This window comes from Lineus longissimus, chromosome 12 (genome assembly GCF_910592395.1).
Source record: "Lineus longissimus chromosome 12, tnLinLong1.2, whole genome shotgun sequence".
Classification (NCBI taxonomy): domain Eukaryota; kingdom Metazoa; phylum Nemertea; class Pilidiophora; order Heteronemertea; family Lineidae; genus Lineus; species Lineus longissimus.
The window spans coordinates 5310197-5382285 of record NC_088319.1 but is presented as its reverse complement, the minus strand read 5'-3'; the positions used below and the strand labels follow the sequence as shown (position 1 = coordinate 5382285).

Here is a 72089-nt window from a genome sequence, read left to right as displayed (position 1 = left end):
GCGAACAGACGTCAAGCATTGAGGCATATCGCAGTCTAATCCTCCATTTTGCCCCCAAAATGACAGCATTCAGCTTCAAAGGGATGCTATGCAGGTAAATTCCAAGTTTGATAGAAGGCCGCAGTACAAATGTACATGAAGTCCTGGAGTAGTGAAATCTACTCAAAGTCTTCATGAAATTACCAACTTTAGAAATTTGTCAGTGAGGTGTGTACGTGTACTTGAAATAAGACAGAACCAGGCACAGCTGAGTGATGTTCCAAAAATCTATCAATCAAGTCAATTTATCAGTTGTGAACTGCACGCGCCGATGAGCCTTGAATGACATACATGCACAAGTATCTGAGAGCTTTTTATATTTTACTTTTTAGGCTTCTCCTGTCAGCGCTACATTATAATGAAAATGGTGACAGGGAGCAGGCAACGACTGAGGACAGGAAACTAAGATGGTCAGTAACCTTCATCAAATCCAAGAAAGGTGGTTACTCAGTGAGACCAATCAAGGACGATTCCAGTCATGGTAAGCATCAAAAATACTACATTATTTTCAATCCACATCATGACATGACTCTTTCTGGGCAGATATCAAGCAGTCAAGCTGCCCAGAATCCATTCATCCATTCTTCAGAAATGTCTTATATCATACATGTATACATAAGAGGAGGTAAATTGCAAAGTTGTATAAAATAATTGTATTTTTAGATCATTAAATGTACAAATCACACACCCAGTCAATGGGTGATATGAATGAAGACTAGCAAATGCTTTTACTGAAAACTCCATACAATACCCTAGGCCTTTCTGTAAATGAAATGGCCAGGGCCATTGTGCTCACCTCATGTGGAGGAAAGATGGATAAAGAGCATGGTATTGTGTCATGTAGTGTTATGTTTGATGTAGGTCCAAGCAATTACAATTTCCCCAAAATGGCCAATTTACAGTACATTCGACCTCTGTGACCTTGAAAAGTAGGTCAAATCAAAGAAGACCCGGGTGACACATTGAATGGTTGTTAGAATTAGATGTACCTATGATATAAAATTGGTGCCAATCGGGCAAGTCATTACTAGGAATAATGGCATTTTGAAGAATTTAGGATTTGGCCCCCTCCCTGGAGGCCAAACGGCAAATCAGATCGCACCAAACTTCGGTACCTGAGATCACCTGACCAAGGGGTACATGTGTACTTAATTTGTGATCAATAGTCATTGCAGTTAAGAAACGTGCCATAGTTACGGCCTGACGGCGAATTTACACCATTTGACCTCTGTGACCTTGACAAGAAGGTCAAATTAAAAACCCGTGTGACATATACTGTATATTGGTTAGATGTACCCATGATATCAAATTGGTGGCAATCGGGCAAGAGGTTAAGGAATAACCACATTTTTAAGGTTTAGGGATTTTGCCCCCTGGTGGTCAAGTGGTGAATCATATTGGACCAAACTTCAGTCCCTGAGATCACCTGACTAAGGGGTAAATGTGTACCAAATTTGGTATCAATAGTCATTGCAGTTTAGAAACGTGCCATCGTTACATCCTAACGGCCAATTTACACCATTTGACCTCTGTGACCTTGAAAAGGAGGTCAAATCAAAAACCCGGAGGATATATGATGCACCTTTGCTAGAAGTACCTACCATATTTTTTTCAAAATTTCCCGACTACTATTAAGGGAGATATTTGCATATTTCCCCCTGGTATGGGATAAGCTCACCTCTGCTAAAAGGTGAGCTAAAGACAGTTTTTATAAGTCTTCAAAGAGTGCGAGACATGACAAAGAGTGAATGTGGGTTCGTGCTTGACAGATGCTTCACAAGATAAAAATAACAGCCTGTATTAAACTCTGTCTTTAACACAAGAAAATACTTCATGGACTGTCCCTTTAATAGTTTTATTCCAACAACAGAAATTAGCTTTAAAACAGGAGTCTGCCCCTTTAAAATAGGATATTCCTCAACAGCCTGCAACTCTGTCTTTAACACAAGAAAATACTTCACGGACTGTCCCTTACTCGGCTCCTTTATCGCGTAACGTCTCAGGACCCAGTTCGGCACAAGAAAACGGCATTTTCCGAATAAATTTAGACTTCGCCTTGAAATTATTGGCATATTTTTGGCTTGTCAATAGAAGAGGCAGTGATCTATAAATATATCACATAAAAATACCTATTAACAGGTTTTATACGTAATTTGTGAGTCTCCGAAGATGGATTAATTTGGCCTTGACACCGATCAGGGACAGTACCGAGTTCGGCACGCCAGATTCACATCGTCCCTTTTATGGGTATTCAATCATAATTCTATTAGTGCATCCTATATACAAATGGTTGCTATGTAGGCCTAGTTATCAGTGCCATGACATCAGGGGCCGCGCGCTCTTTCTTTAATTAACGTAAAAAAAACTACTGTTGTGCCGAACTGGGTCCTGTGCCGAAGTGGGTCCTGAGACGTTACAGCAGTGGTAATGAGTAAGTTCTTCTATAGGGTTTTCATACCCTGGGAATCAAATGAGCTCATCACTTTCACTATCAGATGAGCGGTTCAAGGTGATATTGATATATCAAATTTGATAATCTCAAAAATCCAAACTTGTGCGAGAGATTATATAGAAACATGAAATCAAGTATTATGTATGTTTGTTCAGGTGGGACATTCAATAGACTAATCCATTTCAAGGTCAGAGGTCAAGGTCATTGTGAAAGTTTATTATTATTATTAAAAGGCACCTAAGCTCTTAGTAGGACGGGTCACGAATTGAGGACCCTGCAACCCCCATGTATCCAGTCAGTAAACGACCAAGCGTACATGAAAAAGCAACCCCATCATACACGCTCAAATTAAATTGTATAGAATTTTATTGTCCGAGAAAACTATGAAATGACCTATACTTGTATTTTTTTCTTATAGCATAAAAATTGGACAAGGTTTCCCGACAGACACTGCCTTTTAAGAGCCTACAATCCACACATACGTGTCCAAATACACAATAAGCCAATACAACCACAATTAAACGTTACGTGATTTTTCATTAATAGTAGTTTATCCTTTTGTCATTTCAGATTGACCACAACATCCTATTAAGCTGCGTTCACACTGAATACGTATTGAATGCGCATTCCGGAATACGTGCCCCGGAATACGAATCAATGTTAATTCGCATTAATTGGGGTGTTCACACACAACATGCCAATGCGCATTAACCGGTATCGCCGCCTATTGGCCATTAGGAGAACGAATCGACTCTCCTGATCAGGAGGCGCAAATGTCGCTACTACAACAGCAACATGGAGATGGATGTCCAACATGTCCAACAAGATGAGGAACAGCAACGCCGGCAAAGCTGACAAACGGAAGAAATCTGACACTACATGCACTATTGACAACGAAATGACAGATCATGCGTTCTCCATGTGCTAGAACGGAAATAACATAATGCGCATGCGCACAGGAGGGCAGCCTTGTTAATGCGCATTGAGTTGTTCACACCGAATGCGTATCGGGCGATCCGAATTCTGATGCGAATTCAATACGGTGCTGGAACCGTTTTCGATAAACCGATTTGGCATCATTCCAAAACGATTTCAGTCTGAACAGTTAATACGAATTCAGGTTTTAATTCGTATTCAATTCGTATTAAAACGCTAGTGTGAACACAGCTTAAGCGATGACAGACGAACGACTCAAGGATTATTTTCCGTTCTATGGCGATCGGTTGGCGGTGACAAACTTTTGCTCGTGCTTACTGGCAAAGAACGAAAAAGATAAGAAAAACGATCACTTGTTAGGGCGGCTTCGCGCGAAGTTGAAATTAAAAAGGTCTCGAGAGAATGGTGAGAGCGACAACGATGAAGATCTCGCCAAACCTAGTGTCAAAGCAAAGCTTAGCTCTACTCATAAATTCAGCAATACGAACGCAAAGAAAAAAATGCGTCTGATTGAGATGGGGTGGATTCACCGCGATGACACTGGCGTACGAAAGCAGATGCGTAAACGGAACGGAGGTGGTACCAGGAAGACGAAAGTCGAGAAAGCATTAAATGTACATGATTTGATAGCCGTCGGAAAAAATGCTGTTCTTTCCCGACGGTGTATCGCCAATTGGTCGGGCCGATGATTTCGACTTCAGTGTTATGGACTTCAAAGAAAATACGTTGGAATCAACGGATACCGTAGATAACCTGTATGAGAGGACGCTAATGGCGATGCTACGATTCTACATCGTCACAACGAAAAAGGAAACCCAGGAAAGCACGCCGGAGATCATCGATACAGTTAGTCCCCCTGTTGCTGCACCAATATTTCAGATTCCGATCTCGCAGATTCCAATTATCAGCATTGACAACACAACCAAGACAACACCTATTCATGTAGATTGGTCTGATGCAGAAATTCAGTTTGGCGCACTTAGCGGGGATGTTGACATTTTCTGTCACGTTACCATACATTCCGTTAGTGACAAGCAGCCCAGTGGAAAATGCCAGCCCTGCTGCCCTGGGAACGGAGAATCAAGTCCCAAAGGAATATTCTACGTTGCCAGATATCCCATTGGAAAGAAGGAGTCGTGTTCAAAACACATGCCCAGCTGCCCTAGGAGCACCACCTCTGGATCAACAACCAGATTTGAGAACAGAAGCTGGTAATGTATCTTTGGACCCAGAACAGCAAAGACTACCATGCCAAGCCCCGCTGGGATCACCAGCAACGTTGCCACTGGATGAACTACCAGATTCCAGAATCGAAGCTGGTAATGCATTTTTGGATCTAGAACGCCCAACACTGACTGACGAATTGTTAATCCGACGTGGATTCGCAGTTGATGACATGATATATGCTTTCGTGAGGACCCCTCTCTTGGACAAGGTCCGTTGTTTAGGCCTAACAAAAACAAGAGGCCCAAAGGCCTGGCGCTCAGCTGGATGACCTAATAACATAGGACTGAGGGTATAAATTAGTAAATATCGGCTTTATACTACTGTTTGAAGGTCAAGAGAACACGATATACCACTAAAATTTCCAATGCAGAGCTGCCAGCTGGATGAAATATGATTGAACTAATCAGCCATGGTATGTAAATATTACAGGAGGCAACGGAAGATATCCCTAGTTCAGTATGTTGTATCATTAGCTTTACAGAAAAGAAGTGTCAGAGAGGATGAGACTTCTCCATGGACAACTGTGGTATGTCCAGGCTGGGTTGTACAGCACAAGGATACAAAATGCTGTCTGTAATTGAGAGGTATCCTGAAACAGAGGTCAAAATAAATAGAAATTACCAGTTTGGGACTAACACCACTGTCTTTTTTTTTTAATAAGGTAGAGATTACAGGAGTCAACAAAATTAATCTTATTGAGAGAAATTGACCTGTCCTGCAGGAGATTGGAATTTACAATACAAAGGGTCGTTTTTCATGACATTGTGCTCTACTGCGTATTCCTAGTCGAAGGCGTAGGCAACCTAGCCCTGCTGGAGCTTGGGGTGGTGACCCAGGAGAGTTACCAGACATTCCTGATTTTACTGGACCAGATCCTAAGGTCAGGCTTGACTTTGATGATGATGTGTCTGCGCGGGATGTCCTAGACAAATTTTGCCGCATGCATTTTGGGTTCAGCTCAAAGAACAAACCAACCTTTATGCCCGGAGCAGGAAACGTGGGCCTGGGGTGCATTCTCCAACTGGAGTGGTGAACTCTTGGAAGACTGTTACATTAGATGAACTAAAGAGATTCTTTGCAATTATTTTACACATGGGGATGGTCCAGAAACCAGCACTGCGAGATTATTGGTCCGGGGGTAGTGTCTTGAAGTCAACATTTGCTCGTAAACTGATGGGACGAGATCGGTTCATGGGAATTCTTTCAATGCTTCACTTGATGGACAACACTAACTATATCCCCCGTGGTGAGGATGGGCATGACCCCCTGTACAAAGTATGCTTCATGGTTGACCTGTTGAAGGAAAAGTTTCGACGTGCTGTATATCCGGAGCAACACATCAGTTTTGATGAAGGTACATGTGCCTTCAAAGGAAGAGTCAAATTTCATGTCTACAATAAGGACAAACCCCACAAATGGGGTATCAAACTCTATGAATTGTGTGAGGCAAGCTCTGGTTACTGCTTTGAGTTCGAAATATTTACAGGGTCTGAGAATGATGTGACCCAGGACAAAACATTTCACACAGTCATGCGTATCATGAATCGCTCTCTCGACATTGGTCGCAAGTTATACATGGACAGGTATTATTCATCACCAAAGCTATATGATGAACTCACTGCTAGAGGAACATCAGTCACTGGTACTTGCAATAATAATAGGAAAGGACTACCTATTGAGATAAAACCAAAACTGAAACAGAAGGGTGAAGTGAAAGCTTACCGCCGAGGGAAACTATTGGCACTGAAGTGGAAGGATAGAAAAGATGTTTTGATGCTGTCCAATCAGCATGCTTCTGCTATGATGAATGTCAGAGTCAGGGCTAGAGGGGGCAGAAAGGACAAGGATAAACCAGTAGTTGTTCAGGACTACAATGATCATATGGCTGGAGTTGACAAAATTGATCAGATGATGTTCTACTACGCCTTCGAACACAAGACGATGAAGTGGTGGAAGAAACTATTCTTCCATCTATTTTACTTGACAGTAGTCAATGCTCACAAGGTATACCAGAAGGAACTCAAAGCCAGAAATGTCAAATCCATGTGTCTGAAGGACTTCATTATTGATCTTGCCAGTAATATGCATGAGGCTGATGTCGATTCTGAGGGTTCTGATGATGAGCCGGACCCAGCGAACCGCTTGACCGCACGCCACTTCCCATCCTATCTACCTCCAACAGAAAAAAAGAACAAGCCCCAAAGGGCTTGTAAAGTGTGCAGTGATAAGGCTGCTTATGAGAGAAAGATGACAAACACTCCAAAAACAGATAGGAAGAGAAAAGATACATTGTTTTGGTGTCATAAGTGTGGTGTGCCTCTGTGTCCGACCACGTGTTTTGAGCTCTTCCACACCAAAAGAGTCTACAATCAGTAATTATCAGTAAAAAGACTACAAACACTGTTGTAAGTGGAAAACATTTTATTCTGATGACTTATATACCTCTTACAAACAGTCCCAGTGATTCAGGAATACATTTGACTACATTTTGGAATTATTATAATTGTAAATACGTTTCCGCCAGTTTTTCGGAATATCGTTTTTGGACAAAATTCACTATTCAGTTTGTGGATTACCTAAAATCACAAGATGATGCTTCACTGAAATTGAACCCTGCATTCTGTTGCTGAGAGAGAGACCTTTACAGGGATACCAATCTTTCTCACATAGGGCAAGTAGTTTTTTTCAACAAATTTTTCTAAATTGGCGAATTTTGCAAAAAACGCCTAGGTTTTCAGATCATGTCGCGATTTAAGGGCCTAGGGCTGAAAGAGTTAAAATGTTGAATATAAAAGTTAATTCTTATAAAATAATTTTCAGTTACCTCTGTTAATCTTTCATGATTATTACAGCTTCTTTTCCAGTGTTGTAACTGTGGTCATGGTGGTATGAATAGTTTCGCTTTGGCATTCATATTTTCGAGTACGAAGTCTGCAGACTCTCCTTTATCTTTCAGGCCCGAAGTGCTGAATGATTCAGTTTCCTGAACGTGCTTTAGTAGCTCTGGGGGGTACATCAGCCGATCAGCAATGTCTTTGCATTCAATCTCCCGATATTTTGAATGATTCCTACAAAACCAGATGGGGGAGTATTTCTTTCTGGCACTAAGCAGAAGATCACAATTGTTTAGGCGAATCCCACACCTGAGATTAATGATTGCCAAGCCATAAGAAAATACCATTTCACTCATGTATAGATAGTTCGGATCCTTAGCACCATGGTGCCATTCCTAATATCCGTCCACAGTTGCAACACATTTGCAGCCTTGCAGGACTGCACGTAGGGAAGGGAAGTTCATCCGCTGTACCATGCACGAAGATGGTAAACATGTCCCAGGTTTTGTGGTGGTCCTGGGCATGTTTAGCATAGGCTTGCTGCTTCTCTGTGCGAAACGCCATCAGGGATGACAGCGGTCTTAAAAAGACATCCAAGTTCAGGGAGAAAAACGACCTGAGCATATTGATCTCAAAATGTCCGAAACCGGGACACAGAACAATACAATTTAAATTCATCTTCCTAGCGGATCTTGCTCAACAGAACATACGGCAGTCCGTCGCAAACCAATGACAACCATTGTCGGTGAGTATGGTCCTCTTCCAAGAAATCCTTGTGGTAATCAACAATTTTTGCTTGCCGCCCAACATATTTCAATACCTTATGTAGCGTTTCATAAGCGTTCGGGTTTCCTCCAATCGGATCTCCAAGCACGGGCTTAGGCGGGTCTTCTTTGTGCCCGTGGTCGAAGAGAGCCATTGATGGTCGTTGGTACGGTTGATTGTCAGCGTCATTCTTCCGACTGCCAGACTTGGACTCAGCTGGCATGGGTGGCGCTGGTACAACGGCTGAAAGCTTCTCTCCGCATGTTTGGCATTTTCTTGCACGTGGATTAGCATTTACAGTAGAACAACCAGTACACATTCGGAACCGACTTTCATTCTCTTTCCGAATCATTTGATCTATTTCATCAGAAACATCACTCAACTGCCTCCAGACCCTATCCAACCCAATATGGACAAAGTGATTCCTTGTTTTTCTATGCAGTTCATCAGAACTCGCATTAATCTGTATCAGGTTTTTTTTCAAATAGTACATCGCTTGACTGGCGTTCTGGCGCCAAACATTCGGACGAAGGTCTGTGCATGTTTGAAGCCTTCCTTCTTTATCCGCCGGGATATGACACACCATCGTTACTACATTAGTCTCGACCTTTGATCATAAGCGAAGACACCAAGTTTTACTTAGTGTTTGGTTGTTATTGATGGCTGTAACCAGACCACCTACTGGTGCTGGACTGGGTTTGGAGCTCTGTTGGTTGATCCAGTGAAGAAGAGAATCATATCTGCCACATGGAGATGCTAAACCTCTTATCCGTGCATCTATTTTACTGTTGGTGATTGAATATGAAACCAGATTTTCTGAGAACCACATGGGTGAGATATAATTCAGGTTCCTCCCATAATACAACTGGTCAACGGCTTTGATAGGGCATACATTTTTTTGGGTGCTGATCCTCCTTTCCATCACATGGATCTCTGCCCGCTGCTTTGCCGAGGAAGTTGACCACAACTTGATTACGTTGCCTTAGCCATTCAGTACTGTTTGTTTCCACCAACTTCTCACTGGACTTATACAGTGGCAGAGTCACAACACCATCGTTCATCACTTGCGATGACTGTGACTGTCCTAATGCAGCAGCAAGTTCCACCATCTGCTCCTCTGATGCCGTACCATCTCTAAGTTTCTGTATAGTGGAGAGAAAGCAATCTTGATCAGCAGGCTGATCACTGCTGCTGCCGCTATCACAATCAGAATCGATATGTCCGATATCTACACAATCATCCAACGGCACAGCAAGTAGTGGCTCCCTGCTACTGTCTTTGTCCGATGCAAACATCTCAACATCGCTGTGGGTAGGCCTAGTCATGTCATTGTCAATGTCAGCCACAATTAGGTCCTCTACTATCGGCCTAGATGGTCCTATACCAAACTGTTTTCTTCCTTCAGACAAGCAGGCGGTACATAAGAAGGTACCATAATTCGTGAGAAGGCCCTCTCTTCTGAAACACTCAAGGAGCCTGGCTGGTACCTTCTTAGATGCTTTTATATCGTACAGTTTCACATCACCACTGCATTGTGACCTATAGTTGTGGTGATGTATGCACACACACATTGGTTCGAACCTTCATGTTAGACCCGGCGAATTGTCCCATCAAGCTTGAGCTTGATGGTCTTGAGCTTGATGGTCCAAATTCGCCCGGCTTGTTAAAAGCTCGGCTTTGTGGTGGTGTACGCGCTATTGGATCTCCAATTAGCTAGTTAGATGGTTCGGCAACAGGCGGCGCTTTCGAAATGGCGCTTTCTGCTTATTGTTTGCACGCCATCTGTTGCTGGATTTATAACTAGCTGCAGCGCTGGTGTACGCGCTTGGTGGATTTCGATGGTGCGACATTGGTTCGCGAACCAAGATTGGTGGTCCATTTTCAGGTGGTGTACGCGCAGCTATATACCCGGATTGAGGTATAATACCCCGAATGGAATTCATTCGGGGTATTGTCAGTAAATACCCCGATTGGAAGGTTCTGCCGGACTGCATATTGTCATGCATGTGCATGTGCAGGTGTAGGGATGGGTTTTCAGAAAATGAGGATGCAAAATGAATGCCTGATGCCACACCGAGTAAGACCATTGGAATGAAATATAACAACACTTGCTATAAGTGTAACATTTTTGACCCCTGACAACTCTTTCTATCCATCACAATGATAAGAAATTTCAAAAAGTTCCATAGAGGGCCAATAACATGTTTTTATTCCACCAGGATCCAGCCATGACACAAACCTATGTCACAACTTAGTGCAAACCAATGTTCAGTGCAGCCAATCAGATGAGCTGTTACAGAGCTGTTATTGAGAGCGGGAAAGCTTCATGTTCTTTGATTTTCACGATCTGCCATGTTTTCGAAATATTTTCTGCCTTTTGTCATTTTAATTCACAATCACAATGGATATTTTTGATTTTCCTAATGCCTTCCTCAAGGAAGCAATCATGTGTGGTGTACTGGATAGGTGACAAGAAAGCCAGCCGAGTGGGCATTGATGCTGTGATTGAAGCTGATCGCAAAGAAAGAAATATTTGCAGTGTCAAGTGGTCGAAAAGTAAGCGATACCAGGCCAAAATAATAAAAATAAGTGGTATGTAAACTATATACGGTACAGCTAGATTTTTGTCTGAAGAATATGCCACAGGATAGACCAAGCTGGCGAAAATATGCCTTTAGAACAGTTGAAACCAGGGTAAAATGTAATTAAATGGGCCTTTTGAGCAACAGCAAATTCTATTCATGTATTAGGCCTAGCGATCGTGAGTCAAAAGAAATCGATGCGCGTGCACACTTTAATCTGTTTAATCCTCGAAATACAAAAGGTGCAGTTACCCATGCCGTAGGCCTACCCGATTCTTTTGTAGACCATAATGCGCATGCATTGCTGATGCCATCGGTTTGTTATGGCTCGCAAATACTAACTATACTGTAAAGTGTAAACCGTGAAATTTTGACAAGCGTATTATTTTCACGCATGCACTCTCAAATGCAAACTTAAAAGTGAAAATTTCAACTCTAATAAAATTTGGCAGCAAATGCGATATTGAGTCTGCCGCCAACGAAAACGTACAAATTCGCCAACCTTTTGCTTCGCGTACATTTCACGGTTTACAATACATGCAGTACACCGGCTCTAAGGCCAATGGTGGTCTTATCGTCTTCCCAGCCGGTGCTATCTTTTTCATTAATTTAAGTAATCGGGCATGTGCAGAAAGGTCAAGGCTGACCGAAAAATGTATAAAACAAGGTACGGTACATTGTATTTTCGACCAACCTTGACTCTTCTGCGCATGCCCGATAACGATCCAATAACTTGACATTGTTAAAGTCCATGAGAATCAATTAAGAGTTGTTTTGTGGAAAGGGGATGTTCGGCTAAGGGACCTGATTACCAAAATTTTTTTAGGGTATTTATAGTAGGAATTAAAAGATGAAATTTGCATGGATGGTACAAAAGACCGAACTCTAGATGATGAAAAAAGAAAATCTCGGCATATCTGTAATTAAGGATGGAAAACAATGAGGTTTCTAAAAAGTGGCAAAAAAGGTAGAAAACAGTAAGAAATTAAAAATATTAATATGAATATCTTTAGAATTCATTATAATCTGTACCCTGACAAAAAATTATTTTGATCCGAGATTGCCTTCATGCAGAAAATCAAGAAAAATCAAGAAAAAACGTCATATTGCTGGGTGTGTGTATTGCATGGAATAGCCATTTAAAATGACCAGCACAAAAGAATAAATGAACCAGTAATAACTTTGATAACACAGTCCTGTGGCCCTGTGTCTGTTTCATTAATTGACTAGTTTGGTTGAAGATTGATTTGGCTCTGTATGCATGCATTCCATAACCTCTTGATGACCAGGCGGTTAACCCTTTTTGCTCATGTGTGTCTCCAGCGCTGGTCAGAATTTATTCACCCCAATTTGAGTATATACTGTATGTTCAGCGAAGAAAAACTACATGCATATAGCGTTTGTGCAAGAATTGGATTGGCAAGGGTGTTTCCCATTCATATCGACTTTATGTGCAGGCAATTGGTACTTATATTATTAACTTGTGTTTTTTTTAAACATGTCAAAATGTACATCAGTTATCAGTACTCAATATTTGGTTCTTTTTTATGTTGGTGTTCTTGCTTTTTTAGTGGTATTGTCTTATTATTGAGTATAGAATAGGCCATCTACAATGTGATTTTTATGTGTGTGACAAGATCAAAGTAATTACATCATCAAGCCATACTCTGAACATGATGCCCAGTGGCAAAACCAAATTATATAAATCCCTCAACTTGATCATGATGTCATCACAATACCTCCCCCCACCCACCCCTTTTGTGTTGGTCATGGTTCATAAGCAATTTCTATAGTTGTTTTCCACTCTAATGACATTGGCTGTCCATGACTAAATGCCGTTTTTAGGCAGTGGGTTCATTTCTTGTTATGTAATAGTCCTTGTAATAGTGTTGGGGAATTTTACCTGTGTATTTCAGTAGTGCACAGTTGTTCTTCAAAGATGCCTGAAAACCAATGTGAACACTGTACCCATGTATTCACCCGATGGAGTCATTTGTTGACACATTCGTGTCCATTTAGAGTGAGTGCAGTGGATGCAGCTACCTTTCAAACTCTTGAAAGACCAAGCAACGTAAATAGTGTTAAGGATGCTTTGGGAGCCAATTCAATTTGTGAGCGACTTATTATTTGTCAGGCCGGCAAACTTGCCGTACCAGGAGTGTGGCCATTTGTGTTTATACCCGGCAGAATAAATGCAACAGCTTATCTGAAGCTAAAGGAGCTAGCAGCTATCAATCCCCATCAGGAGTTGCACACAATTCTCAAAAACAATGGCACCATAACTTATAATGCATACCTGAAAATTCATGACATTTCCTCTAATACTGATTATACTATATGTCCGCCATGGACTCTACCACCAGGAGGATGTCAATATTCGTCTAGTATTAGTGGAAATATGGTAACAATTGTGCAAAGCTCGGTGAGTATGCAGGTTTTGCGAAAACTAGGTTACTTTGCCACAGCAGTTTTACTGCATGATCTATTACAAATACTCATCCTAGTCTTCACTCCGACATTGTGTGATGTTTACTGGGTAGATACTTAAACCCATAGCCTATAGGACCAGGTTCGCGTCATCATGGTTCTCACCACCTGGGATGATGTTGCATTGTGCCTTTTGGCGGTTTCAGTCATTTTTGACATGCTCAGCCGGATAGGTGGCGCTTTGTGAAAAATGTACTTTTGGCTTTTGGATATAGACGAAGTGATTTGCAATTTGAATGAGAAATACCATTTCTATTTCATTTGACCTACTTTACAAGGTCACAGAGGTCAAATAGCGTTAATTGGCCATTTTTACTAAAAATCTGCCCTGTGACATTTGAACCTTTCACTGCGTTTGGAAATAAGGTCGATTTCTTGGCCAATTTCTTGTATTGAAGGAGGGTAAACATCTGATTTTGGCGGGAATGCAAGGGAAAGAGCAAATGTCCCAGGGCAGATTTTTAGTAAATTCAGCACTGTCTACCATGAACAGAAAGAGAAATCACTAATCCTTCACACGTCCCCCCAATAATGATTGGAAATATTTACCCCTAGAGTTGTTGAATATGACAACCCTGTCTATAGCATTTCCATTACTATGAGACCAAGGGTTGTCATATTTGACAGCGCTGTTGAATATTCACTTTTGCCGAACTGATATTGTTTGAAGACAATAACTCATTATACAATTATTTAGCCAAAAATAATTATCCTGGATGTATTAACCTTTTATTTACCCACCCTGTAGTATGCTTCTTTCTATTTTAAACAAGATACAGCCACACTCACAACCCGGACATCTTGGAGCATCACAGCATAGCCAGGATATTTCAGCTGAGGATAGTACAAGTTCACATGGAGACTCAAGCGATGAGGAATACGGTTATCTGGATTTTTCAGATGAAGAAGATGATATTCAGGGGTGTTCTGAATCGAATGTTCAGAGCAGTGCAGGACAAAATGGACAGAGTGGATATACATATAAACAAACTGATAGTCATTATGATGAAGTGTATGAGAGGCATCAGTGGCCAAAAGAAAGACGGGAAAGTAAAAACTGTTTCCGTCATCCATGGATGTTGCAGGAAGGCCAACTTCAGAACTGTTCAGGACTAAGGGTCAGAGATTTCTGGAATCTTGTATGGCTACAGAGAGATACCGTTCACAGAGACTCGGGATTAGATATTTCTGCACGTGTGTTGCTGTATAGGTATAGAATGAGGTCAAACGTTGACTTCATTGACATTTCGGCCACCTTCCAAGTCGCTGCATCAACTGCGCACGACATCTTCTGGTCACAATTGACCTATCATCTTTTCCAAAATAGTCATATACCAAATCTCTTCTGGTCTCCATCAACCACAACAACCGAAAAACATAAGTTTTTTCAAAGTGTTCAACAAGCAGAGTCGCCATACCACAGGGAGTTGCTATCGTATATGGATGACCCAACAGGACGACACCGTAGCCCAGTAGGAATTTCCCTTGATTCCAAGAAGGTGCGGGTGCCAAATTCCATGGATTACGATAATCAGAAAGCTTCTTATTACCCAAAGAAGGGTGGTCATTGTGTCACATTTACCTCATTAGTCAGCACAACAGGGCATGTTTTGTTGACAACGCCAATAGCTGCAGCAGCAACTCCAAGATGTGGTGACAGCCAATTGGCAGGCCTCGAAATTGCCCGTGAGTCACACCAGAATACAGGGGATCATGGGATGACGTCCCTCTTGAAAGGCACAGATCGTTACTTTGTTGTCCTTGCTGTAGATAAAGGGTACATCTTCGTTCCTCATAATGTCAACCTGAACAACATTCAGAACTTCCAAGAGTGGTGTAAGACAAATGGATGCTTTGTAATATGGCCCAGTGATGGAGATGAACAAATCCTGCAAGTACGAAATAATAACATTCAATTCGTGGACTGTCCTGGGGATCCCATTCTGACAAAGAATAGTCGAGCCATTGTTGGAAAGCTGCGTGCAGGTGTTGAGCAATTTCATGGGGCCATGAGGCAGGAGAAGATCTTTGCCACAGTGCCATATCAGTTTCTGCTACCCCTTGGAGAATCATTTTGCCAGAAGTATCACATTCCCTTGGCTTATGCGAACAGCCCTCGCTTGTCTTTAATATGGCTAGCCAGTGTGAACGTGTACAACCAATTCCATAGGAAATTCAGCTTGAAATTCGTCAGCAACCAGGAACAGATACGACTAGCGCAATTGGTGAAACTTCGGCTGAATCAAACAAGTTTCTTGCACGATCTTGACATTCAGTGGCCAGTAAATATCACTGACATTCCGAGGTCAAATGCTGCTTCCAGCGGCTGGAGTACGATAACAATGAGTGGAACTGGGACTCTCAGAAATCAGCTGAATCTCCCCACAGTCGATGCGCAGGAACGGGATAGCTTTTATGAATTGCCATTGGGTCCATTCCTGTTCAAAAGAGCTCTGTCCTATATCACACACCTGCGGCAGCTGGAGCTAGACATCCCTCCGATTCTTGACAGTTTTGAAGACATCAGTGACCTCTGGGATGCAATGCGCGAGCCTCCTTCTACAACTGTTGTTTACTACAGAACACTGGCAAATGAACCCCAGGGATGGGATGAACAGCGCTATTTCCAATGGCCAGTCTCTGGTGGAATTAAAATCATTACAGCAAAGATGCCATCAGCAAATCGATCAAACCGTAACACTACAAATCTCAAACGCCCACTGTTGGTCTTCGCTGATGTTCCAAACAATTACCTGGGTTTCACAGGACCTCTAATGAAACTTGTGGGCTGGAATTGCAGCTCGGCAGCTGGAAGCGATCTAGGATCACGCATCCTTGTATCTGACGCCCATGTACTAGCCTTACTGATCATAATATGTGGAAATCTACCACACAGGCCAGTGATCAGACTATGTCACATGAGTGATCCGAAGTTGCCTCTCTCACTACAGCCAAGTTATGCTGGGCCACAGATTTGTAGACAAGTGAGCGTAAATTCTGCAAATAGTCAACATCAGTCCACAGTGCAACTTGGGGCGAGCACTTCAGTAGCAGACAGTCGATCTTGCAGTGCACAGACCCAATCACCACCAATCACAACCAGGATACCAACAGTGTCACCTGGTACTTCCTCAGCCAGTCGATCTTGCAGTGCACAGACCCAATCACCACCAATCACAACCAGGATACCAACAGTGTCACCTGGTACTTCCTCAGCTGCATCTACTTCTGGATTTCTTGGCCTAACAAATGACGGTAACATATGCTACAGCATTGCTGTTAGTCAATGTTTAAAGCATGTGGGCTTACATGACAACATTCGAGGAACAAGTGCACTTGATAATATTTTTATGAACACCTGCCAGAGAATTGGGGGTGAGGAGTTCTCGCTCATTCCTCTAATCCGTGCAGTCAATGCAACAATGCAAGGAGCAGGATTCAGAATCCCACTGTATAATGACGCCGGAGAATTTCTAATGGAACTTCTGCAGAAACTGCACATAAACGAGGGTTTCCTCACCTCTTGGCCTGCAGAACTGGTGTGTCCTTCCGGGCATGTGTCACAGAAAATGGTCGGTGCAGATAATTTCAGCATCCGACTTAATGTTCCACAAGGAAATCGTGCTTCGCTGCAACATATGTATGAACATTATTTTGAAGAGGCAGCACCAGTTCCACTGATATGTGAGACACCAGTTAGAAATAGATTATGCGCTCAAAGTGGCATCGGATTACAAGTATGCAGGCAAGGACAGGTGTCAATTATAGAACTAAACAGACGCCTCGATCTGTTATCCAACACAAAGTGTACTACTAGTATCTCTGCTCCAACTTCAGAAGTTTTCACTAACCAAACAGCAATGGCAGTGCTATGCCATTCAGGAAAGTCCTGTGACATCGGTCACTGGTTATGTTTCCTAAAAGACACGAGACAGGATTGGTGGAAGCTAGATGATAGCCAGCGGCCAGTTAAAGTTTCACCCTGGGAGACCCAGGGCAATCTACTTACAATAAATGCGATATTCTTTCGCTAGAATAGGCAGCATTAGAACCAAGCTTAAATTTGTACATACTTTGAAATGTTTCAAACAATTTAGCCTAGAACAACTCTGGTCTCAGGACAATAGGCTAACATTTTGTAAATACGTAAATGCTCAGAGATGAAGTGACTTCCCCGTGAAGAGAAACAGTTAAAGCATGGATGTCATGAAATGGCAAACGCCGGTATCAACCAGTTGACGAGATTACCCGAGAAGGGAAAGAGTTGAAGGACAATCGTAATATGTATTGTTCACCTGTGTCATGAACGAGTTAGTCGTGAAATGGCGATTGCTGGTATCAACAAGTTGACGAGATTACCGGAGAAGAAAAAGAGTTGAAGGACAATCGTAATATGTATTGTTCACTTGAGTCATCGAGCGGCCAGCGGGAAAGAGTTTGTCGTGAAATGGCAATTGCTGGTATCATCCAGTTGACGAGATTACCCGAGAAGAGAAAGAGTTGAAGAGAGACATTTGAAGGACAGTACTAATATTGTTCACTTGGTCATTGAGCTTATCAAATGGGGGAGCAGATGACGAGGTGAAGTGACTTGGCTAAGGATAGAAACAGCTGTGTTGTGTTGCCAACACAGTTAGAACATGCTACTAGATAATATGTGTTACCCTCCCAACAACTAGTTGGAATATCAAATGGATAATGCTCTGTTACCTTTACAACGACTAGTTGGAATATTGAATGGATAATCCTCTGTTACCTTGACAACAGCTAGTTGGAATATAGAATGGATAATCCTCTGTTACCTTGACAACAACCAGTTGGAATATTGAATGGATAATCCTCTTTTAGCTTGACAACAACTAGTTGAAATATCAAATGGATAATGCTCTGTTGCCTGGACAACAACTAGTTTGAATATGGAATGGATAATGCACTGTTACCTTGACAATGACTAGTTGGAATATCAAATGGATAATGCTCTGTTGCCTTGAAAACAACTAGTTGGAATATCGAATGGATAATCCTCTGTTACCTTCCCAACAAATAGTTAGAATACGGAATGTATAATGCTCTGTTACCTTGACAACGCACCTAGTTGGGATATATCAAATGGATAATGCTCTGTGTCCTTGACAACAACTAGTTAAAATATCAAATGGATAATCCTCTGTTACTTTGACAACAACTAGTTGGAATATGGAATGGATAATCCTATGTACCTTGACAACAACCTTTGGGATTTTCAAATGGATAATACTCTGTTACCTTGACAACAACTAGTTGGGATATATCAAATGTCTGCCTCAACCTGGGTCGTTTACTTCTTTTTGGAGGGGGGGTCGGGTAACCGGAAACATCATTTATTCTGTTAGGTCTTAGAACAGTTGAGGACAGACCTCATCCTTAAACACAGTCTTCTACCTAAAAAATCATGCCTAATGCCTGCCACACACGGTACATTTTCATCGTATAGGAATTGGATAGGAAAAACTGGCAACGTGTCTGTCAGGAAACATTGTTCAATTTTTATCGTAAAGGAAAAAAAACTCCACAAATAGGTTCTGTCCTATTCATTTCGTTCAAAAAATGCTATGCGAAATAATTAATTTGACCGTTTAAGCTGGGGCTACATTTTTATGTCAAATTGACCTTTCGGGCCGGCGATCATCGACTACAATGCTTTATAGGTACCCGGTATCTGGTTTGTAAAGGGTTAACAATACTAAAAAAAATTATGACCCCACCATACACGATACATTACTTGATTGTTCAAAATATTTCCTAAAAAAATATTGATATATATTTTACATCCAACCGATTCTCATGGAAAATCATAGGAAATATTTTAAAGGAAAATAGTATATCGTGTATGGCGGTCACAGGGTTAAATACGATTTCAACTTCTTTATAAGCTTTAAGAAATATTTCCACAGCGGCCAAGGCCATCATATTTATGACCCCTTGTATATGGGACAAAAAAAGGCATTCTTTTAACATAAAAACATACTCATGGTTAGAATGGGTTTAAAATGCCCAATTATTCATTGTTGGGGCAAAGAAAGGTGAGATTAACATGTTATATTATAGTATGTTATTTCATTACAAAGAAGATAAAGATTGGGAGCAGGATCAAAATATCACCATTTATTAAGGAATTTCTCTGTACTTCAATTACAAATTACATGTAGATCGTAAAAATCAAATGATTTTAACAAATGTCTAATATTATTATCTTGCTGGGACAGAATGGGTTAACTTCTTCCAGTTGGTAAAGTTGACAGTCACTTAACAATTGAACTACTCAATTACAGCATTTATAAAGCTTATTGAAATAGATTCATGTCTGGCAAATAATGCCTCACGGTGTTGTGGTTTTCTATTGTTAGTTAAGTTCAATATGGCTATTCCATGCAATACACACACCCAGCAATATGACGTTTTTTCTTGATTTTTCTCGATTTTCTGCATGAAGGCAATCTCGGATCAAAATAATTTTTTGTCAGGGTACAGATTATAATGAATTCTAAAGATATTCATATTAATATTTTTAATTTCTTACTGTTTTCTACCTTTTTTGCCACTTTTTAGAAACCTCATTGTTTTCCATCCTTAATTACAGATATGCCGAGATTTTCTTTTTTCATCATCTAGAGTTCGGTCTTTTGTACCATCCATGCAAATTTCATCTTTTAATTCCTACTATAAATACCCTAAACAAATTTTGGTAATCAGGTCCCTTAGCCGAACATCCCCTTTTATTGGCAAGTTTTCATGTTTTTGTTGTTACAAGGTTTTCCTGTACATTTTGCAATGTACATGTATCGAGTCAATGATATTTTTTACCCTAGAAGGTCATTGGGGGCATGTGACCACCACCACGTTATTTATGATTACAATAGGTAGACTGGTTCTATCCCAGTCTATACCGTAAGCCAAGGCCTAGGCCTATACCCTGAACATGCTGTTCAATTAAAGCACAATTAGTGGATTACACTTTGTCTTCGACTTTCAAAACTTGTCTATAATAACATGACAATGGAACAACCCTTGATGATCAGGCAAACCTTGGTACCTGACCCATACCAGCAGAAGACCTTGAATATCTAGGTAACACTAAGATAATCATTATATAAAGATTGTTGTTTTGTTTCAGACAAAGAAGAGGAATTGAATGCAGCCCTTGAGTGTATACTCAAGCAAATTGTACAGTTTCAAGCCAGTAGCAATGGGATTCTAGTAATGGTGGGTGTCTCATTTCAATTCAATGCTGATTTTGATAGCCACTTGGGACTTGGGCAACTAACCTGAAACTTTGCACACATAGGTCAACCCCGAGGTGAGATAAACTCACACACCAAGTTTTTGTCTGGTGCGTACATTTACAATGCATAACACCCTGATGAGCACATTGGCCCCTGGCCCATGTGGCTCAACAACAGACTTGACGAAGGTTTGTGGCTACAAAAGATGTTTAAAACTACAAGTTTGAAGTTGCCATATGTTATGACATTTTAAAGATCATTCCATGTGAAGGCCATACATGTACCCTTTTGTCCAGCTAATAATTCTTGTTTTTAAATCAATTGAAATAACTATTTTCAGGTACCATCATCATCAAAAGCCAAGAAGAAAAGTGGAAAACCGTTGGACGAAGCTGATGATGTATGTTGATTATTACTACTGTATTTCTGTGTGTCTACCTTGTTAACAGAAGTCATCTCGACACAAATTAATGGTGCTTAATTTCTACCACCCTGATATAACTGAATAAATAAGCACAAAGTCAGCATGTGCTTAGTGCCGTGATTACATACTGACAACAAAGGTTAAACTTTTATCTTTTATTAATGTGATCTGTCAATTTTGCAGGCAAAACGAAAAGTGAAAGATCTTAAGGATGCAAAGATTAGTGCTGCTAAAACAATGACCCAAGACATCATCAGGAAGCTTAAGATGTCTTCAAATTCATCCTCCTCGCAGCCACTGCAATCACCTGATGCTGACCAGCTGCTGCAATCACCTGATGCTGACCAGCCACTGCAGTCAACTGCCATGGGGCTACCGCTTCCACCTGCTGAGCAGCCGCTGCAATCCCTTGCTGACCAACCACCACTATCAACTTCCATCCAGTTGCCACAACCTGCCATCCAGTCGCCAAATTCATATCCTGCCCCCACAGTTTACAGCCATCCACCTGCCAACCAGCCACAACAAACTGCCGTCCAGTCGCCACAGTCCTATCCTGCCCCCCCCCCCCCAGTTAACAGCCATTCACCTGCCAACCAGCCACAACAAACTGTTGACATGTTGCCACCACCTCCTCCACCAGTGAATCCGCAGACATGGCAAGCCTTCTCTTGGCCGCAAGCATCTGGATCATAAGTGTATCCAGCGTATGAAGAACCATCGGCGTCACCCTGCAGCCAGCAGTATTCCTTCTAGGGGTCAATAGATATGTTTAACAGCGGAACGTCAATGACATCTACTCCAGCCTATACAGGCAATGATTGCCAGCCTCATCAAACCCGCCATGCCAGCTATGCTAGTGGATATTCATCAGACAATTTCCACCACTTCTGACATATGCAGAATTGAAAGAAGAGAATGAGGCCTTGAAAGAAGAGGTAGACTACCTCCACCGTGAGCTGGCCAAGCATAAAGCAAAGCCTTCTAATTTAGGTATGTTTTATAATAGAATGGCAATGTATCCATGCTGTTTTCTCATATACTAGTACTCACTATCCTGTATTGTATTACTGTTTTTGTGCGTTCTGGACTAAGTGTAATGCAGCTGCTGACAAAGTCAGGCAGAGATGCAACTTACGATTGACCTGGTTTGCGTCCCGACCAGGTTAGTGGTTGGAATTGCTGTACCATAGCTGTAAATGACACTTAGTTAATCATATAATATTTCTTTCAGGTCTTCCAATTCCATGTACCCCTGGGGCGACCGCATCAGAACCCCGATAGATACAAACGGGCGATAGCACTATCGGAGCACTATCGTAGGCCACCTGTCGTCCACTGCCGTATCGGCGCATCAAAAGCACCGAAAGGGTACGGTAGGGGTATCCTACGATAGAGCACCGATACGCTATCGCTGACCTAAAAAACGCGTGTTCCAGGTACGAGGTCGACCGCATCAGCACTAAATTTAGTAAAATCCAAGAAATGTTTATTTATAACTCGATGCAACACGTGAGTTTTATATGTCAACCAAGTGCTTCAGTGCTAGTCGCAGGTATCAACAGTAGCTTCATCAGCCTCTCTGTGTGCGTAGATAGCGGTCAAAATGGCTCAACCAAAGAAATCAAAGCGTGAGCGCAAGCCGGACTTTTCTGCTGCAGAGCTGGAATGCCTAATTGACATGTTTGTCAAGCATAATGCGACGCTGACAGCCAAGCATGGCAAAATCACTCAATTGGACTACGTCTATACCGAAATACATGCAAATGTGAATGCCATTGGTGGACACGATCGCAAATTGAATTCGATCAAAGACAAATGGATAAGCGTCAGGATGGATGTGAAGAACAAAGTGGCCGAACATTTAAATATTTGAAGCAACGAAGAACCAAAACGGGTGGTGGGGAAGCCCTACCAGGAGACGAATATGATGATCATGGGGAGGAATCGCTGAAAGTGATTCTGACAGATCAGGAATGGCGCATCTATCAAGTCATTCCAAAGGAACAGATTGAAGGTTGGTGTTTTGGACATACTTGCATGAAATATACACCAACAAGGGTTCAGCATCCTGAGGACACTTAATCAGGGGTTCTTTCCACCACTCCCTATCGTGTGTCGAATAACGTAGAGAGCAGCGGAAGCAGATGGTCAATTCCGAGGCTATTGCATGCATTGCTATTGGGGATCCTGGCCTACCATGTCTCTGTACTACGTCATCATGCCTTCGCACATTTCATCAGAGCACTGTGACAAATGCTTGATGGTCAAGATCGGGGAATGGGTAGTCAATGGGTTTTTTGCTGATAAATGTATGTTTCAGTGCAGCTGTAGTTTCTATAAGTCTATATATTTTTAGCTGTGTTAGCCTATAACAATGAAATGGTGTTTGTTAAACAGGTACCGCTAGTTCCCAGTGGCACGAGTCAGGCAGTGCATGATACCTGGCTGATAACTACTCAGGCAGCAGCGTGCATCTGCTGGTTGGCTGGCACATCACCTAAATATAGCTCAATTGAATACTTGGCGGGAAATGGCCATGTGCCTATTAGGTGTACTGTACAACTTTCATGGAGGTGGCAAACAATGTTTTGTGTTCAATAGTTTAGCTTCCAGAAATGCTAGTTTTGCTAGAGATAAAGTGTAACTTCTTGTAAACAAGTTCAAGCTGTTGGCAACAATATGCCTGGCCAAAGAACCAGGGGCCATTTCAGAAATGAAATAGGAGGGTGCTATTCCCTATAAAATGGTTGATTTTGGCCTTCTTGAGATGTATTACCAGACTTTCATTGACAGTGTATCGAGTCTCATTCATTCGGGAATATTCAAACTGTCTGAAAACTCAAAAATCTTCAAAACATGACTTCATGTGAGATATTCTGAGATGGTCCCACTTCATGAATTGGGTTCTGTACCAGAAAGTCTTCAATCATCATTCATGGGTCATTTGACTAAGATACTTGAACCTGACAGAAATGCCAGTTTCTGGGGAAAATGAAATGAAATAAAGATTCGACACATATGGTTCTTATCATTTGGCATTCTAATTTGTCTGGATATGACATAACAAAGTCTATAAACTGATCAGAAAGTTCCATTCAGAAGTAGAGGAGGCTGATGGCTCACTGTTAAAGGGAGAGTCTTGAAAAATAAGTGATAGACGAGAAGTTCATCAGACAATCAGACATGGACCAAGATACATCATCTGTACCCAGTTTAAGCCATGAGGATACAGAACAACTACGATTAAAGAACAGGGAACGTCTTGAAAATCCGAGAAAACGATTTCCTTCTGACAGTCCATCAAAGGTTCGTGAGAGAAAAGAGCGCTACAAGCAGAAGAAATCATCGGAGAAGAAATTTCGTGGCTGCTTGGAATTTACGTGTGAGAGCGACGCAGAGAAACTTTCGCTTTATAACAATATAGACTTGATAAAAAAACACCTAGGTGGTGGAACCATATCGAAAATATCAAACTACAGGTTTTTGAATGAAATTGTGGAATTCTATAAACTTCATAATAAGACAGGGGTCCAAAATACTTGTCGTGATGAGGAAATGACAATTGAGAATAACAAATCACTCCAAAGTGAACCAAGTAGCAACTCGTACCAGTACTGTGAGAGATCAGAAATTGAGCAGCCATTATTCATTACATCAAACCAGTCGTTGGAGAACCTCTTCGATAAATTGTGTTTGCATCACCGTGATTGCACATCGAAAATGGGAATAATGACAGAAAGGATGGATGGGCATGTTGCTATTTTTGATATTGCATGTCAAAATGGTGCCCATAAGATGAGTTGGACAACCTCTCCTCATGTAGAAAGGAGGACAACTTTTAAATAACCTAAGGATGGCACACGCCTATATTGCTTCTGGGATTTTACCAAATCAGTACAAAAGAGTGTGTGATGGTGCTGGTGTAGGGAAAATTGGGGAAAAATCATTGACGGCATTAGCTGAAACATATATGAAATGGCCAGGGCCATTGTGCTCACCTTATGTGGAGGAAAGATGGATAAAGAGCATGGTATTGTGTCATGTAGTGTTAGGTTTGATGTAGGTCCAAGCAATTACAATTTCCCCAAAATGGCCAATTTACAGTACATTCCACCTCTGTGACCTTGAAGAGTAGGTCAAATCAAAGAAGACCCGGGTGACACATTGAAAGGTTGTTAGAATTAGATGTACCTATGATATAAAATTGGTGCCAATCGGGCAAGTCATTACTAGGAATAATGGCATTTTGAAGAATTTAGGATTTGGCCCCCTCCCTGGAGGCCAAACGGCAAATCAGATCGCACCAAACTTCGGTACCTGAGATCACCTGACCAAGGGGTACATGTGTACTTAATTTGTGATCAATAGTCATTGCAGTTAAGAAACGTGCCATAGTTACGGCCTGACAGCGAATTTATGCCATTTGACCTCTGTGACCTTGACAAGAAGGTCAAATTAAAAACCTGTGTGACATATACTGTATGGTGGTTAGATGTACCCATGATATCAAATTGGTGGCAATCGGGCAAGAAGTTAAGGAATAATCAGATTTTTAAGGTTTTTGGATTTTGCCCCCTGGTGGTCAAGTGGTGAATCATATTGGACCAAACTTCGGTCCCTGGGATCACCTGACTAAGGGGTAAATGTGTACCAAATTTGGTATCAATAGTCATTGCAGTTTAGAAACGTGCCATCGTTACATCCTAACGGCCAATTTACACCATTTGACCTCTGTGACCTTGAAAAGGAGGTCAAATCAAAAACCTGGAGGATATATGATGCACCTTTGCTAGAAGTACCTACCATATTTTTTTCAAAATTTCCCGACTACTATTAAGGGAGATATTGCATATTTTCACTTTTAACGTTTGGCCCCCTGGTGGCCAAACCATGAAACGAATCGGACCGAAACTTGGTCTCCAAGGTGTCATTACATAAGGGTACATGTGTACCAAGTTTCAACTCAATAGCTCTAACAGTTACGAAACGTGCCATGCTAACGGACGACGGACGACGACGACGACGACGGACGCCACGGTATGGGATAAGCTCACCTCTGCTAAGAGGTGAGCTAAAAACTGTGACTGACGCCACCACAAAGGAATCGGAGGGTTATGCTTTGTTGAATGAAATTGCCGCCTCTGTCGAAACAAGTGGACTTGATGGCGTAGACATTGCGACAGATGCAAGACACTGCTGGCACAAGAATTCCAGATTTACTGATGTTTTGTGTTTGGGGGATAAAACTCACAAGGTACTTGCCCATGAGGTCATGTCCAAATATGATGATCCAGCTCCAGGGAGACATGAACTCATAGGAACTAAGAAAATATATACATATTTAGATGAACAGGATTTTCCAGTGAGGGTGCACGCCCATGACTCGAACCCTCAGATCACCAAATTTGTCAGGGATCAACATGCTCCAACAATGAATTCTCTGGATACATGGCACATGACTAAAAACATAGCTGCTGGATTGAAAAAGCTGACATCGGGGTACAAGTACTTAGAAGGGAAAACCTGGTTTAGAGACTTGGCGGAAAAAGCAGGTTCAGTAAAGACCCATGTGTATTACCACATCAAAAGATGCAATGGTGATCCTGAAAAGATCAAGGAAGGAATTGACAGTATCATTCCACACTATCAAGGCGATCACAGTCACTGTCATCTTGAGTTCCCTTGCAGGTCTGATCCTGACTATGAACCTAGCAAGGAACCGATTGTCAACCCAAAAGCAGTGGAGGCCTTGAGAAAGTTCCTTCATGGTATGGCTGTATACAAGAAACCGGAGTTGTACATTTGTTGCAAGGACACACATTTTGTTGAATCATTCAATAATGCGATATTACAGTTTCATGACAAAACGATAGTTTTTGAGAAATCAGCATATGTTATCCGTAGTAACTTGGCTGTTTTAGATTGGAATGAACAGCAGGATAGGGAAGTAACTTCGACAGTATTAGTGAAGGACTCCAGAAAACCAAGGAGGACAATTGGCAGGGATATAAAAAAGAAAAAACTGTGTGGCTACAGGGGTATATGGTGGGAGCTTTGGATGGACAGTTTCTATGGCCAGGTTTCTTCATAGATGACAGACCAACCTATCACCCCTCATGTTGGTAAGACCTGGTTCATGAGGTGAATTTCTTAGTTTTATTTGGGCTGTGTTAGACCAAGTTTTATCATCATGGAAAGGAAGGAGATATTGCAACTGCTGGTTACAGCTGAACAAAAAGAGTTGATATTGGGAATAATTCATTTTAATAATTTGGATATTGAAGAACTTGATGTTATGCATCATGATATTGGAATACAGTGTGATTCAGACTCAGTTGAAGCAGACACAGTTGATAGAGTGGTTGCTGCTGAACCTGTTGGAATTATTGATGACAATGTAGCATTACCAGTAGACACTGTAGAGGGTGGAGGGGTTAACATTAGACAGGTTCTGCTATCCCGTTTCCGAGATCGGCTCCGGGATAACGGAGGACCGTGTCATCAGAAAATGCCGTGACGTCATCATTTCGTGCATATTATGAAGCTAAGCAGGTCCCGTGTTCCGAGATAAATAGTCTGTATCTCGTAAGTGTCAAACGGTGCAGGCTTTTCATCGATTTCTGCATTTCAAGAGTTATAACACCGGATTTGAAGTGTTCCGTAGTCAGATAAACATGTGATGACACTGAGGAATCAGGAGTTTAGGCATTTTCCCCATGATATTTCAAATAATCAGGCCAAAATCAGAAGTCCCGCTTTGCACTGACTCCATCATCATCCAGGCATGACCATATCATGATTCAGTCAAGTGCTATGCTACGTGCAATATATAAGTACATGGTACCTAATTTCGTGGTATCCCTATTTCACTTCTCGCCGAGTTTTAGACCCCAAGCTTGCTTGTACCTTGGACAATTGTTACGTCATGTCAGTTGTAGCAAGTGATGGGTTGGGCTAGGCACTAGACTAGGGCCATGAAGGGTCTGCAGTCTCTCTATTGATGGTCTGTTGTTAAAGGGGGCCTGGATTGATGAGGATAGGGCCTATACAAATCGGCATGCAAAATATGTGCAGAGTATTTACTTTCTTGAATGTTGTTTCATAAAATTCACTTTTTTCAGGAGTTTTCATCTGGTGTATTATACCAGGATATCATCATGACAGCAAAAGAGAATCCTCCCAAGCTGCGCTTTATTAGATATACTCCTGCCATTGACATTGTCTTCTTAAAAGAGGTGGTGGCGACTAACCCGTTCTCTGATGCAACGAAGTGGGAGAAAGTTGTTAAAGAAGTAAACAAGGCAGTCAAGGGCATGCGACCAGAGGCCAAATATTTTAAGGAGAGGTCAATAAGAGAAAGGCTTGGCATACTCTTGGATGCATATGTCAAGGAGGACATGGCTGCTCTCAAGAGGTAAGTAGGCTTGACGGTACTTGGCCTTGGTAGTTTCCTTCAAAACTAATTAAGTTATTGCAAATTATTATACCGGTCCGGTATTCATTATTTTTCTCAGAAATCGTGGAAAAAAATTAGGCCATATCAGGTACATCATGTACATTATATACCCTATGAAAATGATGAATGAATGTTAAGGCCCTTTTGATGAGATTGATGTCCCAAAGTTCCTATAAACCCATTCTGATGTGCATTAAAGAAAAATTGGAAGGTAGTGCACCAAAGCAGTTGATATCTTTGCACCATTCCTTGAGCACTGGCATGTCGAAACGAATAGACCAAAGAATTCAATTCAGTGTCACTTGTTGTGCCAAAGTTAGATTGTTGATTGTAGATTCATATGGTGGGGTGACAGAGCTACAAATGATTTGGAGGCATGATGGATGGCACTTGTTAACTTGTTGGTGGAATTTAATTTCCCTGCATTGATTTTTAGGTCTGGCACTGAGGAAGAGTATAGTGAACGAGAAATCCTTCTGCAAGAGGTCCGGGAATTGAAAGGCGAAAGCGAGGAGGTCAAGAAGGAGAAAAAGGCAGAGGCGGCAAAGAAGGCTGAGGACCTTGAGGGGAAGGGAGAGGAGGTCTGTCGGAAGGCTATGGAAGGAATGTCCAGTAAGTCTGAATGGTCTTTTTCGGCGGAACGGGGGTGGGGGTGGGGGGGGGGGGCTGGTGGAGCTGGGTGGCTATTCGAAAAAAAATGCTATATTGTGTGAATTGGACAGTAATTTTCTTCTTTTTAATGGTATTAGCCCTCACAACTTTGGCTTGTTTCTTTCTATTTCAGAAGATCCAACACCGACTAAGAAGCAGAAGTTTGATGTTGGTGCGTATCTGGAGAGGAAAAACGAATTCGAAGAGAGGAGACTGGTTCTGGAGGAACAGAAACTGGAGGCACAGCGAGAGGAACGCCGTGGATTTATGGACGCTCTGATGAAACTGGCTGCGAATAACAAATAGACATGTACATAAATAGAAATTGATGTGTTTAATAAAAGTTTAATAACATACAATTTCAAACATCTTAGTTATTTAGTCTCATTAATTGGGCTTCAAATATTTCTGCTAATGTCTGACCTGGATGAGTGGGAGTCACTCTTGAGTTTGGGAAATTTCCCCATGCCAATTATAATAAAACTCACCACGAGACAAGACAGATGTTGAAATGAAAGCATGGACCAGAAATTTAGCAGACGGGATGGTATGACCATCTAGAAATTAGAAACAAGACCATTTCGGAATATTGACTGAAATTAGTTTCATCGGGAGTGTTCTATGATTGTGCTCCCTCCTTGCTGTTGTTTTCATGTCACGAGGATGATTGATCAAATGGCCAAGTAATCCTCTAATGTAGGGGCTTCAACACCAAAGTATATTCCAGTTTGCGACCCTTTAATGCAGGTATGGCAGTTGGTCAGCAATGCCCCCACCACGTACAGTTTTCCGACAGGTTGAAGATAAAGTTTCAGGTTTTTCTCGTAGTCGAGGAAGGCAAATATACCAACTATCTCGCCGAACTGCCATTCAACGCTTTGTCTCACCGAACTCATCCTTTTATTGAATTCCTTCTGCTCGTCTGTCAGTACAGCTCCCTTGAATGGTCCAACCAAAATGTCTCTCAAGGGGTACGCAGGATCCCCATACAAGCATATTGGTGTTCTGTCCTCGTCGTTCATGCGGTAGTCCAATATTTCGAGTATCCGAACCAGATTGCTCATCCTGAGCATAGCCGAATCGTGCCGCCTCCCCTCTACTGGGCCGAAGAGGTTTACGATCAACCCATTTGGGGCCACTACTGATTGAAATTGTATACAATGATATCTCTTATGGCCACTGAAACAGACTTTCTGATTGTATTTTGGTCTACAGATTTGCCTGGGCGTTCCATCTATGAACCCCCAACAGTTTGTAAGGGGTGCACCCTTCTCATGCACTGCATTTGCAAATTCTTGGAGCTTGTCTCTTGGAGTTTGTCCCATCCATGACTGTTCCAGTTGCGAAAACTTGGTGTGGAATCGTGAATAGATGTCCTCATGAACAGTAGTAATTATTTCCGAAAGAACACTTTTAGGTCTTCCGAATTCCTTCTCCAGATCAACAAGTCTGTTTGGGTAGACAAGTCGCCGCAAAAGCATGCATAAACCATCATGCCCGCTTACAATACAGCCATGAGGACATTTGTAGACACGTGGAATTGCAAGTGAATCAAGGAGTTGACCAATTTCCCCTTTAGAGAACCTGAATTTGGCTTTGCACTGCTCATCATTGTAGTTGTTGATATCAAATCGTTCCCAACGAGGATCAAAAGTTGATTCTCGTCCAGTATCATCATTTTCATCCAATGCGTACAGCATCAAATCGTCGTCATCTGCAAGAGCTGCCAACTCAATCAAACTCAAATCTGCCGCCATTTTAACTTTGAAACAAGGCTGACATCTGTCGGTCGAATTCTAAATCGCGCAGCGGCGCCGCCGTAGCAGAACCTGAAAAGCACGGTACCGGCTCCAGCTCCGGCTCCGGGATAGGCTATCCCGGTGCCGATCTTGGAACGGGATAGCAGAACCTGTCTATTAACCCAGTTCCAGCTGTGCCTGTTGTAGAAGAAAGGCAGCAGATTCGTGTGCCTCGTGATCCACAGAGAGAGGAATGTAATTTATGTTATTGCCAACCATGTGTTGCAACCAAGAGGTCAGGGTGGCTGGGGGCAGGACAGCCTCCCAGGAAAGGAAACAATACAATTAGGAAGGACTTGTACAAAAGATATTGGAAATTGATGAAGGATCGTGATGCATGGAATGATTACAGATACATTCAGAAAAAACATAGGATGTTGCAAGAAAGGAATCAAGACCATGCTGTTTGGATTTCAAGGCAAAGAGGTGACAGGGAGGTCATTCCTGACTGTGTTCTTACCCTGGTCAGGGGTCTTTACCCTACCCCTCGTGGAAAGCCATACATGGGACATATGTGGAACTAGATTTGGATATCATTAGTTACTATTTCACTGGTTGCAAGGAATATCACAATATTATTTGGACTTATTTTCAATCGTGTATGGATTATGACTTTTGACTGTCAATTTCAGATGGATTTTATTTTCATTCTATTGAATTTATTTTAGTGGATTATACACATTAGACTGGGACTGGGACTGTCATAGGACTACTGACTTCAGGGACCTAACAGCTTGGGAGGTAGGCCCTCTAAATAAGCAAAGCATGGAGCTTTCATTCCATTCCAGATTGGGCATGACATGTGCATGTGCACTTTGTTTACTAACCGTGTATTACTCATGAATTTGTATAATTTATGCGTATTTGCATTATTTATGCACTGCAAATATGCACAAGATTCTTCAGTTGGGTCATTTAGAAGACAATTTTCCATCAAATTCCACTATTTCAAACACAGGTTGAAATAATCTTCCAAGGAATTTTGATTTTCATGATATTCATAATCATCATCATCACATTTCTGAGTCACAATCTGCCACATAACCTGAGAAAATTGAAAGAAAATGTGAAAATGTACAGGAGCTCTGAATTCAAATTTGCCACCCAGCCATTTGCCAACCTGGTGCCCGCCTCCACCTTTTATACCAGCGGTACCTGTTTAAACAGGGTCCATTCATTTTCAGGTAATCAGGGATCCTTCGGTACCAGTGAAAGCGACAACAACATCCATCAACTTGGGGATGAAAGTGACAATGAGTCAACACCTTTTGATGACGCTCCCTCATGCAGCACTAGCAGGTCGCAGTCTCCAGCGGACAGTTTTCGAGTCCCATCTCCGGTCCAGTCGGCAAATCGCCTTAAAAACATTGCCATGCACGGTCCATGCAAGATGAACAGCATGTCCTCCCGCCAAGCCACTCCCACTGCCACTATTTCACGCTCCAGGAATGACGATAAGAGTCCCATGACGTCAGCCGATTATTACAGGAAAATGATTAGAATTGAAAAAAAGAAACTGAAGAACGAAGAGAAGTTGTACGATCTGAAGCAAATGTATTATAATAATAAATTGCAATTGCTAAGTCAACAAGTGAAGAGGGATCAAACTGTCAATCACTCATTCAGTGATTCTTCGCTCCTAAATTGCTCGGCACACACGGAGAATGCACAGTACAATTTTGATTATACTGACCACAGCGAGATGGGTTCGCGCAGCTTCACTCCGCTGTAAGTGATAAATTCAGATTTGATTCCAATCACTCACTTGTTGACTAAGCCACATCATGACAATATAAAGATTAATATGTTGACAAATTGTACAAGTATATGTAGACACAAACAGACTTTCATCAAAAGAAATTTTTGCTGCTGTGCTGCTAGTCTTCTGCCGGGCGATGTTCGGCATACCGAGCCGTACCATTTCATTTGTAAAATGACATGATGAAACACCTTGAATCATATCAAAGACTGCGCAATTGATGTAAGGCCATCCCCAGTGTAGCGTTTGCTTTTGTAGTTATTGTATAGTACGGCGCCGGTATGTAAGTTAGAATTAGCTTCAGCAAATAAAATCTCAGTCACAAAACACTTAAAATATATTATCATTATTCAGTTTATTTGCACATTTGAGGAGTTCATTTTAAATGGTCTTTGATTGTGAGAGTTTACTTTTGATTTAAAAACGGGTAAGGCGATGTGGTGCATGACGAAACAGACAGTCAATCCTAGGCATTCCTAGTGAAAACCCTCTGTACAAGCTCCTCTCTTGCTCTGACCCCAGCCACATTCTGCTCCCAAATGTCATTCTCCGCCTGAATATTGGGCTGGTTATCGAACATCCCTTTAGCGTATTCTTCGTCTAGTCGGACTCTATGAGCGATTGCGAAAATTGTGCAGGGCACCACATGCAGCTATAATCCTAGAAGCCTTGTTTGGTGCAAACATTATTGGCTTGGTAAGGCACCTCCATCTCATCTTCATCACTCCAATGCAGCGTTCTACCTCGGATCGGAGATGTTTATGGGCCCTATTGTACCTCTCCTGGGCCTCGTTGTTAGGATTGTTGAATGGATTAAGAAGCCACTTCCGAAGGGGATAACCAGCATCCCCCAGAAGCCAGCTGTTTTCCATACGGCCTTCCTCAAATCTGTCCCATACGTGGGAGTTTCGGAGCATGAAGGAGTCGTGGGTGGTGCCCGGCCAACGTGCATCCAAGTTGAAGATCTTCATCTTCCTATCGCATACAACCTGAGCATTGATCGCGTGGTATCCCTTTCTGTTGACGTATGCAGCCTCATTGTAGGGTCGATGTGGAGTGTTGACCTCTACTTGCGTGCCGTCAATCAGTCCCGTAATGCAAGGGAATCGATGATGGTTGGCGTTGTAAAAGTCGAGTTTCACCCTGTTCACTTCCTCCATGTCGGGCCAGGTGATGAACCTATCCATTCTGTCACAAATGGCTTGCGTGACGGAGTGTATGCAGTTACTTGCTGCCCTGGGGAAATACCATACACGTCCCCTATCATGGGTAGGAAACCACCTTGAGCGAGGTATCTTATACCAACGCAAAGCAGGACAATGGGTTCCAAAGCATGCGACCTGAAACGACAAATCCAAAACGAATTGTTTTAATCGGCTTCAAGCTCTGTGCAATTTGGACATAGTATGCCGTTGCTATGGATATAGGCCTAGAGAGAGGAGGGCTAGCGTAGGCCTTTAAATATGACTACAAGTACCTTGAAATTTATCATTATGATGAATACCGTCTCGATCATGCAGCACATCATCGGCACAAACCAGACAATGGCCAATGGCAAGTCAAAACCACGTGTATTTCACGCTTACAAGTAGGCTGCCATTAGTACTCCTACCTTCTTGTGGCCCGGTTAATTCCTGGTTCCAATATATCGAGCAAATCGCGAAAGACCGCTTTTGTAAATCGGTGACAGGCAAAGAATTCTGCGTCACTGGCTGTTTCGAACGGATTGTACCGTTCTTTGTAATTTGGAAAAGGACGTAAATCCTCCTCAAATAATTCTACTTCTGCACCTCGCAACATGATGAGACTGATTTCAGAGCTTGTGATGATGCTATCGCCACGGTATTGGACCCTCACCCCACCGTTAGCGAAATTGCCTGTCGTAGGCCTATCGCCGGGTCACCGTTAGTCTATCGAACATTGGGTGCGGTCCTAACTATCGTCGCCGTATCGAGCAGAATCGGTCAATTAACTATTGCATCTTCCATGCGCTCTTATCGGCCGATTAGATGGCGATAGGCTATCAGCAACGCTATCGGAGGTTTGATGCGGTCCTCCCTGGAAAAGTTAAATTTCTCCAAGGCATATTGGATAGTTGCCGAAAATCAGTTGGTGAAGTAAGTATTGTGCAACAAGGGTAGGGATCGGTACATACTTGTGTCTCATGATTAGAGCATTGATTGCTGTTGCTGGCCTTAGCCAACTCTGGGACTGAGGTTGATTTCCTGATCAATGATTAAAAGAGAAGCCATATGCCTGGTGGGTGTCGCTGGGATGCCTACAATTTCATGGAACAGTTCATCTAAGTTGGACATACTGACTGCTATCATTATGTTCTCTCTTTGTCAAGATCTGACTGGGGCGACCAGATATAAATGGATATAATGGTTAAATACATTGCATTCATCTCTGTAGCGCTATCAGAGTTTATATGTACATGGTCGCCCCTGAACTCTCCATGTAATACAACATACAACTAGTCATGCTGGTTATGATCACCTTTGAATCATGCTCTCCAGTTATAATTTAGATCACACCTTTTTCATTCAAGAACTCATCAGCATCCAAGAAACTGTTTGAGGAAGATGGTATGGAGTGCGGCCACGACAGCTTAGACGAGACAGCAAGCCAGGACGCATCGTACACAAGTGAAGTAGGTCAGCCATCTGTGGATGATGCTCCTTGGAAGAGGCAAACCACTGTAAGCAAACATTGGCCTTAAGCTCTGTACACACTGACAACATTTTGGGAAACATGTTGGCCAACATGTTGTCCAGGTGCGATGTTATCGAAAATGTTGGCAGTGTGTACAGTTCGGAAACATTCGGAAACATTCGGTAACATGTTGGCCAAATGTTGCTCAAATGTTGTCGAAATAATACAAAATCAATTTTGTTGCCGAGATGCTAATGATGTTGTCGAGTTTTATCCAATCAGAAATAGGCCACAAATCACATGATCTACCTTAAGCCATGTGATGTAGTCAAAATGGCAGCCTCAAGCAAGGAATGGTTACTGAGTGAAGTTGAACAACTTATGCAGTATGGGAAAGTTGTGCCTGTTTATGGGATGTAACATCCAAGGAATATAAAGACAAGAACAAAAAGAAAGCTGCTATTTTAGAAATAGCTACAAAATTTGAAACAACAGGTGAGTTTACCACGTGTTTTTTCATCAATCATTTCAGTCACATACATGTGATATGTGAACTGTACATGCACTTTTATAGTAGGCCTACAGTTAATACATGTACAATAGGAATAATAATGCACAGCTAAGCTATTGCTAATGCTACCATATATTAGGCCATTCAACATAAATTACTTGTTTATCATCACCGCCGCCCCGACATTTAGGTCCCGTGCCGATTATTTTGATATTCGATATATCAAATATCAAGGTACCGTCCGCCCCAAGTTGTGCCCTCAACTTCCAACTCAGATTCAAACAACCTACCGCCCTAATTTTACCTGACCCGGTGGCCTGTTGATAATTGATATCCATTTCCCCGTTCTGGCCATCACACGTGGTATTAGTTACGACTAAACAAACATGCAGCCAGCCGATGCTGAAAAAATGTCTCAATACCTCAGTACAGGGGGTGACACCAGTCTCGCTCAACGGCAATGAATTATTTTCATTCAAAGTGAATTGTCAGCACACAAAATAATTATTGACTCAGTGAGACTACACTCGGGGAGATTTTGGAACCAATACTTTCTCAACCTCATACCTGCGTGGGCAAATGCGTATAGGCCTACCAGTTATTTTTATATTGCCGATGAGCCTGGAACCGAGATGAATAAACGCATGTGTTTTTATTTCTTGCTCAACGCATGAATGTTTGACCAAAGCTTACACACTATGTGGTGTATGAGGAGAATGTTTTCAATGGGCGAGACTTGGGGCCATGCTGCTTGCTGTCACTTTGCATGCTTGTGTCAGATATACATGGATTTGTACGGTACATGTAAAATGTCAGGGGAATAAATCATCAGCAGATCATGGTGCTCCTCGTGGTAAAAATCTCGTCGGGTGCCAAATGCGTGAAGGACTGGTATGGTGTAGATGTTATTGAGACTTGGTCTTTATCTGAACTGTACAATGCCTTTGCCAACGGTGAGTTTGACAGTGTCCATACACGTTTTGTAATTAAACTTTAATTTGTATTCTCCTGTCCTTATTTTATCTATCCATTTTGGAATTTGATCACTGTATACATTTTTAGGCCTCCCTGACACATCTGTACTGATTATAACTTGACATGGCTTATACATACATTTGTAATATGTCAGTCCAAAAATTATCAAATATCGAATATCAAAGCCCCTCCCAATGGAATACATTGCCAAGTTCATGACCGAAAAATATCAAATACCAAATATCAAAGGCCTTCCCCATCAAACATTGGCGCCAAACAAAATATCAAATATCAATATCAAAGGGCCTCCCCTCCAAATATCGTGAGGTGGAGTGATGATAAACAAGTAATTTATTTTGAATGGCCTTATACTATAGAATTATGGCTACATGTATGGTAGCAAAAACAGATAAAGACCATCCCAGCCCAGTGCCAGTGCAGTGGTTTCAATTATTTTTTCGACAATATTATAGGTTAATAGGGTTGCTACTTCCAAAGTAGGCTGGTAAAATGACAAGGTACAGAAATGTAGGGTGGGTCAACCTAACAAAAGCCATGTCATGCTTGTGGAGAAAACTGGGAGTGGTACTACATTTTTGGTCTTTCACTTTTTTTGATGGTAGTCATATTTTTTTTCTACATTGTAAACTCCAACTCTGACTGCATGTAGTACAGCACAGTGTAAAAACATAATCAAGAATAATGCAGACTATATAGGCTAACGTTTTGTTGTTGTATTTTTTTTATATTAAAGGGCTATACATAACAAGAACAATAACTTTGTTTTTCCATTTCAGTTGATGAAGTAAACAAAAAGATGAAATCACTTCAGGCCCAGCACAACCGAGAAAAAAATAAGAAAATGGCATCAATGAGCAGTGGAGCCGACACTGACGAGGTAACCAAAGTCAACTGGGTGCACTATGACCAAATGTATTTTTTAGAGGAAATTGCTGGAAAGCGATCAGTAACAAGGTCGAATCTGACAAGTCAGTCACAGGTTAGCCTATTTCCATTAAACTCCAGTTTCCAGCATTTTGTCCTGCCAAAGGACTGCACCAGCTTCCGAATTGAAGTGGTCACACAAGACATCTCTGATTCTTTTTCCTATGTCTAACTGCCTCCCCCGCATGCCGCCTGTAATATCAGTTAGTCCTTTTGGTTCTGGTTCATTTGCGACAGCTCCAAGTGCCAGTGGTTCTGGCCTCCAGCTACCGTCAGTGAAAACTCCGGCATTAGTGTCTTCATGATCAAAGCTTCCTCTTGGGGTGTACAAACGGCGACAACTCGGTTTCGCTTGATGAAAATTGTGAAGCGTGACACATGCCAAGACCACGCTCTCCACTTTTTTTGCCTCAAGTGCTATCGGTTTCATGAAAACTCGGAAACGATTGGCCAGTATGCCAAAAGCATTCTCAGAAATGCGTCTGGCCCTGCTGAGTCGATAGTTAAAAATCCTCTGCTGCTTCGTTAGAGGGCATTTCTTGTATGGCTTCATCATACCATTATTCAAAGGGAAGGCATCGTCTCCTACAAACACATATGGCACCAGCTTGTCTGTTCCAGGAAGTTGGCACTTCGATGTTATGTTAAGTTCTCCCGTTTCTAAGGCTTTTGCAAGCGTTGAGGTCTTGTACACCCCCCCCCCCCCCCATCTGAAGCTCGACCATTTTGTCCAACATCTACATATGTGAACTTGTAATCAGCATCAACCAGGGCTAGGAGTACAATGCTAAATGTCCCTTTATAATTAAAGTAATACGACCCACTGTTGGCTGGGGCCTGTATTACAATATGCTTCCCATCAATGGCGCCAATGCAATTGAAGAACTGCCATCGTGTCGCGAACTCATTTGCTTTCTCTTCCCATTCTTCTGCTGATTGAGGTACCTGAAATGATATATAGAAAAGTTTTTTTTATTTTAGGCTTATGAGGCAGAGGAAGCTGAGGTAGTGGACGATCTTGCTGATGGATCTGTAGAGGGGAATGATGAAGATGATGATGAAGAGCTGCCAGAAATTCGACGTTCCACAAAGAAACCTGTGAAAGAGAAAAGAATGAGTAAGAAGCGACGACTAGAAGAAAGTGAAAATAACCTCCTTCACAGAGCCACGAAGGCTGTAGAAAGAGCTACCATACCTGAGATCCAGGTGGAAAAGACACAATGTGCCGATGACATCTTTGGACAATATGTATCTTCAGAATTAAAAACCATTTCTGATGCAAGATTGAAAAAATTTGTGAAACACAAAATTCAAACAGTAATTTTTGAGTGTACCATGCCCATGCAAAGGCCGCAAATGCTGCTCTCACATCCTCCTGCTAGAAGCATGGCTCAAAGTGTCCCATCAATAAGACCATTTGAGCCACCTGGCAGGAGGACGGAGATGTTTCGTACTCCCTCTCCTTTTCAAGGAGGCCAATTCCCCTCTCCGTCTCCTTCTCCTTTTTCTGCCTCTCCATCACCCTCGTTATCTGACTCACAAATGACCTATATGTCGCTGTAAATCTCAGAGAGGTGAGCTTTTGCTTTGGCGAGGCGTCCGTCGTTGCCGCCATCCGTTCGACCTATTGAGTTGAATGTTGTTGTACACATGTACCCTTATATAAGTTTTGGTCCAATTCTCAGTTTTAAGAAATCTAAAAAGTGTTAATCTCGATTACAAACGTAGAATGCCAAACATGGTCAGTGTTAGGTTGACATATAATATTTTATAGCAGCAGAAACACCAAGGGGTGTGATACTTTGTATTTTTTAGGAAAAATAAACCTTAGTTTGTATATCCATGCTATTTGTTTTCTTCATTGGGCATCCTGAGGAAATACATGTACTAAGCATTCATTAGCCCAAGAGGTGTGGGAATAGGATTGTAAGAAGAACACCTGATTTCCTCAGGATGCATTTGGGTAACTTATCATTTACTTTATTTGTAGTCCCACTGCGTCACTCATAAAATCATCTTTAGGAAATCAGGGATGCTTACTGCACTCCCCTCCGACAGTGATGAGATTTCCTCAGAATGACCTGTATGGAAACCGTGTATCAATCATAATTTGATCAGGGAATTTACCTTAAGGTACTCATCCACAAGTACTTGAAATATCGCCTCGCAAACCTCTGGAACAATTGCTGATATAGTTGACTTCGGTATCCAGTACAAATACTGGAGACTTGTGAATGAATCACCTGAAAAGATAATTTTTATGTCCCTTCACTTTTCATTTTGGGAGAATGCAGATTGGTTACAAGAGTAAGCTCAAAAATAGTGCAATTTTATAACAATGGACAGTGGAACATAAGATAATTTCTGAACTTCGGAAATAGTTTATTCTTCCAAGTTTTTAATCACTCACCTGATGCAAGGAACCGTAGCGTTAAGGCCAGCCTTTCGGCAGCCGGAATGGAGTCCCTTAGATGGGTGTCTTGCTTAGTTATGAGAGGCCCAACTTTGTGTAGGAGCTCCTCAAATGCTGGTTCATCCATCCTAAGGAAATTCTTGTACGAGGGCTTGTCCACCAATCTTAATTCTTTCAGGAGACAGTGGTAGGCCCCATGCTGGTGTCTCATAAATCCATGGTCTTGTCCACACTCTTTTCTCATCTTTACGTCTTCTTTGCAGTCTTTCAACCAGGATACGTAAAATTTTGGCAGAGCCACCGACAATACATCTTCTTCTCTTAGAATCTTCCATTGTTTAGGAATTTCCCTCCAAAATCCTCATTTCTCGGAAACATTCGACAACAAGTTGCCCAACATGTTGTCGAATGTTGTCATGTGTATACAGGGCCAAATTTTCGATAACATCGCACCTGGACAACATGTTGGCCAACATGTTTCCCAAAATGTTGTCAGTGTGTACAGAGCTTTTTAGTCCTGAGGGGTCATTTATACTAATTGTGCTGATGGTTGGTAGCAAGCTATTTGAAAAAAGAAACTTTTTGGAGAATGCTCGACTGGTGCACCTTGATAAGTATCTGGTTATATGACTTACAATCTGATGTGCAGTGTGTACAATACAAGTGAGCGATATGGTTAAACTATTAAATATTGTTTGAAAAATTTGATGCTATTGTATAATATGTATTGTATAACATGAAACAATTTACGAACATGCTCGTAAATTCTGGACTGGTTTCATCAAGTTTCTACAAGTGTCGATTACATTTCAACTTTGTGGCCAATCAGACTGTGATAAAAAGTCATGTGATTTTTACTCCATATCCAAAATGGCTAAAAGTGACAAGTCAAATGCATATGAGTGGACTTTTGAAACCGAAAATGTCCTTGTTGAGAATCTGGAACGCCACCCTTGTCTTTATAATACCAAGGAGGAATCATATAAAGACAGAATTAAAAGGTCTGCAGCCAAAGATGATCTGGCCAAGCTTGTTGGTACCACAGGTAAGTAAAACCAGCCAGTGCATGATGTGTAGCCTACATAGTTGACTATCAGATCAGCACAGCCAAACACCAGTAGGTCAATCTTCACTACATGTGGGCCAGTGCTAAAGTGATATAGTCATACCATGTGTGTGAGCGCCGAATTTCCCAAATAGTTTTTCACGCTCTTTTAGTCTAGCTCCAGCTTCCCTTACGAAGCTCGTTCCATCGAATTGTGATCTTTCGATCAATTTTGTCATGTAGTAGCCTTTTTGAGATCTTTTCTTCATTTGAAATCAAGTTTTGTAGAAGACATACGAGGTAACTATATGTATAGATTATATATCGCAATGTTTATTATGCTGACAAGATGATAAGACACTTTTATGGCGTGTTTTCTGGGTCGAGCCAAGGTTTGATTGTCCCGGTGACATTCAATTCCTGTTATACCACTTGGAGTGTCTTCAGATCCTGCCAGATATTGCATTAGTTTGTGATATTCGTAATTCACAGCTTGTTCTGAAAGAGCACTGTAGTTTAAGCTCTTTATTTAGATAATACGTGTGTGGTAAACATAAGTTTTGGGGGTAAAATGTTGTTTTCGGTGAAGAAACCCCTGTCTGTTTTAGTTCAGATTTTTAACGATAGATGTCGCCACCTCCTTGAGGTCAGTGTATACAGGATTTCCAGTCTTTGGGCTGTGGTTGTGGCATTGTCTTTGTTTGTAATTTCAGATTTACGACATATTTACGACATGTATGATGATTAGTAGACTGTATGTGAAGACTTAGATGGTTATTTGGATCAATACAAGTTTAAACGTCGGTAAACTCTTGTCGATTTTGTTCTAAAGGAGGAAAAGTTTCGCTTGGCTGCCACATTAGTAAATCTCCGTCATTAAGAATGGAAAACACGTACGATCAGGAACCTGAGATGGCAGTGTGTAGATGTGCTTAACCTACTGAAGAGTAAATCAAAAGCCAGAGATTATTGACCAAATATTGATACCACCTCTCAGTCAGCCGAGACATGGCCAATTAGTGGTGCACCAAGTGCTTCCCAGGGATTACAACCGCTTCGTAATGCATTCTCTTCTACATACCCCTCTCCCATCTCGCATCCATATTTCCAGTTACCAAAGTTTTCTTAATATATTGAACAATGTGTAATTAGAAATTTGATGGAATGAATTAATCAAATTTGTCAAAATCATTGTTCTTTTTAATGTTTGCTCCCCTCAAAGTTAACAGCAGTTTCTCCTCGGCAGATATCGGAGTCCTATAGTTGCATCCAACGGGTGCTATATGTGGCTGCAGCAGACCCTTTAATTCATGGAATGTTCCATACGACATCCTGGTGTAGTTGAAGAAAACCTCGGGATCAGGATTGTCCAATAAGTTTCTGAAAGTGGTGTGGTACTCCCCCAATGTTTCTAGGAGGAGAAAATGCTGTCTGCACCACATGGTACATTTTCTCTTGACCACCTTTTGCTGTTTTCGCTTCTTTTTGACCAGCAGAAACAGCCCGATTGTTTCTTCCTCGGAGGAATCCATGTTTCTTCCAACCGCGCAAATTGAAATGTGGCAAATGAACGAGACACGAGAATACCCTATGTAACTTGACGTATAGGTATACCGAATACCTATACGTGTCGTGTAGCGTAGATCGTATACCGTGTAGTTCTATAGAATAGGTGCCTTATGTGACCCGGTATTGTCAAATTTCCTTGTTCGATTTCAGGTACCCGCGTGCCCTGGCAAAACGTGCACCGAATACCCGAATAGTATAGTTCTATGTGAACCCAGCCTAAAGGAGGAACAAATCGGCCAATCTAGGCACACGGGGGGGCGAAGGAGGCAGAGGCAGCGGTGTCAACATCTATGATCAAGCTTAGAAAACAACGTAGGTCAATGGAGGAACGCCGACGGAGGAACGATTCGGGGAACGGAGGGACGCCGTCCGAGGAGGTACGGCACGCAAGTCAGGTCTCTCTACGGCATCGTGTAGTACGGTGGTCAATGAAGTGATAAATTATTATAATAGTTGTAACACTGCGGTGTATTGTATTATGCTTGACGCGAGTCGCGCGTTTGACTGCGTCAATTTTATCAAATTATTTCGTCTATTGATCAAGAAAGGGTTGTGTACGTTTGCGGCAAGGTTTTTAGCAAATCTTTACACCCAACAGCGTGTTAGAGTTCAGTGGGGGGAACACATATCTTCTGAATTTTCGGTTACCAATGGCGTTAAACAGGGAGGAGTATTATCTCCAATACTTTTTGGAAGATATCTTGATGAACTTTTGGAGGGTTTAAAAACAGCTGGTTTTGGCTGTCATGTAGGCACTCTTTTTTGCGGCGCTTTCGCCTACGCAGATGATATAATTCTGTTGGCCCCAACTTTATTTGGGCTAAAGGCAATGCTTAAAATTGCAAGCTAATTCTCGATTAAATCATGCATATCTTTCAATGCGTCAAAAAGTAGGTTCTTGGTGTTTGGGTCACAAGATCCGCCACGGGAAATTTTATTTGAGGGGACTAGGATTAGTATTTCTACTGGGGAAGATCATCTTGGAATTTTAATCGGTCCAAACGTACATCATCGGAGAGTGCTGGGTTTAATTAATGACTTGTATAAAAGGACTAATATATTAATGGCACAATTTAGATTTGCTAATTGGGACATAAGGTATAAGTTATTTAAGAGTTTTTGTATGTCACATTATGGTTATCAGATGTTAGATGTTTCGAAACCCTATATGGAAGAATTGCATGTAGCATGGCGCAAATGTGTACGTCAGGTTTTATTGTTATCTTATCGGACCCACAATGTTCTCCTACCTTTCATAATTCATGATAATAGCATTCAAATTCAGTTAGAAAAGCGCTTTGTCAAGTTCATTTCGGGAAATTATTTGTCAAATAATATTTATGTCAATATATTTTTCAGATTAAGCCAGGGGAGTCGGTCCTCATTGGGTTGTAGTTTTAAGTGGTTGTTTCACAAATATGGCTGGCATAGGGATCACATACCAAATACTGGGGATATGTTAAGAGAAATAGATAGGGTGAATAATAGACATAAACAAAATAGGGTTGCTGAACAAATAAGGGAACTTCTGGGGATGAGGGACTTTGGGATTGGAATGTTAAATTACGGGGAATTAGCTGATATTATGAATTTCTTATGTACGTCCGATTAATGGACATTGCGTCATGATCAAGTCTTTATGTCAGGCCTCTAGGCCGGTATGGAAATGAATTATTTCACGCTGCACCACGCACTACACAATTTTTTTGTATAGCACCAGTTCTATAAATCTCTGTACAATTTGTGTGAAATAAACAAGAATATATATTACACCAGCAAGACGAAGCTGACAAGCAAGTTGAAGAAATGCTCGAAGCTGATGTGAGGAATAACATCCTGACATATCAGGTCATTCACTCGATACATACGTACTTCCTCATGCGCAAGAAGGAGTTATGTTGTAGGCCCTGTTTGCAAGATGATGGGAGAACAGTGATCATGTCCATGGATAAGGGATCGGCGAAATTCGAGTACATTACACACGCTGTGTATTTTGGACAGCTTCCATTTCACCGCGAATCAGTCGCGCATCTCGACTCATCTATCTCATTGTAAACTTATGTAAGGCAAAGAACAGATCGTCTCCAACCTTGAGTAGGTTTTGGTTGCCCTGTTTCTTAATTCTTATGTCGCTGACAAGCCTTTGCGCAGGAGAAATCATGCATTTAATTGGTAAAAATCGCGATCTTTTCTATCGCGCCCGCCATGTTTTCTTTCGGCGGCTTTTCAATTTCAGTGATCTGCCATATTTCTTAGGCGTTATACTGGCCAATATGTCTATAAAACTTCTGCCTTACTTGCCGTTATCCTTATTCCTCGGCATCTTACTAATATACCCGTAATTAATCCCGTCCCTCTTCTCATTTAAATACACAATATGATCTTTTCTTAGCCATGTTTTCATGTCAAGTTTTCCACGTGCAATCAATGCAATGGTGTATGACGTCACTAGCCGCATGGGCAGGGCTACGCCACACCGTCGGTGACGTTAGCCTATCATGACACACCTCCGTTTAGCCCGACCAATTGCGTCGCAGATCCGAATCTTACGTTGCGTCACGGAATGATACAATGTTGCGGCATGCGAGAATATATATCAAAACACATCGAAAAACGAGGAGAGAGCCGAGAAAAACTGTGTGATTGCATAATACGATAATTCTGACTTTGAAGATATTGCGAAGATGAGCAGCACTAGGTAACTTTGACATTTTCGAATTGCGAATTTGACTTGGACTCTATCCATCATTATGTATGCCAACTTGTCATTTCCTTGGTCCCGCCCTCGTTTGAATGTTCCAGTACGCCGCGCTGTTTAGCGCAAGGTTGGACTCTGAATAATTTTGACGTCGTGCTTGGACTCTGATCGATTTTGACGCTGACGCTGGACTTTGATGAATTTCCACGTCGGGGCCGGACTTACACACGAATTTAGATGTTGATACGGGACTCTGCCGTTTTGAGATGTGTTTTAACTTTGATGTCCGACTTTGATGAACATAGATGTTAACAGCTACCCTGACGTTTTGAGATGTGCCTTAACTTGGATGTCCGACTTTGATGAACATAGATGTTAATACGCTACCCTGACGTTTTGAGATGTGCTTTAACTTAGATGCCCGACTTTGATGAACATAGATGTTAACACGGTACCATAAAAGACTGAGAGATGCGCATTAATTTAGATGTCCGGCTCTGACGAACATACAGATGTTAATGCGACTCTGACAAATTTGGAACAATAGACGTATATACATAGGCTCGATGTCGGACCCTGATGAGTGTATTACTAAATAATGTCTAACTTGGTTAATTTAAGACGCTCAAGTGTCTGAACTCCGCCCCCTTTCTTAGATGTTGGATGTGCCTCGACTCTCCAACCTTTCCAACTTAGGGGCCTTGTCCAAATTATTCGCCGAAATTCGCCGTAATTCGCCCCAAAAACGCCACAAATTCGCCGAAAGTCTCCGACGAATTTTGGCGAAGTACTGACGATGTTTGGCTAAGTTTGGGCGATTTTGAAGGCGAATTTCGGCGAATTTATGGCGAATTATCGGCGAATTTTTGGCGAATTAGCGGCGATTTTATGGCAAATTTCGGACGAATTGCAGGCGAATTTCAGGCGAACTTTCGGCGAATTCCCTACGATTTTTCGACGAGTTTTTATCATTGAACGTTGGCGAAATTTATACCAGGCAAATTTCGACGAGGAGAGGCGAAGTGAAAATCGCCGAAATCTGGTGAATTTCCGTATTTTTGGGCGCATTTTTTTACCAGAAAGCAGTCGCAGCTCACCCTGTTCTTTGTATCGTCATCCTCCTCATTGTACGTCCAATGGAGAACAGAGAGATTTCTGTAATGGTGAGTACAAGATTTTTTCTTGGATAGTTGTACAGAGCCAGCTTCGAACGAGACTTTCGTTTCAAAAAAATGATTAAATTATAGCCAGCACAAAACATTAGCTATTTCTTGAATAACTGAAAATAGATTTGGATGACTAAATGAAAAATTACCAGTTAGTGTTTTTTGCCTCGTTAATGTGGTTATTTACTTATTCCTATCCTACGATATACGGCGCGACCAGATAAACGAACATAAGTGAGATCCCAAGGCAGCGACTTCAGCGCCACCGTGGGGACTAATGGTATTAGGCTGGGGATTCCCAGGTATCCTCGTGCCTAATGAATATCGGAGCGTTCAGTATTTCTCAGTGCTCTGTACATTGGCTGTACATTGGGCTTTATTCCTAGTGAATCGACGCAGCCCCGGCGGTCGAGGTTACCTGGACTATAGTAATAATTATAATGTTTTTGCTCTGTAGACGTGCATTGAACAGTCAGTTCTACATTGACAGTGGATGTACTATTTTTGGCCAATATTTTTTATAATCCAACACAAGGTAGCTACAGAGCTTCTATTTTTACGACATTGCAATGAGGAACCGGCGAGGTGATTTTCGCCAGATTGTAGCGATTTGTGGCAAATTTGAGCCAGATATATTTCGATCGGCGAATTTCGGCGAAATTCATTGAAATACCAGCGGCGATTTCTCGGCGAAATTTTGGCGAATTTGTGGCGAATTTCCGGCGAATTTGTGGCGATTTTCCGGCGAATTTGTGGCGATTTTATGGCGAATTCTCGGCGAATTTATGGCAATTTTATGGCGAATTCTAGGCGATTTCTGTCGAACTTTCCGGCGAATTTTTGACGATTTTTGAGGAGGTTTTAGCGAATTTTGGCGAACTTGTAAAAATTCGCCAGAAATTCGCCGGTGAATTTCGGCGAATAATTTGGACAAGGCCCCTTAATACCGTAGATGCAATTCCTGATAGCGGGTAAGACTTGAAGTATCCGCTCTCCGTGGGTTCATGCTTCCCCCTTGTTGTTGTGCCGTATCTTTAGAGGAGCACTGTAATCCGAGCGTGACGGTATATGAAGAGTGTACATTGTGTAAATATAGCAGGAATCATGAGTGAAACAAAGTTGTAAAAGAAAACACTGTTGTTGTAATTACTTATTATTCAATTTGGTATCCAGACGTTGTTTGACTAATTCTGTGGTATCTCCGTGTATCTCTGTTACTCCTCATCTCCAAGTGTATAGCACTTGACTCTCCGGTATTATCATCACGAAGGAGGAAGGAAACCTGCCTAAGACACGTGGCCGCCACACTGGGGTCATTGAAAGGTCAATCAGTCCATGGAGCTGCGGCGTTGTATTGGTTGAGAAGAAGGATGGAAGTCAGAGATTTTGTATCGATTTCAGAAGGTTGAATTGCGTCACAGTCAAAATGAACAGCGGGTTACAAAGAATCGATTCACAACTAGACAGTCTTCAGGGCTCCAAATGGTTCAGCACACTCGACATCACGAGTGCGTATTGGAATGTGGAGATGGAGGGATCTTCAAGCGAAAAAACGGCGTTCTCTACTAGATTGGGGCACTTCCAATTCAAAAGAATGCCATTTGGGTGAGTAAACGCGGGTGCTACTTTCTCCAGACTCATGCAACATATCCTTGAAGGTTTGGAGTGGCACACCTGTTTGATATAACTCGATGACGTTGTTGCAATGGAAAAAGATTGCGAAAGCGCCATCGATAATCTGGACAAGATCTTTGCCAAGTTAGAAGCCGCAGGAGTCAAACTGAAACCAAAGAAATGTCACCTCTTGCAAAAAGAAGTCGAGTTTTTGGGCCATTTAGTTACGGAAGATGGCATAGGCACTGCACCAAGAAAGATTGAAGCAGTAAAGAACTGGCATATTCCAACGAATCTTACGGAGGTGAAATCATTTTTGGGACTCGTAACATATTATAAGTCGTTTATACCGTCGTTTGGAGACGTCGCAAGGCCACTCTACAAACTCTCCAACGCTGATCAAGAATTTGATTGGACCCTGAAATGTGAGCATTCTTTTGAAAAGTTAAAAGAGCTTTTGATATCAAAAGATCCTAGGATCCTAGGATACCCCAACAAACATGGAAAGTTTATTTTAGACACGGACGCTTCAGGATATGCTTTGGGAGCTGTGCTCAGTCAGATGCAAGATGGAAAAGAGAAAGTGATGGCTTATGCAAGTAAGACGATGTCCAACAGCGAAAAGAATTATTGTGTCACCCGACGAGAACTTTTGGCTGTGGTTATATTTGTTCGGAAATATCCCCATTACTTATATGGGAAGAAGTTCACTATTAGAACAGATCATAGCTGTCTTCAATGGCTTACGAACTTTAAAGAACCTGAAGGTCAGTTAGCTCGTTGGATTGAATACTTGGGGACATTTGATTTTGAGATCATCCACCGTAGCGGTAAACTCCATGGAAATGCTGATGCCTTATCAAGGATAACATGTACCTACTGCACTAATAAGAAATACGACTCCCCGTGCGTGAGACTGATCAATGATTCGACAACGACCTTCACTTCAGACAAACCCTTGTTAGCAGAGGCTCAGATGCAGACTGAACATTCTGGCCCACTCGAAGACGCTGCCCCAACCAAGATTAAATGGATTCCGAAACACTGGTACCAGAAACCTAGACCACTCCGAAAGAAACGTAAACCGATCAAGAAAGTAGCTCAGATTAACATTGAAAGAGCGATCAAATGGTCTGATGATGTCCTTCATGAAGCACAAAGGTTTGAACTGGAGGTCCGTTGGATCATCAAAACAATGGAAGAAAACGAGAAAAGACCCTCCTGGGAGACTGTGTCATTGAATGGTGAAGGTGACAAGCACTATTGGTCTATGTGGAATCAGTTACAGTTTAAAAATGGAGTGTTGTGCCAACGATACGAGTCGGATGACGGCAAGACGCTGAAATTGAAACCACTTCTGCCGTCAGATTTTCGAGAGGAACTCTTTCACCACCTACACAGTACTAGAACAGCAGCCCATCTTGGCATCCAGAAGACCTATGAGAAAGCCAAAGCAAGATTTTATTGGAAAAATATGAAGGACACCATGACTGATCTCTGTCGAAAATGTGACAAATGTGAATCAAGGAAGTCTCCACCACATAGAAACAAAGGACATCTTAAAACATATCTTGTAGGACTCCCCATGGAAAGAATTAGCACTGATATCTTGGGTCCACTTCCTATCACAGCCAGAAGGAATAAATATGTCATCTTAGTGGGCGATCATTTTACCAAATGGATAGAGGGTTATGCCCTTCCCAATCAAGAAGCTGTGACCGTAGCCAGGACTATCGTGAAATAATTTATTTGTCGATACGGCTCTTCCCGACAGTTACATTCTGACCAAGGAACAAATTACGAGTCTAACCTGGTAAAAGAAGTATGCAAGATACTTGACATACAAAAGACAAGGACCACTCCAGCACGGCCTCAATCCGATGGAATGATCGAACGCCAGAACCGAACTCTTCTAAACTCGTTGGCCATGATGGTCAAGAAAAATCAAAAGGATTGGGATCTACAGCTGCCGTTCGCCATGATGGCATATCGCACCGCAATACATAGCACCACAAAAGAAACCCCATATTACATGATGTTTGGAAGAGAAATGACCCTCCCCGTAGACGTGTTGTACGGAAGCCCCGAAAAAGTTAATATCATTAATATCTTTCCGGTGTTTAGTTCATTATGCATGAAAATGGCATGCTCCATGGTATTTGATATCCTTTTGCGTTCACTACGGTACCAATGTTTTTGGTTGACATAATTATGCCACTGTTCATTCCTCAATCCTTACCATAATTCGGGTGAAATCATCGTATGAAAATATTTACCGAAACATGAAGTTTATGCCATGAATGAGGATACTCATTGTCATAGCCTCGTTTAAAAGTACGAAGTATTTTCCCGCGAATATTCAAAACTGCTTGGCTCCTTGCCAGTTAAATAACATGTGACTATACACAAAATAGAAAACTTTGATGGAAATTGTAAATCATTTTTTTATCTATCAGGGGAAACAGGCTGATGATGATCAAATAAATCATTCATGAGAAATCGTTTTGTTGCTGAAGCTTGCGTGACGAAGTTAATGCTAAACCTTTTCTTGTGCTCTACTGCGCCACCGTAGTTTTCTATTTAGACCAGCAATGACGTCATTTCTGGTGATTCCCTACGTTGTCCAATGACCGCTTCTTAAAATGTGCCATTTGGTATTGTACAGTATGCAATGTATTTTTTCAGCGCTACCAGTTGCCGAACAGAATGCCGTAGCTCCCTCAATTTCCAATCAATTTTTATGGGAGTGACATTATTGTATTGCTTAGAATGTCTACTTTTTACCCATGAAAGAATCGTAGAACTAAAACATAATAGGCGAACAGAATCATGCCGATTCACTGCACATACTGTGGGAATTCTCCACTTCAAAATACATCGGCGATGTCATCGCGAACAGAGAATGCACTTCCAATATCGTTTTCACAGAAATGTGGCCAAATTTTCAAGAACTAATTTCTGAATTTAGTCCCTAAAGACCTTATGACTACCACTGAAACGAACTTGTGATAATATCGCCTACCAGACTACTTTTTAAGCAGAAAATTGGGTACTTGAGTGTCATTGAGCTCCAAGATTATTGCACATGGCGTAAACAACATGCCACCATTTTGTCTCCGCTTCGGTATTTCGTACGCCGCTTATAATGCACCTTCTCAATTAAAACCAACATAATAAGGCCTTACATCGTTGATTGAATAGGAACATCACACAAAACACAATAAGGTGGGGGTACAATCGATTACGAAGCTGAAGTGAACAGTGATTTATTCCTGGAGCTACTGCTTTTGTTGTGTAGCTGCCATGTTTTGAGAACTGGCAAATAGGAGACTTCATTGATGGCTGACATCATCGGGCGGGAATTTGAATCGGCAGAAATAATTAAAAGGCAGGTAGCGCCCTCTCCTGTTAAAATTTTGAACTTTTTCTCAATAAAATAGATTTTCAAGAATTTTATCTTAATATTAGAGCATATTTCGACTAATTCTGCTGCTCCTAGGCCGATATAGGCCAGTTTCCTTCATGCACTCTCGCTCGCAGGAAGTAGGTCGAATGGCGACAAATTTTGTTTTGAAAGTAGAGTTTGACCAGAAGTATCCAGAAATGCAAAATTGAAGTCTCTAGGTCTTACGGTTACAAAATGCCCAACATGGCTGGAAGGAAGGATGGCTAGATGGCAGGATGGAAGGACGGACACCAATCCATTAGCTATTTGACTAGCTCCGCTGACTTTGTCAGCTGAGCTAAAAAGTGGTTGGCTTGAGACTTGATCGGTACCTCGCTGCTAATTCCCTCCTAGAACATTTTCAAAGTGCCTATACTGCTCACCATTCGACTGAAACCGCTCTGATGCGTGTTCAGTCTGACATCCTAAGTGCACTGGACTCTGGTAATGTGGGTATCCTTGTCATGTTTGATCTCTCAGCTGCATTCGATACTATCGACCATTCGATTCTCTTGGAACGTCTCAATACAACATACGGTATTACAGGACCGGCTCTGAATTGGTTTTCTTCCTATTTAAACGGACGTTATCAATCCGTATCGATCAACGGCAAAGTCTCCAGTAAGACTCCACTTCAGTTCGGAGTTCCACAAGGTTCAGTACTTGGTCCCAAATTGTATACCATGTACACTAAGCCATTAGGTGACTTAATACGCAGTCATGGTCTAGAATATCACATGTATGCTGACGACACACAACTGTACATCTTTTTTTAAAAAAGCAATGTGAACTGTCAGATATCTGCTATCCAGCGTCTCGAATCATGTCTGGTTGATATTCAGTCGTAGATGGATATGAACATGCTCAAGTTAAATGGTGACAAAACGGAAACCATCTTATTCTCAACACTTCGTTATAAGGACGCATCTGATTGCAGCGTTACCGTTGGTGGAGCAAATATTGCATTTGCATCATCTGTGAGGAACTTGGGGGTGGTCCTTGACCAGTCATTGACTATGGACAAACACATAAGCTGCACTACACGGTCATGTTACATGCATCTAAGAAACATTGGACGTATTCGGAGATTCCTACCTGATGATGCTGTAAAGACACTGGTACACTCTCTAGTCACATCGCGAATGGACTATTGTAATGCTCTACTCTATGGTGTCCCTGATACTACAATCAATCGTCTCCGTCGTGTTCAGAATACTGCCGCTCGGATCATTACTGGGACTAAGCGTCGAGACCATATTACACCTGCTTTGGTTAATTTACACTGGCTCCCGGTTAAAGCACGCATTGATTTTAAACTGATTTTACACACTCTCCGTGCCATACATCATCAGGCACCTGGTTACATCATCGACATGATCGACATTTTAAAACCAACCAGATCATTACGATCTTCCAACTCCGTTGTTTTATCTGTTCCGAGGTCCAAAACAAAGCTGTATGGCGACAGGTCTTTCCGGGTGGCTGGCCCAAAACTGTGGAACTCCCTTCCATCTTACTTAAAAGATATTCACGACACAGGACCTTTTAAACGTGCTTTGAAAACTTTTCTTTTTAAGAAAACCCATGGTATCTAGTCAATTCTTTAGACATATTTTATTGGACAGTCGCTCTTACTTGTGTTTATATTTTTTTTATCTCCTCATCTAGGCCTACTGTTTTATATAATCTTTTATCATCAATGTTTCTTTTTTTCTTTTAAATAATATATACATAATCCTTCAACTTTTATGTAAAGTGCTTCGGAGCATGCAATGCATGATCGAAGCACTATAATATCTGGTATTTTATTATTATTTATTTTATTATAGAGACATGGATTTTCAGGATTTAGTAAGTGGACGGAGAATGGAAGCAACGTCTGGGAACGGAGTGAAGTCGGAAAAAGAACGGTGTCTACAAAAGAAAAAAAAATATGGACCAAATTCATAAAGGGCGTTTAGCTTAAAACAGCGTTTAACTACTGAATAGACAGATTCTGGCCCTTCATGCATATTTTCACAGAATATGAATAGGCCCTGAAACTGATTAGAGAGAAGTTGTACATGTCTAACCCTTAAAAGCCCTTTATGAATTTAGGCCTATATCTATTGGTTTGCCTTTTTTTTAAAAAAATGCTTTTGAAAAGAATTTCCATGCAAATCGGTACTGATGATTGTGGTGCCTGCATAGTTGTCGCCTTCCCACATATATGTATCTTGTTGGGACTGTCAGCCTAGCCATGGATTTAACCAGCTGCATTCTTCTCTTCAGGTTATAATGAAGACATCCAACGAGTTCAAGTGCAGAGACTGCGATAGGTCGTTTAAATCAACTGGGTCGTTGCAGCACCATCAACGCAACTCCTGTTCCCAACGCCTAAAGATGTCTAGATCAACAAAAGAAAACCGATCACGAAATAAACCAAAGACGAGATCGCCAGAATCAAAGAAAAGGTCACATTCAAAACACCATTCCGGAAAGTCGGCTGGCCACGATAAACGAAGGAGCGAGTCCGTCGATGCTATCAATATTTTTGACAAGAACGGCAAGATACGGCCGGAGGTTATGAACCAATTAAGAATGCACGGCACCGTGTTGCTGAAGGAGTTGACGTCCCTGTTTCCATCTTCCGCCGAAAACATCAGCGACATCGGGGTTGAGACGGGAATAGCGATTCACGACAGCGAATCGCCATCGGTACAGTCCCAATCTCACCTTCTCGTTCCTCCCATCATCATGGATCCAGCGGCGAGCGATTCCATAGTACCATCCGCAATATCTCCGTTCCACCTTCACGTTCCTTCCGTCATCGTAGACTCAGCAGCAAGCGACTCCATATTGGTACCCTCCACGATGTCTCCGGCTCCTTTCATTCCTTCCGTAATCACAGCTCCGACCCCGATCGACTAAACGATATCTCTCACTATATCCGACGCGAACCAAGAAGTCACCACCATGGACGTTTCAACAGCCCGGTAAAAGACGATTGTCCAGGACGTTCAACCCGATGTCCTGTCGGCATTGATACCAGTGCAAACTGCATCTACACCAAGTACATGTTCCCAAAACTTGCTATCCGCAATTTTGGCGGATATCACGTCAACACACCACGACATGAAAGAAATTGCGGATCCTGTTGCGTCCCTGCCGGATATTTCTAGGATATCACCACCGCCTAGAGTTCTGCCTCCCTGCGATTTAAAGTCGAGATACAAAAGCGCGACTTATGATTTGAGTTCGACTGAAGCTTTGGACGACGAAGTTTATATTCCTAGATCTCGCGTGGTACGTGTATCGTCTTCCCCGTCGACCTTCGATCGCACCGTCCCGAATGTCCCGTCTCCACCACCGAGGATACTTACGCCCCTAGACCGAAGATCCATTTGGATACGCACATGCCAGTTCGTTACACAAAGACTACCATCAGGGAGAAAGACAAGAAGACAGTCACAGAAACCTGGGAGTACCAGTGAACACCTTTGCGACCCTCTTTCGTAACGAACTCTTTTCCCCTCAAGTCTACTCATGTCTCCCCTTTAAATTTACCCGTCCTGTAATATTCAGAAATTTCCCTGTTTTAAATTCTACTGTGTTGAATTTTGGTTGGGGGTATTGTGGAATTCTTGTCAGGTAAATTTCCATATTTCCCCATCTTTTTTTTACCTATCTTTAGTGGACCCTCCATTAAACACCCTGGCCCTCTTCCATCTTTCCTTGAAACATGTGTAGAGAAACTTAGGTATCTACTTGTTACTTTTATCATATTTTATGGCCCGCTCTGATTTTCGACTCAGTAGAGTAGATCAATTATTTAAGTAAATTTTTTGGAATACTTCTAGCTATGTGTCTTGTAATGCAATCTGACTGGAACCTTGTATGTCAGATTCGTATTTACCGCAATTTAAGTCAAAATAACAGCCCCTCCCCCATTTCAATTCCCTATGCATTGTAGTGCTTTGCACTTTCAAAGTTTCGTGTACACCCTGTGTGTAGTTTACCGTGTACTTGGTGTACTGTGTTTATACATGTTATTCTTCATGCGTTTTGACAGATGTCAGAGTCGACTTCGGAGTGTATTTTCATCAATCTATCAAGTTCCATTTATCTCATCCCTCAAAATTCATAATCTCTTGGCATTTTTATATCGTTTCACGATTAAGTTGTGGTGTAAGACCACAATTGCTACGTTTTATTCAAGTTTCATTTGGGATGACTTCTTCACAGATTCCGTCGAACAGCCAACATGGCGCTGACTTCTCCCTGTTATTTTTGCTATTCCAGAAAATCACTCAGAACTGACTCTCACCTCTGTCAACTTTCATGTAGCTTGGTAAAAGTGATCTCGGGTAACACCTTTCGAAAATTGTACCTCTCTTGTGACATTTTCATCCGTAAAAATCAACACATTTTGACCTGTTTGTGAACTTTCATACGGAGCGATTTTCTTCTCGTGTTCGTACATGGCGTATGCCCTTTGGGTGACGACACCGGGTTTCAGACCCAGATTCCGAGGTCACATGGTACTTTTAACTTTGTGAATTGTTTTAAAACTTTAGAATCTCAAAATTAGATATATGTTCCATTTAATCGAGCAATCTCATCCTTTTAAAGATGAAACCTTATTCTATCTTAGGTATGTAAATTCGAGTAGTGAATCGGTAAGAGAATTATTTTCTGCAACAAATTGTAAACTTGATGTAAACGTCGTCTGAGTTTAGCGAAACCGCGTAACCCGTTTTTGTCGTATTGTTTACGAGTCAATTATCAGTAAAAATTCTGTTTGTAAATAATTCTTTATGTTGGATTTTGGCTGAATCTTTCACAACTTGTAGTTGAATCATCTATTTTGGTCGTCTACGTCATTTTTAGCAGAAAGTCGCTAAAAGAATTATTTCTGGTTAGAAATACTTTGCGTGACGGTGGTCCCGTTTTGCATGAATTAAGGCGCAAGACCACCTTTTTGGTAAATTTTTCTTTCAAATTTCTGTGAGCAATTGGTTCTCAAATAATTGTTCGTGGAGGAATTTCTGTAAACTTCCTCTCCCCGGTAGATAAGTTCCTATTCTATACCGTATGTACAATTGTTAAGTTTTGTCTTGTAAAAGAATTATTTGTCGATCAAAATGCCAAATTTGGTCTCGGTCTTCCACCCTCTTAAAAGGGAATTAACGTTAAAATTATTTTGTCGGGAAAATTCGGCTTTATCATTCGTCTGACAAATAATTCTTTGTGAGCGGATTTCTATAAACTACCTCGCCAGGATAGATATACCCTTACTCTATCACGTGTGTATGATTTCTTTGCGACAACTTGTAAAAGAACTACTTGTGAGTTTGAAATGTAAATGTTAGACATTTTAGACGGAATTCTACGTCATCAGAATCCAATTTCGACGTTTCCTATTGGTCAATCGCTGTTATGACGTCATGTTTTTGACGTCTAAAACGTATAAAAGGCGTCATTTCTGAACAGTTTGGCAGTTTCAATTTTGGACTCCACTTGTAAGGTTAAAATCCTAAAAATTTAAAGCGAGACCCTCGTAGGCTTGTCTGCGAGTAGGGCCATACTTTTGTGTTAGGAATGTACATGGGTCATTATTTGAAAGTGGGACCATATTGCCAAATTGGCACTTTGAGAAGTTTTCATGCGGTAATTAAAAATAATTTTGATCCAATTTGCCACTTGAAATATACCAACAGTATTCCTATAAAAGGCATAAAAAAATTGCAGTCGAAGATCTGATGAAAAAAAAAATTTCTCGATTTTTCAAAAAAAGTACCCTAAAATATGGACGAAATTTGTGACATTCTGAACTACCCATAAGATGTTTGTGAATTGCTTGTTGTAAACACGATCAAATTTTGTAACAAAATGAAAAGAAATACAGAATAATGTCGGAAGTTATTGTTGCAGTTTGGTTTTTTGGTATATGTATCCGTCCTTGCAAAATAATTGGAGCCAAATGCACGGTTCCGTACGTAATTATTAGTGTCCACATGTGTTACGAACGGATCTCACCCATTTTATTGCAGAACAAAGCCTACTCGTTTTGCAGCATTACTTCATCAGAAAAAAAACCTTGACACCAACGTATCCTGAGATATTTCTTAGAAAATCTCCATTTGGAAAATAAAGATATTTGTGGAAAACAGAAATGTTGATTTTCGTGTCCCTAAATCTTTGCGTTACGTCGGAATTTTATTTCTAATCCAAAATGCTCATTGTTGATTTTACGACATATGGAACAGAACGATTTACGACCTTTACTACATCGTTTGACAAGAAGACAATAGCGCATCCGCCATCTTTTCAGAACAAATCATTATGGCAGTGGAATTTTTGTGTCCCTGTTGTTACGCTCGGATCGATTGTTACGTCGGTTTGAATTTCCATTCACTTGCAGGGAAAGGAACCTAAGGTAACGTAGAATGTTTTGTTGTCATCAATTCAGACGAGAAACCGCACATAAATTGAACTTGCTCGACTTTAATTATGCCGGTAGCAGACGACGGGATTGCAATACATTGAGCTGTGGACACATACGTGGGCTCTATGTGTTTTGTGTCCGGAGTTACGTGCGGCCTAAAATCTGTTATGGCTACCTTGAAGTAAAGATTTAATGGCTTTATACTAACTTGAATAGAAAGCTATAGTCATATGTTCATTAATGATATCCAAATGTTCCACCAATCGTAGTTGATGGTGGTGATTATCGATGCCATGGTTCCGTACGTAACCCATTTGGTCTGGACACGATCCCACATAGTGTCCACCGTTACGTTGTGATTATTCTATGGTTCAGATAAAATAATGACAGACTTTTGTCAATTTTCATGATTTCCTGTCTGTCAAACTATAAAATGGGATTCCATAGCAAAACTATTGCAGTTTTGTATTGGTACTAGGCCTACTGGCCGCCTGAGCATGAGGCCATTGAGGGGGTGACCCAACTTTTTTTGTTTATTTTTTTGTTTTGACCTCTAGTTCACTTAATAGACCATGTGGAGAACACTGTTGTTATCCCTGGGTTTTGTCACAGGAAGCTGGTCTGTCTTGTCAGAAAGATGTTTCTGTAGCCTGCATCCAGTAGATTCTAACTATGAGTTCAGCATGTAACATGGACACCTACTTTACTAAAATAACTCCAACTTTTGACAGGACTGAAAATTTGTCAGCGGTCACAACCTCCTGCTGTCATGTTGATGTCTGACTGGGAATTTGGAAGTGATCTTTTATGCCTTGGCCTAGCTAATGGCCTAGCCTACCCTTATGCTGATAAACTATGAGGCTCGTGTGCCTTCGACGATGTTTTAGCGATGTCTGGTAGAGATTTGGGAAATGACATTTTAAAAATACAGGTGGTGGTGACAGATGACAAATTTTCAGTCCAGTTCAAACCAGTCCAGGGTATTCGAATATTCAATCTGAACCTTGCATGTTAGTGCACTATATGCAGGAGTCCCATGTAACATGGATACCATCATGACCAAAACTGTAAGTTAACTTGAAGAAAAAAAATGTTCTTTTCTTTTCAGAATGCCTTCATTACGGATAGTTTTAAGAAGTTCCAGGCGACAAAGCAGGGCAGCTTGGCCATTGACTGTTGCTGCAGACCCCCCAGATACAACTCCAAAGGCAACAAAATGGCGGAACAAAATGAGAAAAGACCATCCAGAGGAGTACCGCCATTTTCAAGCAGAAGAGGCACTGCGGGCAAAATACTACCGCCTTACATACAATGTCTGAGGAGAAAAAGAAAAATGCCAATGAACTTGCAGCAGCTAGGATGAGGAGAATGCGTGAAAGAAAGAAAGAGGAGGCAGATTTGGCAAAGAAACCAAGTAAGAAGAGTACCGATAAGATCCACACCTGTCAGGAGGCAGAAAAGAAACAGAAGCAAAGGAATACATGGGCTGAACAGAAAAGGAAACAGAGAGCAAAGATGACTGGACAGAAAAAAGGGCGAGTGAATCAGAAGAGGAGGGAAAGATACCAGGAAAAGAGGCAACAGCAGTTAGTAAGGCGGCAGCCTCAACCCCCACTGACTGATGCACGCAGCAGAGCAAGTAGGAGAAAGGCATTGCAGCGTGCAAGAGGATCACTGCCTGAGGATCCTGTTTCCTTTGCCAATACTGTATCAGATATTATTTCAAAAGCCAGTCCGCGTAAAAAGTTAGCCTTTGATAATCTTGGGTTGGTGAATCCTCAAGAGTTTAAGATTTCCAAAGCAGCTATTCAAGCCGTGAAACAATTCTTGCGGGAAAAGAGGAGGACCAAGGACCGAGCTTCATCAAGGATTCTTCTTCGCACAATGTGTATCTGTAAGAAGTATACACTTCTGGGGAAAGCAGGAAAACAGTTGGGAGTCACTCCTAAAACGTTTTTGAAGGCATCCAGACCAGTTGTACAGAAAAGACATGGCAATGCCCTGACAGAAACCACACTGAGAAAGATTCAGGACTATTATCAGCAGCATTCGAGCACACTACCCGACAAAAAAATGGTCAGCAAAAAGACAGGCAAGGAAAAGATGGTACTGACTCAGTCAATTTTGGCTACACACCACCAGTATCAGGAGCAGTGTAACAAGGAGGACAATGTGTCTTATGGCACTTTTGCAAAGCTTCGCCCTAAATATGTATTATTGGCAGACCAAGTGAGATTGAGACAGTGTCTGTGTGAGTATTGCCAGAATGTAAAGCTGAAAGTAGATGCGCTTGATTACGTGATCCTTTCATGTAAAAAGTCTGATTTGCTGCTAAAGCCAAGGATCAGTAACGTGTTGCTGCTTTAACCATGTGTCCACGGGAGGGCCAGTACAACAAAGTCACCTGCATTGATTGCTCGTGTAATGACTGTGGGCTTCGACTCCTGGAGGAACACCTGGCCCCAATTGTCGCAGAAAAGGGAGGACAACTGGTAACCTATCAAAAGTTGATGAAGACAAAGTCAGCCAGCCCAGAGAATACAATAGAAACTGAAAGCCGTGAAATCCAAGATGATGATGAGGAGGATCTTGTCTTGAAGAGTGATGGAACAGCCGTTGTAATGAAGAAAGATGGCACAGTCGTGAAATCTCGTTTTGGAACAGTGACCCTGTCTGCAACTGTCAGGAAACTTGTGGATGAACTTATCCAAAACATGAAGACCCTTTCACGACACCTCTTCCAAGCGCTGTGGCAGAGCAACATGTTTGCTTATGTCAGAGATTCTGTTCCAGCAAATGCAGTTGTGATGGTTTTAGATTTTGCACAAAATTATGCATGTGACCACCAGGATGAAGTCCAGACAGCACATTGGACACTAAATCAATCTACAGTACACCCTATCGTGACGTATTACCACTGTGAAAAGCCCGATTGTAATCAGATCGTTACAGAATCCCTGGTTTTCATCTCTGATGAGCTCAGACACGACTACCAGGTGACAGAATAAAGCTTCTGTGTATGAGTTTTGTCAGAGTTAACTTTGTCACTATTTTTATATAATCAATGACAAAGTCAACTCTGACAAAACTCATAATTGTCATAGTTTAAAAACTATGACAATTTAGTGTCCAGGTTACATTCGGATCCTGTACATGTTGTTTAATTGTGTCGTTGTTGTTCATAGTGATTTTGAATTTTCTCAATTAATAGAACTGTTACTAGTGTTTCTTATCATTCTTAACTGATTCAATTGCACATTGTAAATAGTTGGCATATCAATAGTTGCCAGTACCACAATGCTTTAGAATTGTCGGTGCTAGTGCTAAACTGACATTTTTCTTGTCACTTTCGTCCAGTAATGTCCCACATAGTTGTCTTTTGAAGTTAGACAGTAACGAAAAGAAACCTATTGAAGAGTTCTAGAAGGTATGAGGGGATATCAATGAACATGGCATGAAATAACAGTGACTGGTAGATACAAACTCTTATTGGGATAAACTGGTGTCCATGTTACACGCGGAACTGTTTTGTTATGGATCTGGTTTTACCAACTGGACATGATTGATATGCCCTTTGTGATAGATTTCCTTCTTGGAAGGCTTTTCTGAAGTTCATGCTTTGTCAATGAGGACTTTTTCATGGGAATTGATAGTTAATTCAGTTTTCTGTACATGTGTCATTGAAATGGACCTGAAAATGTAGGGTACCACTACTAAAATACTTACTTGTTTAGTGTCATTAATGGTAAAATGGCATAAATTCTTCTATTAAAGTTGTTCCTTTTCGTAGTTCCTTAGTTATATGTGAGTTTATGGCAAGTTGATGGCATACTTTGGTTACATTGTATGTCCATTTGGTGTCCATGTTACATGCGGAGTTTTTCTTGCTTACAACCAATTAGCAGTGCTATATCTGAAAAAATAATGCTTCATCTTTCTCGACAATTATTGATCCAGAAAGTACGGTCACATGGGAATAAATCATAAAGAAAACAAGTCACTTGGTACAGTTTGAATTTTTTATTCTTTTGTCACACTTTATGGTCCCACTTTCAAATAATGACCCACATAATACATGGAATTTTAGTCTGAATTACGGAATTGGCACTCAATTTCGGAATTCCTTTTTCTCTTCCTATGTGTTACTGTGCGCTTGTCTGCCCCATGCTTTCCATTATGTCAGCGCGGGCAGATCCTAATGCACTTTAGACCACGGTCAAATATTTAAATCCATTCATAATTCATTTACATCTAAATTTCTACAAGTGCTTCGTGATTAGACCACTCCTCGCTTCGCTTAGCCTGGATGGCTGATACGTTGATTTATAAAAGAACTGTCCTGTCTTAAGATTTAAGATACTCATTAGGAGTTAATCCTAATATCACTATCTTTTAGTTTAACTGTAAACTGAACTTAAACGTCGCCTCCTCATCCGTTCTGCTGTCGTCGTCATAAAAATTATATATATATATATATATATCATACTTCATTTCTGTGAATGATATCGACTGTGCGCATGAGCACCTATTAAACAAATCTCGGGATATTTTATACATTTGACTTCGTTGATATTATTAGCTACAAGCTTTGTGGCGTGCCCTGACGGACTAACGTAAGGTCACTAGTCACGGATTTAGTCACTTGTCGTTACGAAGGGGATAGTTGGTGAACATCCTTATGGTACTGAGCTTGCATTTCCTTATTTCGTGATCTCTTTGGCGCGACCCTGTCCATGCCAAGTTTCACCCTGCCACTCACCAAGAAGGAAGGACGACCCCCAAGTTGAACTGGCGCGACTCTGTCCATGCCAAGTTTCACCCTGCCACCCAACATGAAGGAAGGACGACCCCAAGTTGAACTGGTCGACTATGTCCATGCGAGTTTTACCTGCCATCCACCAAGAAGGAAGGACGATATCAAGTGGTACTAGCGCGACATAGCCGTGTTCTCGCACAACTCTGTCCATGCCATGTTTCAACCACTAATCAACCAGGAAGAAAGGACGACTTCAAATCGTAATGACGGGATTCTATGCGCCACCCTATACAACGATGTCTATCAAACGGTCATTTCACAGTAGAGTATTCAGCCCGGTACCATGAGGATGCACCAATGAAAACTGGGGAACGCCTCTATTAGGACCTGTATAATTCCCCCCCAGAAAGACCTATAAGTGACAGAGTACCGAAGTCGGAAAATCGCTACAGCAGAAAAAACACTTGTTGACATTGCAAAGCGGGATAAGCAACCTGTAGTTCGTGCAGGTCTAGCAAAGAAAGGTAATACAATAATTAGCAATCTGAAGCGTAGCAAGGAGACATGGGAGAAAAACTATCTTTCAGTTCAGTGTCAAGTGAGTGAGCTCCTTCAGGAAAGGGCACCATTGATGAAGGATGTCGAGAAATTGAAGACAAAGTGTTCCAAACTGAAAAAGAAAAAAAAGGAGAGCACTAGGCCTACAGTAATTTCAAGGGATGATGACCTGATTAAGACATTGTGTGAGAAGGAAAGTTTGATAAAGGATCTTCAGCAGCAGATGCAGTCTTCAGTCCATGCCAGGAAACGGGCGCGATCACGCCTGCGCCCGCAAACGCCCGTAAACTACTCCGCACGAGCGCTATCCATAACGCCTGCGGGACACTTGAGGAGCACGTGCCGCCCGTCTTAAAAAAACACCGGCGCGTTAACGCCCGCCGCTTCCCAGCACGATCGTGATTCATTTCCCGGTATCCAGAGTTCCATTTCGCGGAAATCTAGAGTCACTCAACGCGGTAATTATGTCGTTTAGCGCTGGGTACACGCCAGGCTGTACACTTCGCTATAGTTGGCGGTTGCTGCAGTGCGCGGTACTAAGCACATGTTTTGTCACGCGCCTGGCAACGGCAGCATTTCATTTCGATTTCGTTCATTGTCCTGTTGTCACCGCCTGATAATCCTTCAAGATGAAACTGAAGACAATGTTACTCTCTAAATGTCAGCGAGTGAATTGTTCACTCATTTGCAAGAGCGAAATGGTTTTCACTCTTTTTGGATTGAAAATTCATGCTTAATCAATAGGCCAAGAAGCCCACTCTTGTGCGATAGTGAAACCTCACTCGACAAGAGGAGTGAGATTCTTCACTCTCTGGCCCGAGTGAAATTTCGCGCGCATCATTCGATCGTCTGTTGCTGCCACAGCAGGAACCCGGATGACAGCAGACGCCATTTTCATTTTCGACACGAGAGAGAATGCAAAAAATATCAGTGCCGATTCTTCGCAAATTTTAACGTTCAAGAAAGGTACTAATAATCAAAAACAGCACATTGATATACCTTAGTTCTTTTAGCGTCCCTATGAATAATTTGTTTGCTTTGACATGATTTATGGACCGCCTCATCGATCTGTTTTCACACTTCCTGCCGGGCGGCCGAGTAACTGTCAGTGTCAGTGTCATTATTGACTGTCTCGCGTCGTCTGCTGTGTGCTTTTTGTGTGCATGCATGTACATACTTGTGCATTGAATGTACGTAGGCTAGGCTATGTACCATCATTACCAGTCCCCGTCCCCGTCCATGTGGTGGATGTATGGGATGTACACTACCTTCGGTGGCCTCGATGATAGTGCAGCAATATTAAACATGTGGCGCGATGTAGGCTAGGCCTACCACTGCACTTTTTTACCATGCATACCAGTAGTAGAACAGTATCAGTACAGTAGAATCGGAGGCTCACTCATTTACATTACCACCACCACCAGCACCAGCGCCAGCGGCAGTACTAACTATTGTACTATGAATAGGCTACTGAATACAGAATAGGCCATTCAGAAAGTATTGTCCATGTCGTTTGGGGCTCTAGCACAGAAACTACTGGCCACTGGGCCGATTTTAACGAAGTTTGATTTTTTGTAAATATAATTCCATGACCAAAAACGAATTCTAAATTTGGACGTTTTTATTCTTAATTATTTCATAATGTAGGCCTAAAGTGGAGAATCCATGTACAATTTGCATAGGCCTAGTACAAATTTGTCAGTTTTATGGCTCTGGGGCCTTTATTTTCTGGGCTATTTCACTGAAAATTTCACAGTAGTATTTTTCCACCGCCATCTATCCATGTGCCAAGTTTGGCTGTAAAATATCCACGTATAAAAAATGCCTTTTTGACGGGACCCCCTTCCACTGCAATGGGCCTTTCTGAACTAAGGAACTTTTGGAATACTGAATGGAATGAAATGAAACCTACATTTCCTTTTTGGTCCTTGATTTAATTCACAAAAATCCTAACTTTGTTAAAAATAAAATCGGCCCAGTAGTTTTTCTTTTGTGCTAGAGCCCCAAACGACATGGACAATTACTTTCTGAATGGCCTATAGTGCGGTATGCGGTAAAATCCCCCTCAGTATGAGTAACCCCACTCCCCCGATCTGTAAAAATCCCCCAGGCCCAGGTAAGAACCCCCCTCCCGGTAAAAATCCCTGAGTAAAATAACCCCCCACACAATGGTAGTTGTAAAAACCTGGACGCAGAAATTGGATCTTGGATCTTGTATTTTGCATCATTGGATTGTACCGCCTGGATTCAACCTGGGCTAGTATTCAAGACTATCCATAGAGGGCACTGATGGTGTGCAAGGTTAATGAATGCTGGGATAGTGCAATGGTTATGGTTTCGAATCTAATAGATTATTTGCTTTAACCCTTTCACTGCCACAATCGTCGTGCGATGGTTTCAATATGCCATCACTTCACTGCCAAGATCGTCGTGCGACGATTCACTTTAGTTTTGCTAAAAGTTATCAGATGGCGTTGCGATAGCTATCGTAACTTCACTTTACACTGTCTAGGCATGAAGCAGACGATCGTGGGCTATCGTCTGGTCTTTCTGTGCGCCGGAGCGACGTCACAGAGCTGAAAAATGGCAGCAAATAGGTGCAGGCTTTCTGTTGATCAGGTTCTGGCTGAAATTTGTGCCGATTCTGACAGTGCTTCAGACTTTTGTGATACGGAGGATGAAAGTGCGAATGAAGGGGTTGATAGTGATCATGCAGGCGATATTTCTGAACCCGATATCGAGCCTGGGGATGGTTTTGGCGGTGGTGATCAAAACGAAAGTGGTAGTGCTAGTGGTTTCAGTGACAATAACAATGGCAATGCATCTGACAGTGACAGTGACTATGATAATATACTATGAGGCCGTGGTACAGGCGGTAACCAAGGGCCAGGTCGTGGTAGAGGTAGGGCCCAAGCCCAAGGGCTGGACCGTGCACATGATGGAGACGGGGCCCAAGGGCGTGGCCGTGCACATGGTAGAGGTGGGGCCCGAGGGCGGGGCCGTGCTCGTGGTAGAGGTGGGGCCCGAGGGCGGGGCCGTGCTCGTGGTAGAGGTGCAGGGGCCCCCAGAGGCCAGGCTGGTGGTGCACCTGGCCAGCAAGCTGCTCAGCCTGGGCAGGGCAATGTGAATTGGACTCCTGCCAACGGCAGCCACAGATTAACCCTTGTGCTGCTAACCGGGGGGCAACTGGTTATGCTGTAGATATGGATGGTGGACCTTTGGAACATTTTCAACTGTTCATTTTGGATGAGTTTTTGGAGACTATTGTAAATCAAACAAACTTGTATGCAGACCAACATTTTGCAGAAATGCTGGCTGGTGATGTTGAACTTTCTCCACATGCTAGGGCTAGGAGTTGGAAAGATGTAACTCTTCAAGAAATGAAAATGTTCTTTGGATTAGTTCTGTTGACAGGGATTGTGAAAAAAAACAGTCTTGAGGAGTATTGGTGCACTGATGAGGAAATAGCTACCCCATACTTCAATCAGAGGATGTCTAGGAACAGGTTCCAACTTATAAACAAGTTCTTGCATTTCAATGACAACAGTGCCCGACCTGCGGACGACCAAGATAGACTATATAAAGTTCGCCCCCAGCTTGATTATCTGGTTCGTAGGTTTCGTGAAATGTATGTCCCCCATTCTCAAATATCCATCGACGAAGGCATGATCAAGTGGAAGGGACGCCTTGCTTTCAGGGTTTATAATCCTGCCAAACCAGTGAAGTATGGGATAAAAGCTTATGTGTTAGCTGACTCAGTAAATGCATATTGTTGGAATCTAATTATCTACGAGGGTGTGGCACGTACCCTTCGTGAGATTGTTTTTCACTTGATGGATAGGCTCATTGGTCAGTTTTACTCGCTTTATATGGACAATTTCTATAACAGTGTTGCACTGAGCATGGCACTTCTACAAGCAGATACATATACATGTGGGACTCTCAGGAGGAATCGTGGTGAACCCCAAGAGATTCGAAGATTCGAGAAGCTGGGACCCCAGGTCATCGCCTTCAAAGGTCGTGACAATGGTCAGGTGCTTGTTGTTGCCTGGCAGGATAACAGAACTGTTAGGGCTCTTAGCACAAGGCATGAGAATAGAGTAGAGAATGTGAGGATCTGAATAAGGGGTGGAGGATACAATCATGTTGACAAACCAGGTTGCATTACTGAATACAATAAATATATGTGCGGTGTCGACAGGATCGATCAGATGATTTCATATTATCCGTGTGTGAGAAAAACAGTCAAATGGCCTAAAAAGGTTGTGTACTATCTCATTGAACTGGCATTGAATAATGCCCTGGTCATATTCAATGAGAAGTATGATGATTCAGAATATAAACTTGACCTGTATGACTTCCAGAAGCAAGTTGCAAAGGGACTTTGTACTGCAGGAACTATAAATCGAAGGGACGTACAGGACGCGAACTCTGATTCGGAGGAGGAGGTGGAGGACCAACAACCCCCAGGAAAGGTTCCTAAATTGGATCCTATGTGCAGACTGACAGGTGGATTCAAGGACCACAAAATGAAACAGTTTCCACCAGCTGCAGGAAAGTTACATGGACAAAGGGCATGTAGGGTCTGCACCAAACGCGGAATTCGCCACGATACGCGAAATTACTGCGTAAAGTGCAAAATACCAATTTGTTGGGGGGACTGCTACAATGACTATCACTATAAAAAAAATATTATTGACTGTACATGTTCTACAAGACCCAGAGACACTGTAAAAAAAGAATCAAGACATTTGGGGTAAGATTACATATTTTATTACATTATTGAAAAAGTGGTAAATACAGTGGAAGTCTGGCAGGGAAGGGGGATACAAAATAAAAAGGCACTGGCAGTGAAAGGGTTAATTTGCCGGGTAGTGCAGGGTTCGACTTTTTTTGCTTTAATGGTGGGGTATTACCGTATTGCAATAGTTGTTTGATTCGAAACTGTTGACTCTTGAGATGACTGCTGGGGTAGTGCAATGTGTTGTGGGTTCGAATCTTAAATTCGTTGCTTCAATGGTGGGGTAGTGCAATGTGTTGTGGGTTCGAATCTCAAAATCTTTGCTTCAATGGTGGGGTAGTGCGATGTGTTGTGGGTTCGAATCTTGAAATCTTTGCTTCAATGGTGGGGTAATTTTTAATTTTATTTCTTGTGTACATGTGGTATGGTATCCATATGATTTTGAATAATTGCAGTTTGGTTTAACTAGTCTCCAACCACGGGGAGTTCACTAGAAAGAATTGGCCCGAACCGGACTCAAACCCGTGACCACGGCAACACTGCCCTAGCACAATATACCAACGTCTTTGGCAACGCCTTAGACCACTGGGCCAAATCGCCATCCTTAAAAAGAATGGTCCTCTGGAAGGTGGCATTCAGACCTGATATAATGTACACATCACATGGTACATGAATTTGAATAATTGCAGTTAGGTTTAACTATAGTCTCCCACCACGAGGAGTTTACCAGAAACAATTGGCCCGAACCGGACTCGAACCCACGACCACGATGATATGGAGTAAACATTATATAATACCATAGCCACTTCTACACCACATTTTTACTGTGTAACTTAAACCCTGAGGAGACTATCGGTTTAATCTAAATGACATTGCTCTTTCAGCATGGACTTGGAAACACAATATTGGCTAAAGGAACATGGTTTCGAATCTGAAGAACTCGTAAACCTATTCCAAGGTATGTCATGATGTACTACTGTTGTATAGCTTGCTGATGTTAAGATCCAATTTTTTTAAAGAATCCGGAGGATTTCTAAAGAGGGTGATATGACCCCCTCAGATTTGCCTTAATTTTTTGTTGGTGGCCAAGGCCCATGTGTAGATAGAAACATTCCAAATTTCAAGGTCCCAAAATGCAACATATTTTTTCTAGGGCCTCCAGAAGGGTCTGATTCTTGAGGGCCAAAAGTGCACTTGTTAAAAATATAAGCTTTTGATATTTAAATATCTAAATGCGCCATTGAGTGCCACCTTCTTTTTGATTGAAGTCAATCTATGATGGAAGGAGCGCCGGAAAATTGTGAAATTTCGGTGGGCAGTTGAGGGCGCCACCTATAGGGGGCACTGAAAAACACTACTTTTTGCATAAGTGACACTTGCATGGCATTTGTGGACTGCGTCCTCAACATCCCACACTAGTTAATGCATGATAGAACTCCATTACTATTGCCATTAGCAAGCACAACACTATGTCACCCATCTAACCATGTAGGCATTCAACCCAACCATGGAACGGTTTTGGTTTTGAAGTTTGGGTACCATATCCATCTCACAAAAAAAATTCAGCCAAAACCAGGGGGGTCAACAATCCGGACTGTCTAATCCTTAGGAAAATTGATACTTAATTTTTACTTTGGGGCATGTCAATTACAAAAGACACTCAAGTTTTCCTTTTTAGGTAAGCCTTGAAAGATGAAGATCAGATGATCCCTGGTGCACTGCAAAGAAAATGGGCTTCAAATGTTTCAAATGTAACCGTGTGGTAGCAGGAGACACAAAAAAGTTGGCACAACACTTACGACTGACTCATGCACTTCAGGGGAAAAATGATAAGCTGGTTTGTTATCAGGATGGCTGCCTCAAGACTTTTTCTTTGATGAATTCCTACCTACGTCATATCAACCGGTTTCATAATCACGAGCAAAATGAGGAGAATGTCCAAAATGCAGAACAACCTGATGCTGTTGGGGACATTGACCTCAATGAGGCAGGAAATGATAGTGATTATGATAATGGTGATGGCATGGATGGTAATGGTGATGTTCCTGGTCCTCCTCTTGATGGTCATGATGATCCGGAACTGAATAAAGAGACATTAAAACATGCCGCTGCTTAATTTATCCTTCGTTTGCGTAGTGCATCTGCTGTGACTGTAAATTGCACCATGCAAGTAATAAGTGGTGTGAAGTCTCTATTTGGAGATACTTTGTCCTTGCTGAAGCGTAAATTTGAAACCTTTCTTGGTCATCATGGGATAGAGAACGACGGAGAAGCTCAGGATTTGCTTGATGATTTCGACAAATATCAAACCCTTTTCAGGGTCTCGAAACAACTGGTCAGCAGTTGACTTACATTACGGATCATCTTAACCTTGTAACACCTGTGGAAAAATCCCTTGGGGTACGATTTGACAAATACTTGGACAGGAAAACTGGCACTATGAAACAAAAACTTGTGACAGAAACTTTCCAATATATACCTGTGCTTAAGGTCCTAGAATTGATTTTAAATCCCTCAATCAGAGATACAATTGAAAATGAGGAGGTTAATGTTGATGGTGTTCTGTATGGTTATCAGGATTCCTTACAATTTCGAGGTCATGCATTGTTTAGGATATACCCACATGCCATTCGTTTACAGTTGTACTATGATGATGTTGAGCTAGCTAATCCAATTGGCACTAAACGAATAATCCACAAGGTTGGCTTGTTCTATTACACTATACAGAATTTACCACGTCAGGTAAATTCAGGGATGAGTAGCATCCATCTTTTGGCTGTATGCCATGCCATGGATCTTAAAAAGTATGGATTTACTCCAATTTTGAGGTGTTTTGTGGATGAAGTGAAGGCTCTTGAAAGTGATGATGGCTGCAGCTTAAATCTAGTCAGTGGGGAGCAGGTCCTGTTGCGTGGTACACTGATTAATGTGACTGGTGATACTTTAGCTCTGCATGACATGCTCGGTCTATTTAGCCCATCTGCCAATAGGTTTTGTAGGATGTGCTTGTCAACAAGGGCTGATATCAATGTGAAATTCTCAGTGGAAGACTTTGAAATGCGTACAATTGAAACCCATGATGAACATGTGGAACGTGCTTCCAACCTACGAAATGGTTATCCAGGCACTGGTGTTAGAAAGAACTGTATCTTGAACTCAATGCGCTACTTTCATTCAGCCACAAACTTTAGCTTCGACATAATGCATGACATGCTTGAGGGTGTATGCCCCTTCGAAGTGAAGTTGTTACTCCATCACATTGTTTTTGAGGAACATCTGATTACCGAGTGTTTGAATCAAAGGATTAGGACATTTTCCTATGGATCAACAGATCGTAAGAACAAGCCAACTCCAATATCTGAAGCCTGCTTGCGGAACCTTGTTGATCATGGATGTGGACAGAAAGCTGCCCAGATGTGGTGTTTGGCACGGATGCTACTATTATAACTACTAAGCCCAGTTATCTTACATTGCAGGACCTCAACATAAAGGAAATATTGGAGACTGCTCAGGGAGATTCAAAAGAGGTTGCCTGTACTTTCCGGAAAGTTGGAAAGTTGGAAACCTGGAAAGTTGGAAACCTGGAAACCTGGAAACCTGGAATATAACTAGGTCTTCCTGCTATGTGGCGCTTGTCATCCACTTGTGTCAGTTAAAGGGATCTTTGGCTGGATGGATGATGTAACAAGGTACTCGCTAGGTGGCGCTTGTCATCCACCTGTGTCAGTCAAAGGGATCTTTGACTGGAAGGATGATGTAACAGGCTCTTTGGCTTGATGGGTACTTCCTGCTTGGCGGCGCTTGGTATCCAGCTCTGTCATTTGAAGGGCTCTTTGGCTAGATGGATGATGAAACAGGGTACTTGGTGCTTGACATCTAGCAGTGTCATTTATTA

The 72089-nt window shown here is 41.8% G+C and overlaps 3 protein-coding genes and 1 long non-coding RNA gene across 4 annotated transcripts; 2 read left to right on the top strand and 2 right to left on the bottom strand.

The window, feature by feature from the left end:
- Nucleotides 1-5746: 5746 nt before the first annotated feature.
- On the top strand, nucleotides 5747-7030 carry LOC135497241 (piggyBac transposable element-derived protein 4-like). Its single transcript, XM_064787004.1, has one exon. The coding sequence runs from the start codon at nucleotides 5747-5749 to the stop codon at nucleotides 7028-7030; it is 1284 nt and encodes a 427-aa protein (XP_064643074.1).
- Nucleotides 7031-29789: 22759 nt separating this feature from the next.
- LOC135497238 (uncharacterized) lies at nucleotides 29790-30875 on the bottom strand. Its single transcript, XM_064787001.1, has one exon. It carries the CDS (start codon nucleotides 30873-30875, stop codon nucleotides 29790-29792), a length of 1086 nt encoding a protein of 361 aa, XP_064643071.1.
- A 2267-nt stretch (nucleotides 30876-33142) lies between these two features.
- LOC135497237 (putative nuclease HARBI1) lies at nucleotides 33143-33863 on the bottom strand. The gene is made up of 2 exons (XM_064786999.1): nucleotides 33454-33863; nucleotides 33143-33287 (listed from the first exon to the last, which is right to left on the bottom strand). The coding sequence occupies exons 1-2, from the start codon at nucleotides 33861-33863 to the stop codon at nucleotides 33143-33145; spliced, it is 555 nt and encodes a 184-aa protein (XP_064643069.1).
- A 1541-nt stretch (nucleotides 33864-35404) lies between these two features.
- Nucleotides 35405-39504, top strand: LOC135497314 (uncharacterized). The gene is made up of 3 exons (XR_010448800.1): nucleotides 35405-35826; nucleotides 37615-37817; nucleotides 38744-39504. It is a non-coding gene; the product is annotated as an uncharacterized LOC135497314 (long non-coding RNA).
- The last annotated feature ends 32585 nt before the right edge of the window (nucleotides 39505-72089 follow it).

What these genes read in the sequence shown, in the direction of transcription:
- LOC135497237 (XM_064786999.1), bottom strand. Translation starts at nt 33,863, where the DNA reads ATGGATAGGTTCATCACCTGGCCCGACATGGAGGAAGTGAACAGGGTG. An exon ending in AACAACGAGGCCCAGGAGAG is followed by an intron (nt 33,288 to 33,453) that starts GTACAATAGGGC and finishes AATCGCTCATAG; the next exon opens with AGTCCGACTAGACGAAGAAT.
- LOC135497238 (XM_064787001.1), bottom strand. Translation starts at nt 30,875, where the DNA reads ATGGCGGCAGATTTGAGTTTGATTGAGTTGGCAGCTCTTGCAGATGAC.
- LOC135497241 (XM_064787004.1), top strand. Translation starts at nt 5,747, where the DNA reads ATGGGGATGGTCCAGAAACCAGCACTGCGAGATTATTGGTCCGGGGGT.